The following is a 72,089-nucleotide window of genomic DNA, read 5'->3' as shown; positions in this document are numbered from 1 at the left end:
TACAATGGCTGAAGTATCCTTTTAAGATAACAAATGAAGTAAAATGTAACATCGCCCTTTTGTCTTTGTGATTACATGTTTCTTTTTAGTCCTTCAGACCTTTTGGTTGACTTGAGTCAGGAGCAACATTAGTGTGCTGCTTTTATTAGTAAATATATATAGTAAATATTTCCGAGCTGGGGAAACATGGGCAGAATTTTTCTACCCCAAGGACACTCACGTTCCCCAACATAACTAATCTTTCTGTATTCCATATTTCAAAGGGCTATAGACAAAGCAGTGCTGTGCTGTGATGGTTTTGTTTCAATATAAAGGAGACTTTGTGTATCAAGAAGGTGTAGAACTATGCTTGTGGCAGAATAAAGAACGAATGACTTGAGTGAAAAGCATGGGTTGGTTCATGCAGCAGGAACATAATATAGGCTTTAACGGAAGATTAAACATAATTATATAATTAGGGTATGACTGATATACTGTATTTTGCAAACTGTAAGTTTTTTTTGTTTTTGTTTTTATCTTGTTTTTTTAATAACCATGCATAACCTTCTTTCTTCTATTATTTGTATTTTTTGTAGGCTATTCATCCGGGTTATGGGTTTCTCTCGGAAAATACGGAATTTGCGGAACTGTGCAAGAAAGAGGGCCTCATTTTCATTGGGCCTCCATCATCCGCTATCCGGGATATGGGAATTAAAAGGTTAGGAATGCTGACATGCATACTTCAGACTTTACACTGCATCTGTATAAAATAATATCAAATCCAGCATACTGTTCGGCAGGCGCTGTGCAAACTACTGGTTTATAAACTTGTATTTCTTTTTTCACAAGCACGTCAAAGGCCATAATGTCGGCAGCCGGTGTCCCTATCATTGAGGGCTACCATGGGGAGGACCAGTCTGACCAGCATCTAAAGGAACAGGCTGGAAAAATTGGTTATCCTGTAATGATCAAAGCTGTTCGTGGAGGAGGAGGAAAGGTAAGTCACTCTTTGCTTCAGTCTTCACTAATCTCCACGCTGCTGTCTTGAACCGTGAATGAGACATACCCAATGCCAGAATCATTTCACTAGAAGTGGTTTTCTTTAACTTACTAGGGGATGAGGATCGCACGGTCTGAAGAAGACTTTCTGGAGCAACTGGAGTCTGCCCGTCGAGAGGCAAAGAAATCATTTAATGATGATGTTATGTTGATTGAGAAGTTTGTGGACAACCCAAGGTTAGCGCTTTTTTCTAAGTAATTTGCTGTTATGCTTCCTTGAAGTGATTGTTTTGACAAGTTATTCTTGTGCTGAGGGAATTATGTGTGATTTTTTGAGCATACATTGAATTTCATGATTCCCTTTGTTGGCAGTGTAAAGCATCAGCAGGTCCACCAGCATTGAACAGATGACCTACTGACATTGCTTCTTGGTGTATAGACGTAAATAATACATCATACCATCCAACACTCCAGTTTTTTTGTGGGACAGCCCAAATTTTCAGGCACTGCCTCGCTGCTCCACTGTCCTGGGGATGGTGGAATAGTTGGGAAGATCCCACACATCTGGCCATACATAGATGTCCTGATTTTATGGCTTTCATACGTTGTTATATTTGGCTAAAACCGATGTTCCATTTTCTTAGACATGTTGAAGTCCAGGTGTTTGGTGACCAGCATGGAAATGCCGTTTACCTTTTTGAAAGAGATTGCAGCGTACAGAGGAGACACCAGAAGATTATAGAAGAAGCTCCTGGGGTGAGATCTTTATAACCAATGAATGAGGGGTGTGTGGGGCTGAATCGGCTGAAATTAAAACCTATGTTTGACTTCTTTAGTTCTGTAGAGTAACACTGGATATTAATGTTAGGATCTAAAGTATACTGTACTTTGTTGAACATGAATTATCTAGTAATGTTTTCCATGATGTTTCAGCCTGGAATCAGTCCTGAAGTGAGGAGAAGACTAGGAGAGGCAGCTGTCCGAGCTGCAAAAGCCGTGAATTACGTGGGAGCTGGTATGTTGTTGGTGGCGTTCACCTGAACAGATGTGGCTTTTCATAATTAATGATTTAGTTTTATTTCTTGAGATTTACTGATTTCTTCCAAAGTTTCTCTAGTTTTCTGGTATATTTGGCCCTTGAATTACACGTGTTTCTAGAATTTACTGCTTTGACAGTACCTGGAGTGACATGACTGCGGTTCTATGATTTTATGGACTAGTAGAATATATGAGCCAAACATGCAATGCCAAGGCTCTGCCATTGTCCCACCTGCTCTTAGTCTGTATTTTGCACTATATATTTTGTATTCTTTTTTTTTTTTTTATTATTCTTTTTTTGCTGATTCCGTAAAATAAGTAATTACTGTGTAATCCCCTTAGTCGTATTTAGAATTCAAATGTACTTTTGATCTAAAGAAACTAGATTGGCACATTTTCCTGTGAGACTCTAAAAACTGACCAAAAAGAGTCAACATAAACATTACAATAACATATCAGACCAGTTCCATTCATATGCTCTCAAATGAGCCATAGGGTAATATATTAAGCTTTGGCTGTCTTTGTTAGATCTATCCTCGTATTCATTTGTAGATATCCTGAATAGTACAAGTATATCAACATTTCAGCGATTGAAACCCACAGCCCTGATGTTTTTGATCCAATCATGACATGTTTTTTAGTCTTCTTTATCGACGTTATTACTTTTTACACCTTAACAAAGCCATTTTTCAGGGTAACTTTAAATCACTTATTGACTCATATGCTTGTTTTATTTCAGGGACTGTGGAATTTATTATGGACTCTGAGCACAATTTCTACTTCATGGAAATGAACACTAGACTTCAAGTGGAGCACCCTGTCACTGAGATGATCACTGGAACAGATCTAGTGGAATGGCAGCTACGGGTTAGTGAAGGCATGCCCACCCCCCAAAAAAAAATGTTTAGGGAGGAGTGGGGCCAGAAGTGGCGGGATTAGAGCCACCTTGGGGTGCTTAGCTTGAGAGCATGGAAAGGTGGCCATTTGTGAGCTAGAGTTGATGTTTCTGCTCCCTGGGGCAGTCGAGGAGATCAGAAGATCTCTCCAAGTAGCCCATGATCCCCACTGCCCACAAAAGTGTGACAGTGCTTGAAAACTGTGACCGTCTCGCCAAAAACAAGACTGGACAGTACAGTAAAAAACTTGCACCTGCATTTGACTTCTATTTGCATTTACTAAAATACACAGAAACCATAGCCCCTAAAGCAGCCTTTGTTGCCAAAAAACTATGCAAATCAGATTTAATTTCCTTTTAAAACAAGTGGAAGGTAATTTCTCTGTTAAGATTTAATTTCAGAATCTTTTAACTAATCATCAAACAAGCTGTTTCTGCTTGTTATCCCCCCCCCTGTTCTTTACTAATGCACAATAATCAAGGAAAGGACTGTTAAACAACATTGGGTAACCAAAGACAGACTAGTCACCATGAGAGTTGTGGTTTAACAACAGTTTGAGGCAAAGCTTTTGACAAGTTCCATTTTTTTTAAGCTTGAGCCTTGTGATGTACTTTAGGTTGCAGCCGGGGAGAGGATTCCCATCACTCAGGATGAAATCAGTCTGCAAGGCCATGCGTTTGAAGCCAGAATATATGCAGAAGACCCAGACAACGACTTCATGCCTGGAGCTGGTCCACTGCTGCATCTTTCTACACCACCAGCTGATCTTCATACACGCATTGAAACTGGAGTCAGGCAAGGTGATCTCATGTAATCATGGACAAATATCATGAGGCAAAGTTTGGGAATAGTACTACATTACACATAATATATCATTAGGAAAACTGATTATTTAATAGATAATGAGATTTTGGCTGAGAAAGGCAGACTCAGGTTTTATATCTTATGTGGACTGAAACTACCATCGTCCTCCTGCAGCCTGTGGGATGATGACTCCCTGGTGTATGTATATGTATGCAATGTGCATACGCTATATTTATTTATGTATAAAACAAGCGATTATGGTGCAAAATTCACCAAAGCAACCTATGAAATGTTTCCGTTGATAGGACCATTTGTTGGTGGCTTTGGGCATAAGACATAACGGTACTTGTGTATTATCCACAGTGGAAGCCTGTAGGAAAACACATTCTTAAACTGGACAAAAGTCAAAATAGGGCCAGGAAATCATATATTGAAATTGACAATTCTCCTTGATTGATACAGTGGGACAAGGTGTTGGGATCAGGGGATTTTTTGTTTCAAACCATTTAATGGGAAGGAATTAGCGCATGGTCTTCACAGGACTTTTAAAGTCACTGGCTGCCTAGAGTTGTAGCTGGTATACCTGTGGGTGGATTTTGGCTGATTATCTAGGTGGACCATGAACAGCATGGAAAGTAATCCAGTGCCACAATACGCTCATCTGTATGGTGATGACGCAAGGATTTGGGAATAAAAACGTCCACACGCGTGGGAAAGTAGAGAAATATTATTATGCTGTCATTTATATTATAGTCAGCATCCAGATAATACATAGTACTGGCATAACTCTGTAAACAAAAGTGTGGTTTGTAGAAACGTAGTTTAACACAATGTGTATCTGCTCGAATGTGCAATTAATTACAGTGAGGAAAAATAACAGCATGAAAGGTGGACCAGGATGATCTGCTTTTGTTTTATTTGTACTCAACAAAGGTGATGAAGTTTCGATATACTACGACCCCATGATTGCCAAACTGGTTGTGTGGGCAGAGGATCGTCAAGCAGCCCTGCGTAAGCTAAAGTACTGCCTGCACCAGTACAACGTGAGTAACGCAAAGTAACCGATGCCATCTAATTGCTGGCCACAGGCTGTAGTCAAGGCTTATGGGGCTAGAACTAATGCTTACACAAGTACTCTCGTACTCATAATCCTCTGCTATTTGAGAAGCTGGTTCTCATGATCTGGGAGCCTTTTGCAAACCAGAACATGGTGGGATTGCATCCAAAGAGGCAACACAAACCAGGTATTATCACAAGAATAGCAAAAAGCACTTAAAGTTCAAATCATGACCCTTTTGTTTTACCACCATAGGGAAAGTGTAGGAAATTCCTAGAATAACTATAGAGAATTGAGCAGGGAAACCAGAATATGCAGAAGGCCAACCCTGGAGAAAAAAAATATAATTTTTATTTGGCAAATGGATATCAGAATCATCAGAACAGGGAAAATTAATCTTTCTTCTGTACCTTATTTTCCAACGCATTATGCTGTATTGCTAACATAGCATAATGTAACTACATAGGAAAATCAACAGGTTATAAAACACCTTTTTATCAAAAATGCACCTATATGAATGTTTTTATATTGCAAATTAAATGCAAGCTTCCTTATGTTAGTGCTTGTTACCCTTTAAGAAATAGGCCTACTTTTGAATATACCGTATTGGCTCGAATATAGGCCGCGGGGTTAGGATACAGATCCCCCGCAGCGGTGCAGGGGACCTCCATCTTACTCCCCGATACGCTCAGACAGCCTCCCCTGCCAGCACTTCCCACGGGGGGGGGGGTGCCGGCACGGGAGGTTGTCTAAGCGCATCGTGCGGACCGTCCGCACGATGCGTTTTACCTCTGCCAGGGGGACTTACCGGAGCAGACTCCCGGGTGTCTTGCGGGGCCGGCGGGGGACATCTACGCAATACGCGTATACAACTTCCGGTGCCGGTGCCGGAAGACACCCGGGAGTCTGCTCCGGTAAGTCGGGGGGGGGGGGGCAGAGGAGGACAGTGGCAGCATATCTCAGGGGGGCAGAAGGACAGCGGCCTCATATCTCGGGGGGAGGGGGAAGGGGACGGAGGACAGTGGCAGCATATTTCGGGGAGGGAGGACAGTGGCAGCATTTCTCGGGGGGGGGGACAGTGGTAGCATATCTCGGGGAGGGAGGACAGTGGCAGCATATCTCGGGGGGGGGGGACAGAGTGGTAGCATGTTTTTTGGGTGCTTTTTTAAAGAAAAAAACTTTTTCTTTAAAAAAGCACCAAACTTTTAGGGTGCGGCCTATATACGGGGGCGGCCTATATCCGAGCCAATACGGTACTTCTGTTCTGAGTATAAACTGCCTTTTCAAAATATTCATTCTCGTTTTTCAGTCATTGCCGCTTTCAGATCATCTGATTTTTTTTTTTGATTTTTTTTTTTTTGATGCAAACAGCCAAGATACCAAATTGAATTCTTTTTTTCTGGACGGGACTCTGGTTTCATGTTTTGCAGATTGTAGGTCTTAGCACCAATATTGACTTCCTCCTAAGTTTGTCTGGACATCCATCATTTGAAGCAGGAGATGTGCACACCAGCTTTATCCCCCAACATTACAATGAACTTTTTCCACCAAAGAAAGAAGCCACCAGAGAAACGCTGTGCCAGGCTGCGCTCGGCCTTATTCTCAAGGAGAAAGCATTAACTGAAGAATTCACCCTGCAGTCTGAAGGTGAACACGATTATTATTTTTATTGATTTTATTTCTATATAACCCATAACTTTCTTCTGTGTAACATGTTTAATTCAGCTTCGCTTACTACCGTATTTGCTCGATTATAAGACGAGGTTTTTTTCAGAGCAAATGCTCTGAAAAATACCCCTCGTCTTATAATCGAGGTCGTCTTCTAATCAGACCTCAAAAAAATGTCCGCTGGGGCCAGGCTGCTTACCGGTGCATTGGTCGTGAGGAGCGTCTCTTCTCTAGCAGCAGGAGAACAGGAAGCTAGTAGAGAGTCACATAACTCTGCCTCCCCCCTCCTTCCTCTGGGGGCGGGGCCAGAGAAGTTGCTCGCACAGCCGGGCCCCTGCAGAAGTCTTCGAGTGAGAGATCTGCAGTTCAGGTAAGGGGGTGGGGGGGGGTTTGAGCAAGTATGTGTGATTAATGGAATGAATGAGTATTTAAATGCTTGTGAATGAGTGTGTGTGTGATATCATGGATGTGTAAGGTGGGTGGTGGTAGCATGGCATAGGGAGGCTGTACTCACAGTCCTATCATCCCCAGGTTCCAGCATGTACTGGCTGCCTTGGCTTGATAGGAGTGTGATTGCTGTTAGCAGATATATATATATATATATATATATATATATACCTACCTCCAGAAATGCCTTTTAACCCCCTATATGCCACTCTGCCCCATGATATGCCTTTTAAACCCCTATATGCCACTCTGGAATATAGAGGGTTAAAAGGCACATCATGGGGCAGAGTGGCAAATAGGGGGTATAAGGCATTTCTGGGGGCAGAGTGGCAACCCTGGGGGCAGATGTGCATAACTGGGGGGGCAGGTTGGCAAATAAAAGGAAATAAAAAAATATATATTTTTCTCAATCATAGCTTTTATTAGATATGAAAATTTTTTTTACATGAATTAATATTTACTAGTAAAACTTTTTTTTCTATAGGGTAGTCTTATATTCAGGCTTTTTGGTTTTTTCCTAAATTAATATTTAGATTTTGGGGGGTCGTCTTATAATCGGGGTCGTCTTATAATCGAGCAAATACGGTAATTATGTTTATATATTTTGATAAAAAAATTCTTGCTCGTATCCTAAATTTTTGTGTATTCACCCTCCCCTACTTCACCCAAAAGATTCAGTCTCTACTATGCGCATTATATGTGCATATGATGGCTACGTCGTCCATTTACATTACACTGCTTTCTTATTTGCAAAGGCATGAGGGGGATTCTACAGAATCCTCAATACTCCTTTGCCCCTTTCCCCATCTCCCAGCTAAATGCCATGTTGGAGATGTGTTTGGCTGAACACCTCTACATGGATATTATATTCTCCCTGACAGTGAGCGCTGGCTCGGAGCACTTTCCTCTCGCTGATTGGCTGCTTCAAGCAGCCAATGGCATGGTTTGCTGTACCATGGGGGAAGAGGGCAACTGCTGCAGCAGGGCTGCATCTTTAGTGTCAGGTAATTGCTTTAATATTTATTCTCTTTATTGTCTTGGAACAATGTATATTAAAGTACTCAGAGTACTTTGATGTGCGTTTCTCCATAGTGGCGGTGTCAGGGACAATAAACTGTCCTTTTTAATAAATGTATTTATCACCCATATGGTTCTTGTCTCTTGTGTTTTGTCTCTTTTGTTTTGTGGCTTTCCTTAAATACAACTCTCTTTATTAATATTGTTGTTGCTGGAAGATCTCTCACTTTTATGATGTGTTTGGGTTTTACGGGGCAGTCGTATTTTTAAGATGTTGATCTGTTTTTACGGGCAGTGGGGATCACAGGCTGGTCGGGGAGATCAGCAGCAATGTTTTGACCAGCCCATTGACTAATCAAGATCAATAACAGCCACCCCAAAATCCATTGAATTTGTTTTATATTTTATTAAAACCTCTTTTTTTCTTTCTTTTATATAGATAAGTTCTCTCCATTTACGTCTAGTAATGGCAGACGGATAAATATATTGTACATCAGAAACCTCACTCTGCTTGATGGAGAAAACAGTAAGTGTTTTTGTCAGTGTAAAAATTCATTTTTATTTTATTGGATACTGCCATATGCAATGATAGTATTCCTAATAACAATTTCCTGTTCCACTCGAATAGGTTACACATAAGTGTTTTGTGTTTAATATACATATATATTGTATTTGACCTCTTGTTACTCTTTTTTTTTTTTTTGTCTTTAACAGAAGTGGATATGAAAATCATTTATAACCACGATGGCTCATACGATATGCATGTAAGTATTAAACTGATCTATATACAATGTTTGCTGCAAAGGCAACTGGACTTGAGGGTGCTTTTTCACCATGGCTTTGGTTCGCTGAGTAGACTTGACTTTTTTGTTTAACTCCAGGTTCAAGATAAAGTGCTCCGAGTATCAGGGGATCTTCTGCGCGAGGGAGATGTCACCTTCCTGAAATGTTCAGTGGATGGAGCTATTTGCAAATCCAAGCTGGTTATCCTGGATGGCACAATACATCTGTTCTCAACGGTAACACAAAGCATTTGATGTTGCTGCTAATTTGTTCTTTAAATGTAGCTGTGTTGATTGTGTATCCTAAAAGCAATTTGTGACCTTTACGTGTCATGTGCAGAACTAAGGAGGCCTTACATTTATCAACACTTAAGAAAAAATGTATTTTCAAGGGCATTCTTTTGACACCAAATTAATATCAATTCAAGATTAAAAAGTGGGAGTTTTATCAATTATAAATTTAAAGTAGCTAAAATGTATATATATGAAAAAAAGCTTACAATCTAGAGGAAATAAGGGTGTATTACATGAGAGGTAAAAGTGCTGTTGTTAGAGACAGACCAGCAACACTAGTATAAGTATTGCAGGAAAGGGACGAGGACGGGTGAGCTAAAGGAATATGGGAGGAAAGACGTTAATGCGCAAGTCCGTAGGTGTCCTTAAAGAAGTGGGTCTTGAGGGATTTTTTGAAGGAATAAAGGCAGGTGGAGACGGATAGACCTGGGGAGAGCATTCCAGAGGATTGGGGCAGCCCCGGAGAAATCTTGTAAGCGGGCTTGAGAGCTAGAAATCAGAGAAGGGGATCATTGGATAAGCGGAGGTGACACCAAGGCAGTGAGCGCGAGGGGATGGAGAAATGACTGCACCGTTAACATTAAGGGGAACTGATGAGGGAATGTTGGCATTGGAGGGAATATGAGGAGTTCGGGTTTGCGTAGAGTTCTAAAACACCTCATGCCAAGGATCTTAATCTGTCTTTTAGTGATTTATGTTAAGTAACATCCTTAATGCAAAGGAATAACTTGCATGCTTGGGTTTGCTATGCTTTGCACACTAGCGACCTTTCTTGTGACTCAGATGACCTCTGGTGATGCCCTAACCTCAGGACCTAACATTACATCCCAGTGCCAATTTTGCTAGGATGCAGTATTATGTCCTACAAGGTTATTAAATAAAATTAACCAAAGTTGAATCCACTTGCATTTGGGGTTTGTAGCAGCTCCGGGTCCACGCATCAGCAAGATGGGCTATCCTTTTCCTTAAATGAGATGATTTGTATAAGACGAGGCAGAATAAGGCTCTCACGCCTGACAATGATATCCAACTTCACGTGAAGTCCGATTTTCCTTCTGTTTTAACAGGAAGGTAGTGCGCAGCTAGCTTTACCCACGCCTAAATATCTGTCCGACGTAAGCACTGCTGGAAGCCAGGGAGGAGCAGTAGCCCCGATGACCGGCACAATAGAAAAGGTAATGGACGTTCGTATGGCAAAGATAAATGTACAGATGAAAATGCATGTATGCTGATCGGTGTTGATATGTTTTTTTAAAGTTTGAAAATAGCTAGCATGATAGATTTTCAAGTGCATCTATTCCTTATTTCCTTGTCAATTTGCCAAAATGGAAGTGTTTTGCAAAAGATATGTTTCCTCGTTTGACTTGGTGGCCATAAGAACATTTGTGTTCATTTAAGTTATTTTTTTAATCTAGGTGTTTGTAAAGGTGGGTGATAAAGTTGAAGCTGGTGACCCATTGATGGTTATGATTGCTATGAAAATGGAGGTGAGTTTGTTCATCTGACAACTTTGTGACCGTATAGCAGTGTATATTTAGTGTTATCTTGCCAAGTTGATATCAAAGACAATATACTTGCATACAGTGGAGGTTATTTACTAAATGGAGAGTTGTAGCTTCATCTACCTGAGTTCACTATTTATTAAGAGGAGCCAATAATGGCATGGATGGCTGAGCTGGCCTTGTATAGGTCAGGACTTTGTAGAAACCTCACTGATTGAACCCTTTTAGTCCCCTTAGGACATACTTGTGTCGAAAAGCCCATTAGGACGTACGGATACGTCCTGACTTTGTTGCAGAAATATCTCTTTTGCTGCTACATGGGAGATCAGACTATCAACAGCCTGGACGCTCCCCTCTGATCATGTCAAATGGTGTTACTGCTGACACCCTACAGAAGTCAACTTGAGGACAGGATAACCTAAGCAGCCTCAGTGTGATCAGCAAACACATCAGGAGGAGAGGGAGAAAAATGGTTTCTCCCCCTTACAGAAATGTGTTACAAAAGGGGGGGGGATTGATTGGGAGCCTAGTGATGGTGAATGCATAAAAATGTATGAGAGATTCCCAAAGGCATCTCGAGCCATACTCCACTGTTAACGGTGATTTCCCCCCCCCAAAAAAAAAGTAATAAATACAAAAAAACGAATAAAAATTGCTACGTCAATAGTATTAAAAATTGAATATAGGATACTATGAAAAGCATGGATGTGGCCCTCTGGAACCAAAAAAACATATATTTATGTGGGGTATGACTGTAATCAGATGTTGCTAAACATAAATTGGGTCATTGTTCAGGTTTAGCACTTACAGTATAATTTTTTTTTATATATTATCACTAACAATTACTATGTTTTAAGCATTTCTATGATTTTAATTGAAGGTCCTACAAAAGGATGCATAATTTGTGCACGCTAATCAAGTATGGAAAAGGGGAATCCTGGTTTAGCAAACATGACACAAACATTTTGGTCTTTTGGTTGTAAAAACCCATGGGGCTAAAAGGGTTGACCATGTATTATATATGTCCAGCCAAGCGCCCCCTGTAGAAGAAGCTCGCTGGGGTTAGACCTTCATGATGTGTAGTGAGGTCAAGGAGCTGAAACACAACTCTCCAGTTAACTCTCACTTGCTAAAAATGAGTACAAATAAACTAGAACAATCAAAGCCAAAAAGTGAAAAATTCTCCAATATCCAGTAAAAAAATGTAGTCTGGAATGGGGTATGTAGTTGGAAAGCTGCTCATTGGAAACCTATGTACCCAGCCATGGATATAGAAAATATACATTTATTATTTCATGGACCAAATGCTTTTTGTTAAATGTCTTCATAAAGTTGTGTTGGTTGGATCTGGTTAAAAGACACTCGTTTTCCAACATTGAGAAATGTTTTTCTTTACAGCACACGATCCGGGCTCCGAAATCTGGGACCATAAAAAAAGTTCACTTCAAAGAAGGTGCCCAAGCCAGCAGGCACGCTCAACTTGTTGAATTGGAGGATGAAGATACTGACTCAGAATAATTTCTGGGAAATAAAGCACTACTTTTCTTGTTTAGTACAAGAGTCTATAAATGTTTTGTTTGTTTCTGATAAATATTTTAAACAGGTTCAGAACAGTTTTGTTTTATTTGAGAGAAAAAAAAGTGGACCATATATTTAACCGTGTCATGATAAAAACATTTAAACTCGCAGAGATGATTGATCCCATAATAAGAACATGGAACAGATTAATATTTTCACAAGGGGAATGCATAATGGTATGTTTTAATCTAGTTCTGGTCTACCGTGGACAGTATACAGAAGGATGATCAGCTTTCAATCGTGAGTTGCCTTCCAAATTATATGTATGTGTGTATTTATGTGTATAGCGACATCTATACGGTGATACAAAAGCTCGGCTTTCAGGCTTACAATCGATCCAAAAGTAAATGAGTGTATTGTAAGCTATTCTTCATCAGCACAAACTTAAATCACAATGGGATCAGACTTCTAACAATAAGGGCTTTGCATGACCCAAAATATGAGTAGTTTACAGGTTAGTACAATTTAAGATTAGTACAACACTGGGACATTATGACAGATATACAATCATTTTCTAGCAGTAATGGTCACAAGTTTCTTCTGTAAAGTTCCATTTGAACTCTCTTACTACGGAAAATGTTTTGGGAAATATGTGGGTAACACAAAGCCAAAGAAGCATTCGTTAGAGTTTCAGATTTGTTTCTTTTCAGGAAAAGTTTGGAGAGGGGGGTGTAAATATACACGCAGTTGACATCCAAGACAGAACAATATGATTCACTCATATATTTCTAGCACATTTTTAATGTAGGTTTGACTTAACACTCATAAAAAAACTTTGGTTTTAGACATTTCTAAAATTACATAGGTACTTAACTGCCCATTACCCTTATTTAACACTAAAGAAGTGCTTTACGCAAAAAAAAAAAAAAACACTTTAAAGGGGACATCCCGTGGAAAAATAATTTTGTCTCTGAACACTAAGTGCTATATACAGTAATTTATAGTAATAGTTTTTTTTTCAGAATTGGAGAAAACTTGGTTTTATCTCATTTTGCCCCAATAAACTTCCTTGGAGGCTGCCAGTGCTGTTAGTTGTGTGATATCTTGGAAACGCCACACTGGCCTGATTCTTTGCTCCAATAGACTAACTAGGCAGTGTCTGGAGTATTAAGACCGAGACATTTGAGTGTTGATCACTACACTCTATGATAACAAGTCAGATGCCTGTCCTGTGGATGGGGCCCAGATAACAGAGCTAGGACACATATACATGTCTAATATGTCTAAAACATATACACGGTATTTCTAGTAAAAAAAAAAAAAGCAGTGTTGGTGGGAATTTACCTTTAAATGGTCCAAATACTTCGTGAGCTATATCTGTAAACAGAAGTAGAATTGCCAATACAGTAAATAGAAGATTTCAGCTCATGGGCTTCATTATGCATAATAAAGGGTGAACCCAGGTGAGCTTTTCCTGCAAGAAGACTGGAGCTAGCACTGTATAATGCATAGTTGAATCAGTGAGATGATATGACCTCTTATTATGCATAGGTAAGGTAGTAACTTAAAATGTTTATTGAATAAATACCTGTATAATGTTATCTAAAGTGCACTGATTTATAGTTCAACATGGCACAAATAATGAAGGTTTTACCGAACAGGTCCATGATATTGCAGTTTAAACCAGAGGGACCAAAACACAATATTATGGGGTACTTATGGGAAGACAGTAATATGATGCAAGTCTGCTACAATGTAACACAGGATCAGGTGTAATGTAGGGGTACAATGTAACAAATGTTTTTTGTTTTTTTCCTTCTTCTCTCAGAGGCTATGTCTTTATAATTTAGAGATTTTCTTTTATTATTTTATATTTTCCAACATATAATGCTGGAGAGCTGTTTTTCCACTATAAAATATGTACTATGGATCAGTAGCAGTTTTCATTGTTACATCACTAACGGATATGGATTTCACCAAAGAACCAAGGAACTTGAGGCCCAAATACCGAGGCGTTTAAGCACTGTATTTGCCTTATTCCAAAATACAGCTTTAAGGGAACTGCTAAAAAAAAAAAATCTTATTTTTATTTAGTGTTCTGTTTGGATTTGTATTTTCCTGCTCTACATCCACCAAAGGCACATCTGGAGCATTTAATGCACATTTTGTTTTATTTCCCATAATGAAAAAGTAGGAAGCTATAACATGCTAAACCTGCATTTTTGTAGCAGAACGCATGAGTTCCTAGTGCTAGAGGTTCTTCTCAACCGTGCAGGTCCTCTGTGAAGGTATCATTACAAATCCCTTTCGACGAGGCCGCAGATTATTTTCTCTGATGCAGCAGTAACAGCAGCTCTCCCATATTAGTCCTCAATCAGGAATTTGGGTTTGGAGGACAAGGAGTCGCTTCTTTTATTCTCTTGGTCTGAGAAAAATGGAGAGGTATAATTAAGTGTTACAACTTTAGAACGTGGCAACACTACTACAATAATACTAGACTGCAACAATTACAGTTTTTGTAATCACAGTTTTCAGACATGTGCCTTATTTATGGGGGCTGCTACCCTAGGCTTGATTTCGGGCACTACCCCCTCAGTACTATTAAGCTGTAGAGGACCTCTTCCACCACAGTGCTGCGTTAGCCCCAATGAAAATGATATTATGGAGGTCTGCAAACACCTCCATGGTACAACTCGTTTCTAGGAGGAGATCTTCCATCATCCAACTGGCACATGGAGCTCTGTGGCATACTAGGGAGGCCAATAGGGTAACCCATCCCTAGTGAAATGGCCCAGGGGCTGCCACACCCCACACCCTGATCTAGCTCTCTAGGCCCAGAGGCAAGAACATGCCACCGATTCAGACAGCTCCTAAAACACATACAAATATATATGTAAAGGTGCTGAGATTGGCAGAATAGTGAGGATAATGTATAACAAAAATTATCCCGGTGCAAAAGTTTCCAAAGTGGTCAGTTATATCCCATTAGTTGCTTTGGAGAAAATACCACTTTTCAAACATAGCACAAAATCGTTTTTTTAAATAGCTACATTTTTGTACATTGCTAAACTATAATATAATAATGGGTTACTTATTTAAGCCGACAAATAAGTCCATTATAGCCAACAATCTATGTGGATCTATAACACATAGGACAAGTGATTTTATTTAATGCTTATACGCTTTTCACGAAATCTGGCAACCTGCTAAGAATAGAAGGAGTTGAAGAATGCACCGGCGGTATGTGTGTAAAGTCATAATCCGATCAGCCATGATGGATCACCTGACACATCCCCAATGTCAGCTCTCTTTATACTGAATACTTCGAGGTTGTTAATGCAAATGACACTTACCAGAAGTGCGTTAGCCACCAACGTGGATATTATCATTCCTTACACGGGGTTTCCTTACTTGCCTTCGCAGTGCCCTGTAAAAGGTATGAATACATATTAGGCCAATAGAAAAAAACCAGTATGCGCACACTTGTTCAGTTTATGGTGGTAGACATTGGTGTTCACAGCATTGAGCAAACATCTGCAGTTTGTTGAAACTTTGCTCCACAATACACGCTACCTACACCACTGTCTCATTCGTTATCAAAGCACGTTGCTGGTTGATTCATAAATATATTTCTCTCTTCCACTCAGATACTTCTGATGTTATGTTGTGCGACGGTAACATTTGCTTCCGTAACGGTTGTGTGAATCACATTCCCGGCTAGGTCACACTGAAGCTGGCAAGCAGCATTCCAAAGGCTTGTTTCCAAAAACCAACACAAGGAGTGTATAGAGACTGATGGTGGTGATAACTCAAACAATATCTATGTTAATAGATCATGGGGCCACGGCGATGGGGAAAGGGGACAGAGGATGGAGATCCAAAGTCTGCTAAATGCTGAAGAAGCTCCAGTCTCTGTAAAATGGTATTAAAGGTTCCCATGACCAAGATACAAGGCTTATTTTCAACAGGGTTACACCAGATAGACAATCCTGCTACTTTTTTTCTCACTGAAGACCACCTAAAAAAGTATGTACTATTTAAGGTTCTTCATGGCACCTGTGAGCAGTAATACTATTTGACAGCCTAACATAAAAGGTATAGTACCAGGTCACCAAATTTTAGGCTGTGGATAAAAGCATTACATACTTAAAACATAATATACATATACACAATATTAAATGCAGACATATAGCATATTTCAGCATTTGCCACAATAAAAACACTGTTTTTTGGAGGTAATAATTTCCCTTTTAAGTCAGCAAAATGTCTTTAGCAATCTTCTCTCATTATACACCATAATGTCGTGGTGTTGTAGACTTACTGACATGAACAGCAACATGTTTGACAGCTGTACCTAGATGAAAATGCTCGCATTAGCTATGATACTTACTGTTACATTAATGATGTCACTGATGAGGTAGAATCCAACAAAACGAGACTGAGATTGCTCATTTTCTATAGTTCGCTCTGTGAATATAATGCATTGTTAACATTTTCTGACAAGCGTTCCTAAAAGATCTAACACAGGAGTAAACGGTAATTTATACTTACACTAAAGTTTGTAGTTATGAGCTGTTCCCTCACTTCCATTCCCTCGTCTTCCGAATCCATGTACACATCGGGCAATACGGTCTCTTCCGGCACCAACTCATCCTGCCTGTTTAGTGGCACTTGGTGGCGGATGGCCAAGTTATGCAACATACAACACGAAACAATGATGTGGGAAGCTGTATCAGGATTACACAAGAGGTTAGAGAGGCACTTAAAACGGGATTTTAAAGCCCCAAAGGTACGTGTGACTACTAAATGGGTTGTCTTGTGTGCCTCATTGTAACTATGTTCTGGTGCTGTCCGTGGATTTAAAACAGGAGTTAGTAACCAAGGGCGACATCCATATGCTGAATCGCCTACAAGAGAGTAAAAAGAGAGAACTCTTAGTAAAAGAAAATGTCAAAATAGTGAACTCTAAGTACATCGTACTGTAAGCTCACCCAAAAGCCACCCATCTGGCATTTGTCCATTTTCAAAGTTGTCATATAGAGCCGACTGGCAAAGGATGTAGTCATCTTCGCACGAACCAGGAAAGCCCGACCGAACGCTCATGATGCGTTGTCGGGCATCGCAGACCACCTGAGTGTTGAGGGAGTAGAATCTCTTGTGATTGCGAAATTGTTCCCCTCGTACAGCCGGTCGCCTTATTGCGACTTGAGTGCAGTCAATGACACCGAGTACCTTCGGCATACCTGCCATGCTGTGAAAAGCTAACTGCAGCTCAACCCAGTCTGCATCCTGGCGAGGAAAATGTAAGAAGTCTTTGGCCCTTGCCACTAGGGCCCTGAGCACCTGAGTGAGGCAACGTGAAAAGGAGGGTTGACTAATCCCAACCACGTATCCAGTTTCTGTCTGATATGAGTATTTACCAAAATAATTCAATACAGCTAAAAGTTTTACCAGTCCTGGAATAGCATGGCTTCTTGACGTCAGAGGTTCCAAGTCTTGTGAAATATGCTGGTACAAATCCATGATGGCCTCACGGCTAAGTCTAAATCTCTTCAGAATCTGCTGGTCAGAAAGCCGCTCCAGAATGGTTCTTGGCTGGAAGACTCTGGGAATCCGGCCTCGAGATGAATTATTCAGCGTCTCTCCGTGGATCTCATCCCTCGGAGCTCTTCTCCTCCTGGCCAACGGCCTGGTTACAGGTGTGTTTTGGCTGGCCGGAGTATTTTCGGTCATTGCTTCTGGGTTGACGTCCGACATTTCGGAAAGTTAACAGATAAATAATATTTGGCAGCGGCAGGGTATGAGAGGAGTGTATCCTCAGTGATTAATGTTTTGGGGGGACTTGGAAGCTCTATTGGTGTTCAGATGATTTCCTCAGGGTCAACTTTTTAGCAGTTTGGACATCTGGGAATACCAGAGTCGTTATGTTTTGTTTTCTTGCGTTTCGGTTTCGGATTTCAATTCGGACAAAGTCGGAAGCGAGTTGGTGGAGTGTGGAGGACGGAATGAAGCGTGTGTTTCCCAGGCCGGCGGTGTGAAGTGACACTAATACATATTATTACTGTAACTGTACTTTTCCCGGTAAAATGGTGGAAGTGCACTCGGCAATATTATTTCGGGGGGATGAGCAGAAAAGTCCTCGTTATATTTTTGTCCCCTTTACCCCCTCACAGTGTCTTTATATTTCGTATTCGTTATGACGGTTGTCTCCGGTGCCTTGCTGCCCATTAAGGCCCGTTTGACCCTGTGAGTCTCCTCCTCGCAGGCCTAGCCTCGCGGTGTCCACACCGCAGCTCGCTTTGTGCGCCCACCCGCTGGGCTCTCTCCCGCTCTCTCTTTTAGTGAATTCCCGCAGCCCTTCGCTCTGCGTCCTCGGCTGTCTCTCCGCCCCTTTTGTCAAGGGCTCCGGTTGCCGGTGTGTCCGTTGGCGCGGCCCGCAGTTCCGCTCCGTCCGTGTCCGGCCTTCCCCCCCCGTCTGTGCCCCGCAGGCCGCGACCTCATTGCGCATGAGCGAGATCGTGGAGAGCCCGTGAGAGCGGAGAGCGCCACTCACACTCACCGGGAGGCCGAGCACCAACATGGTGAGTGAGTGACCGGGGCCACGGGCTTCATACAGAACACGGGGGGCACAAGGGCCCTGACAGTTTCCACGTAACCTCTTCCACCGAGGATGTCAGGACAAAGGCTGCCGAGCGTCGCATCTCCAAGCCGGGTAGTGCTGCTTACTCCAGGCCGTGGTCTCGGGGCCCAGTTAGTATGTTTCCTCTCCTAGGTCACTGCAGCCCAAAACAAACAGGGTGGGAAAAAGTGTAAAAGAGCAACCCTGTAAAATGAATACTTTAATGTACAGATATATTGTCAATTGTGCCTTTCCATAAGATGCAGGGTGTCCCCAGCCCCCGCTGATCACACAGACCCCCAGCTTCCCATCATCCAGCACCTGGTACAGAGGGGGGCATTAGGCTACACAGTCATATAATGGGGGGGGGGGGGGGGGGGTACATTGTAAATATACCTAGCTGCACCATAACAGCCCCGGGTCGTGTTTATGTAATCACAATGTAATGCCTCACACCAATTACCGTCACATATATTTGGGGAAAATCACTATTTCCTTCGTAAATATATTGAAACGTTTAGGTCCGATCGCCAACATACGGTTTTATTGTGATCTGTCATTGTAATTCTATTAATAATATTGCCGTGATTTTGGTGCAGCGCCTAATAGTGACCACGCGCGACGTGATGATGTATGCGTAAAATGCGCTGATACCGTATTCTGTCGCTGGTCCGTTTCGTCCAGGTTTATGATAAAACGTATTGATACCCGGGACGATCCCCCAGTCACGGCTCATTTCTGTGAGTTTTCCTCCCCTGAGCGGCGCTTTGGGTTGGTTTTTCCTGCAACGCTATTTAAACATCGGCAAAGTTGCAAGCGTGAAAAGTTTTTTGTTTTTTTTTACGCTCGTGAAACACATTTATACAATTGGGCGAAGCCAACGCTAGCCCGTTAAATACATTCTTGGCAGAGAGAATTGTTTTTTTTAAAAGTTATAAGTTTTATCAACATTATAAGTCCGTGAATCCAATTAATTGTGTTGCTTTTCAATTATTTTAATTTGAGGCCGAGTGTGAAAGGAAACTGCATAACATTTTTTAATAAATAATCAATTTTTCATATTAAAAGGACGACGTTGCGGCTCTGTGTTGCTTACGTCGGTTCTCTGGGTCTAAAGATTTGTATAGTCTTATATTTGCGGGAAACTTTTAAATATGTTGTCATTGCAAAGTAAATATTGGGACTCCTCAGTACAAATAAACATAGAATTTGACAGCAGATAAGAAATCTTTCTGCCTGTATTTTTTGTTTGTGAAATCACTGACGCCGCGGCTGTTTCTTTGTTTGAAATCCCCACAGAACAAGTTGAAGTCCTCTCAGAAAGATAAAGTTCGTCAGTTCATGATCTTCACGCAATCCAGTGAGAAGACTGCCGTGAGTTGCCTGTCACAGAATGAGTGGAAGCTAGACGTGGCCACAGACAACTTCTTCCAGAATCCAGAACTTTATATACGGGAGAGCGTGAAAGGGGCGTTGGACAGAAAGAAGCTCGAGCAACTTTATAACAGGTACAAAGGTGAGTTCAACCCAACCGGCAGACTCTTCTTCTTCATCTTTCGTTGATAATGATGGCCAAATTCAGTACGTGTTCTTTGCTGCTGTTCCAGTTTAGCGCGCTCTATAGTTTTGTCATAGTGTTTGTTTTTTTGTGTTAATAATCTTTTATTTTGAAAACATAAAAAACATACAAAAAGCCCGCATTCTTAATAATAAATAATTATTTTCACAATAAGGCGGATGTCATGGTGTTTTTATTCTTTTCGGATAACATACTTTTTTTTTTTTTAACATTTAATGGAAAAAATCAAGTATATTTAATGTAAAATATCAGCATGTCCAAAAAGATCTAATGAGGAAAAGTTGTTAGACGGTGCTAAAGATGTACTTAGTAGGGATCTTTAAGGTTATTCTGTGAAATTGCATATGATACAATTGACCATGTTGCAGCACAGTTGAAGAAAACTATCTCAAAATGTAATGATTTGGAGTCCAAATTAGGTAAATGAAGCCGATGACATTTCAAGCCGTGTGTAGAGCATGTTGCTGATTTACCAGCAGCTGGCAGCTATTTGATTTTTTTTCTGTTTTTTGCATGTTTAGTATACATCTTATTTTCATAGTTTTGCATGATGCGGTTTCTGTCTTTCCCCACCAATTGAATAAGCAATACGAGACTATGAGATTACAGTATACACTCTGAAGAACCGGGATGTTTGTGTTGTCATTATTATTGCAAAAAGAAAAAAGTGGAGGCTTTGGTGAGGCTTCGTGGGGCAGTGAATTGTCCCCTTCACACCTCCCACATGTTCATCTTTGGGATCTGGTTTTTCGTCCCTCTTTCTTCCTCTGATGTCCCTTTAAATTTAAGTGGTGCTGGCCTTCCAACTATTTTCCTGTAAAGGTAAGCAGGGAAAGCAATAAACCATTGCAAAAAGTAAGCAGGGTGCTGCATTGTATAGCGAGAGGCGTTAGTAGCGGGAAGAGAGGGGTTGTTCTGCGCTTTACAGATCTCTGGTCAGACCTCACAAAGTATTGTGTAAAGTCCTGAAGACCCCAACTCCAGAAGGATAGTGAAACACACATTAGATATACCAGATGGGTTTATCTGTTTATACGTTTAATATGAAGTCTTTTTTTTGGTGAGACCGTCATGGACAGTAAATTGTCCCTATAATTACATTTTGTACAAAAAATAAATTTTCCCTCACTTTTCAGAACTATCTGAATTAGGGGAGATTTTATTTATACAGTTCAGTACATATGAAAGCAAACCCCTGTCCTGCATAATCATAACCAACAGAGCATAGAAGGTCTATAATGGATGTTAACCGTCTGTAAAATGCCTCATCAACAGCTGAATTGGTTGAAAACATTTTCACGTATACATTCTGCTGCGTAAAATAGTTACTATGCCGTTATTTATATAAACTTTTTTTATATGCTTTATGTACAGATCCTCAAGATGAAAATAAAATCGGTATAGATGGAATTCAGCAGTTCTGTGATGATTTGGCTCTTGATCCGGCCAGCGTCAGTGTACTGATTATCGCATGGAAATTTAAAGCAGCCACACAATGCGAGTTCTCAAAGCAGGAATTTCTGGACGGAATGACAGAATTAGGGTAGGTTGGTTGATGGTTGGGTAATTTTTTTTGCTTAAGCGTATAGATTGATTTTTTATTTACTTTGTTTTTAACTACATGTATTTTACTCTGTATTATAACTACATGCTTTGTCTAGTTTGGAATCGGTAAGATTTGCTTGTGTATTATGGATGTAGCGGACATTTCTAGTGTGTATTGTAAGAAAAAAAAGGGGGTTCTCAAAAAAAAACAAAACACTAAAACAAAATTAGAAAACTATATAAATAAATTATATAGTTAACAATTATATAAATTAACAGATATATTTTTGGTATTTATTTCCCGTTTATACTAGCTGTGAATAATTTTTATATACCTGTAAATAAATATTTAGAAATAATTTTTTGTTTGTGTAAAAAAACAAAAACAAAACCTACTTGTGCTGGAAAAAAAATGTGTTAGTTTGTGTGGGTTCACTAAATGAGAGTTAAATAACAGTTAAAGAAAGGCATAGTAAAACATGAAAATCCTTCTGGCCCTGTAGTTAGCAGTTAAAACAAGCACTTCATTTTTCTCAAAAACTCATACTATGAAACGTCCAATTTTGAGATTATATATGCACGTTTTGCCATACCAAGTCACAACTCTCAGCTTCCTTGAGGTAAAATAGTATCTTATTGGTTATTGTAAAATTTGTATTACCGTATTTGCTCAATTATAAGATGACCCTGATTATAAGACGACCCCCCCAAATCTGAATATTAATTTAGGGGGGAAAAAAGCCTAAATTATAAGATGATCCTATAGGAAAAAAGTTTTACCAGTAAATGTTAATTCATGTAAACTATTTTTTTAAATAAAAGCTATGATTGAGAAAAATATTTAGTTTTTATATCCTTCTATTTTCCAACCTGCCCCCCCCGTTATGCACATCTGCCCCAGAAATGCCTTTTAACCCTCTATATGCCACTGTGCCCCATGATATGCCTTTTGACCCCCTATGTGCCACTCTGCCTCCAGAAATGCCATTTAGGAGATTAAAAGGCATATTATGGGGTATAGTGGCATAAAGGGAGGGATAAGGTATTTCAGGAGGCAGAGTGGCGTATAGAGGGTTAAAAGGCATTTCTGGAGGCAGGGTGGCATTAAGGGGGTTAAAATGCATTTCATTCCCCCATAAACTCCCCCCCCCCCCCAATTTACCAGTGCTTCTGAGTCCCCAGTCATGTAGCCGGGCAGCGTGTAGACAACTTCCGCTGCAGCCGGAAGGAGGTGCGGTTAGCAGCGGGGGTTGTCTGCGTCCATCGTGCACACCTTCCCCGACTGTCAGAGAGAATTCCCTGTGCCGGTGCCGGGAACTCTGATCTCTGACAGCCGGACAATCCCCGCTGCTAGCCACACCTCCTTCCGGCTGCAGCGGAAGTTGTCTAGACGTCTACACACTGCCCCGGCTACATGACCGGGGACTCAGAAGCACCGGTATGTGTGTGGGGGGTGTGTTACAGGAGGATCCAGGTCCCTTGCAGCCCTGCGGGGGATCTGGATCTTAGTCTCATAGTCAGACCTATTTGAGGTCTGATTAGAAGACGACCCCGATTTGCTCGTCTTATAATCAAGCAAATACGGTACTTGTATTCCTAGACATTTCTTTATTATTATTATTGCTACTTGAGAATACAGCACAGAACTTTATACCATGATGTAGGTTAGCATTAACAAAACTGCTTTTATTTCATTTTGTTCATGTTAAAATGAAAAAAAGTCCTTTATCTGCACACCTGGAGGCAGCCATCGTTTTCTGTCTTGTGATATTTTGGTTGGCTTTCTCTGTTCACAAACGCTGAGCTGATTCTTTATGGTGTTCAGACTTGATTTTTATAATATTTATAGTTGTTATAGTAGTTATACACGTATCCTTCCTGATGACCTTAGGACAGGGCTTGACAAATTTTTTGTGAATCTAGGCACCAGTTAAAAAAGTTAGGAGCCAGGATTTTTTTCAAACCAACAGTTGGTCAGGAGTGATCTGATCATCATCAGCCCACTAACTAAACTCACAGCATTTGACCTGGAAGCACCCTGGACTTCCAGGTCAGTGCTGTTTTTTTTTAAACTATTTTTTTGATTTTTTTGATTTTTTTTTTTCAACTTTTTCAATGCTGATGTTCCATTGGAGCACAGCATTGACTGATATTTAGTCCCCACAAGCTTGTGGGGACAAATGCTAACCCCTGCAATGCCACGAATGTGTCATACACAATTGTGGCATTGAAGGGGTTAACGCTGCACTGTCGCTCTCATGGAGCGATCAGGCAGCAGGGGAGGGTTGGGGCTGGTGTCCACACTCATGTGGAGACCGAAGAACCCTCTCCCCTGTCCCTGAAGCTGCCTCTGGCAGCTGGGACGCAATTGCTGGTCTATAGACCGGCCATTGCAGGGGGAGTCTCTGATGACTGCTGTAGGCTTCCATGCCTACAGGAATCATCAAAGGGCTTGTGGGGGCTCGTTTTTGCTGTTGCTGGTCTGCCTGACCACCAGCAGCAGAGCCCCTTACAAAACTGGAATTAACCCCTAAATGCCGCGATTGCGGCATTGAAGGGGGTTAACGCTGCACTCTCGCTCTCATGGAGCGATCAGGCAGCTGGGGGGTGTTGGGTGAGCAACAATCAACACTCAACCATCTTCCCTGAAGCTGCCTGTGGCAGCTGAAAACGCAATTCCTGGTTTTCCGTGGGAGTGATCTCAGGCTCGGGGGCGGGCTCTGAGTGGCTGTGCTGTCTGCCCAGACTCCTGGGCAGACAGCAGCAGCGCCCCCCCGTGGCAATTTTTTGTGGCTGTAACAGGTTGACAAACACCTAGGCGCCAGGACAAAATTCTCTGTCACCATGGCGACCTGGCGCCTGGGATTTGTCGAGCCCTGCCTTAGTAATTCTAGACATTATGGTTTTTCATAAGCCTTTATTGCATTTTTCCAGGTTACCACATCACCTTTTATATGTATTTTCTTGCACTCCTGGTGTTAGAAATTAAGGGCCCATACTGAGCGGGAGGGGGCAATTCTGTCTCTCATTGAAAATGTATTTAATATGAAGGTTGCTGTTTTCATGTGTCCGTGTTACGCTGCTGTCCTTAGTGTATTAAGGAACACTGACGGCACGCTAATGTAATATCCATTTGTCTCCTATGCAGATGTGACAGCATAGAAAAATTGAAAGCACAGCTACCGAAAATGGAGCAAGAATTAAAGGAGCCTGGGCGATTTAAGGATTTTTATCAGTTTACATTCAATTTTGCAAAGAATCCAGGGCAGAAAGGTCTAGGTATGTTTCCATGAAACACAACCCGAGACTGTAAGAGTCTTTAACTCCTTGAATTCACTATAAAGAGCTGACCTGACCTGATACAATGTTCAGTCAGGACAGGTAAGAAGTCTTACTGATTGAAATATACTGTGTTGGCTTGAATATAGGCCACACCCTAAAAGTTAGGGTTAGTTGAATGGTTGAGCAGTATTTTACCTAATACACAGGAATACATGTATTTTAACATTTTTGGTATGTATTATGCAGTTAGTCATGTGTATGTGTATGTATATGTTATATACAAACAGAAATTTGGAAAACCAATAGCCATTTTAAGGCCCCCCTTAATTCACAATTAACCTTGCTTATAGATATATTTCCCTCTGCCCCCCAGATATGCTTTATAACCCCAGATATGCCACCCCCACCTCCGCTGCCTACACCCCGCCGGGGCTTCTATAGTCACGCCGGTGCTCCACCATAGAAGCCCCGGCAGTAGTGCCGGCAGCAGAGATAGCAAAAAAAAAAAAATTACGTATCCCTGCGCTACACCCCGATTATAGGCTGCACCCCCACTTTAAAGACTTAAAGTGGGGGGGGGGGAGTGCGGCCTATATTCAGGCAAATACGGTAATGTATACAGGCCAACCAAGCCATTATTGGAGCAGAAATCCACAGGGTTAGCCCTTCGTAAAGTAAAGTGATTTCCCACTAAAGTAAAGTGGGTCCATTTCGTTATTATGATAAACGCTTCTCGGTTACTTTCAGGCTCCTCTTGATATCAGTTCATCCAAGTATCTGCAGAGGTTTCAGCATTTTATTGAGTAAATAATTATAAACGCCTGTTCTTGTTGACATGTGCTATTGGTTTGCATTCATATAAATTATCTATTTACATGGATAACTGCATCTGCAATTCAATAAAAGTTATTTGACCGAATAACCGCAGAGCAGAAGTGGATTCCTGGGACTCGCGGTGTATTGCTTTCTGGGAAGTAGGAGAGGATTTGGGACTATGGAAGCTTTCTGTGGTAATAATAGAATTGTACTCGTGTGGCTATTTTCATGTCTTAAGCCAGACTGTTTTGACGACCTGCATGTGTTGAAAAGTCATAATCATTTTTGTAAAATGTGTCGCTTTTCAGATTTAGAAATGGCCATTGCCTATTGGAATTTAGTACTAAATGGACGATTTAAATTCCTAGATTTGTGGAACAAGTTTTTGTTGGTAAGTTTCTGTTTCAGGAGTTATTTTTTTTTTTTTATATTTTGTGTCGAAATTCAAATTCTATATTATGTTTGAAAGAACAAATAAAGCATGTTTATGGCGACATGCACATTATTTCTCTAGCACAGTTGTCAGTGTGGATGAGTTAAGATTATGATGCTTTCGTATCTCTCTCCTCTAGGAACATCATAAACGATCGATACCAAAGGACACGTGGAACCTCCTTCTAGATTTCAGCACAATGATAGCTGATGATATGTCTAACTACGATGAAGAAGGTATAGCTTAATACACCCTTTTCTTTCCTTTTTTATTTGTAATGCTTTAGTCCAGTTTAGTAGGGTAATGCCTATTGTACCCCATGGAATTGTGGCCAAAGAAGCCAAAGAACCCTATTGCACTCTGATGTCTATTACCTTAGCTGTACGTGTTAAATCCGGTGGCTTGTGGAGAATTTACAGAAATCTGAAATTTCACATTAGATTTCTACTTGGCCCTCTGATTTGAAGCAAATCTTTGAAAGGCTAAAAATGTAAAAAGGCCAAGAAGTATTAACCATGAAATTATGAACAACTCGCTCTTCCAAGCTAGCTGAGGCTGCAGTTATCCCTCCAGCCAGCGTGATAAATGGAAATTAAAACAACATTTTCACAGCAAACCAAGCAATATTTATCAGACTGGCCAATGGCCATTTAGTAGAAGGAAAAGGCATCTGCGCGTTCTCATTGTTGTTCTCTTTCTTCCTAGGAGCATGGCCTGTACTCATTGATGACTTTGTTGAATTTGCACGTCCTCAAATTGCAGGAGCAAAAAGTACAACAGTGTAGCACTGAGGAACCTTACAAAAATGTACATAGTCTGTACAAATTATTGCAATGGAAACTTGCACAGTCAATTTCTTCTGACTGGACTGTATAAAAGATGAGCCCTCCGAGCAGTCCTAGAGGGTTGAAACAGACATACGGAGACATCTTAAAACCATATCCTATTTCATTCTTTTGGTGGTTTGGGCTTCTCTGCTAGCCTGGAGCGCAGTCTTCACTTTCCAAAACTGTGGATTTAATCTCATATCTGTGGACCATCCTAGTTTATTCTCTCCCTAAATGCAATTCTTATGGCTTTTCCCATAAAGCACAATGCCATCCTTATTTGCTAAGTACACCACAGCCTCAGTGAAGCCGTTGTTCAGCAATGTTAAATCCTACATTATGGAGTCTACGTTATTTTCAGTCTTGGGTGTCAAGACCGCTTATCAACTTTTGTTATTAACAATGGAGCCTTCCTTGACGGTTCACTGTGCTATGAATGAACAAAGCAACACTGTAGGGCAGATGCTTTCTAGAGTCTTGGGCTGTGTTGCAGTGTCTGATGTTATTTGGGATCATTACACTGTGTATCATTTTGGCATCTGGAAATCACGGGCTACTGGCATCTAGCCCCAAGCTTTTTTGACGTCAAAGTAATCCATGTTGTGTGTCATGAAGAATAAATGTGGCTGCCATTGTTGCTGTTAATCTTAACGTAAGAAGTATTCATCTCCTTGGGCCTCATGCCATGCATACAGTGCCATAAAATAGCCGCTGAATCAGCCCCGCAGCGAATGGGTAACTCTTCCTCCTGGTTTAAAGTACATATCTGCCTGCTCGAAATAGAGGGTCAGCCGTAATGTGGCTCGGCTTGTGTCAAGCCATGAATCATTCACCGTGATTAAAATTAAAAATAGAAGTGGTTGCATTTGTAAATGCAGCTTGGCTAAGGAAGCTGTCGCCTTCTTTCCAGCGAGTACTCAGAGTATTCTTTTAGTGCCGGCTCTGTCGGAAAATGACCTAAATACTGCATTTTTCTCGTGATATGAGATATAAAAACATTTAATTTATCTACATCTTGTTTTTTTGTTGTGCTTTTTTTTTCTTCTAATATACCACCCCCTTCCTTAGTCTTTCATTAAGGTTAATGATTTGACATATTTGTGGCTTTACTGAACAGGTAACTAAACACAACTAAAGCATGGTTAATGCCATGCTGAAAAGTCTCTTAGTTACTGTCACTCGTTCCATGGTCTTGTTTCAGATGTTGGAATATGTGTTTTATTGACTACCGTTCATTCATTCTGTTTAGCCTGAAGCTGCCCAGATTCCATATCCCTAATGGCGATACGGTCATGTGTAAAAGAGCATCCCTCAAAAAGTGACAGTGGCTGAAGTCGCTGTAGAAGGACCCTTTAATGCAGGGCTTTTGTACAGGGCTGGCCATTACCACTGGCTACCCAGGAATTTTGCCGGTTGCACAATTGATTTAAAAAGTACAGGTTTTACATGCAATTCTCCCAAGAATATGTTTTTTACAGATAAATAAATGTTTCCAAACCATGAAATGCTTACTGAAATGACATATGCAGCCCCCTTTCATTTTACAGCAACCTCCGACTCAGGACTGACATCCCCAAGAGAAGTGGAGAAAATTAATGAATAAAACATCTCTTTTGTAAAAAAATACGGATTGTCTCTGAATTTCTGTATGTGCATACACGCTACTGTTCTAAAGTTTGGGGTTGCCTTCGTTTTGAAAGAATAGCAAATTTGTTGGTTAAAATAACATCAAAGGGATGAGAAATACAGTGTAGACGTTGTTAATGTTGTAAATGACTGTTGTAGCGGCAAATGGCAGGTTTTTAATGGAATATCTTCATAGACGCACAGAGACCCATAGTCACTCCTATGTCCCATGTTGTGTTCCCTAATCCAAGTAAAAGTTTAAAAGGCTAATTGAGCATTAGAAAACCCTTGCATTTTTTTACAGTTTCCTCGTTTTTCCATGAAAACTGCTAAGTTACCCCAAACCTTTGAAACGTAGTGTATGAGTGATTATACATAGAAGACATTACCTGGTTTTATGGGATGGGCTAGAAGTATATTTAAACCCCTCTCCTCCAGCCCTTTTAAGATGTTACATTATTCTGCCGAAATGCAGGCAATTTGGGTTCAGCTTCAATGATCACAGCTCTGGGATACAGAGAGAGAGCCATCAATCCTCTCTAGATGCTCCTAACAGATACCATCTGTAGTGGGTATTGTCGGTCTCTGCTGTTACACTTCACTGTATCTCTCTCCCTTCACCCTCAACTGTAAATCTCGCATTATTTATCAGACACTAACTCCTTCCTTCTGTGTTTATTCCTCTTGCAGTTCTTTCTTTAGCCCTGTCCACTTGCTGCAGACCTATTAAGTGGTTCCTCAATCCCTTGCCACTGGGCTATCCAGGTCTGTTTCGTAGTAGTTTGGGCTTCAGTTCTCTATTTTTATTAAATGACCAGCTTTCATGACACTCACTGATTTTTCTTAGTGGTTATAATGTATGGTGTGTCCCCAGTTAACTTACATTTGTTAACAGTTGGGAGCATTTGACACCTTCATGCGAACTGACCAAGGATGCTTCGATTGAACCATATCTGTCCATTGGATCTTTGCTAGTCCAGCTAATTTACTGCTGAACAAATTCCCCAATACCTCTGTGTTTAAAGTCTTTGTTAACGTGTGAATTGTGATTTTGTGTTTAGAAAAGTCTGTTAGCTTCATTAATGCCTGAGGAAGAGACCTAACAACTTGGTCTCGAAAGCTCGCAATTAAACTCTGTTAGCCAATAAATGGTGTCATATTAACTATACTTTTCTCCAGTTAATTACTGAAGAAATAGATACAGTATATAGTAATAAAGTAATTTATTATTTATTATTATTTATACCCTCCCCCTTAGCATGTATTCTTCTGAAGCATTAGCATACCTCCTTACCTTTTTCCTAGAGGCTGACGGATTCGTTCCTAACCCTTCACTATTTATTCAAGCACACACCACCTTACCTGTCCATCCCAGATCAACTCTCTATCGTTTCTTGCTAATGTATTAATCCAATCTACAAGGTTTTACCGAAATTATTCATATCCCTCCCTGCACCCCCCCCCCCAACGGCCATCTCTTCGGCCACTGGTTCAGAATCAAAGCCACCTGCTCTGCCTGTAAGACGATATCCCCCAACACATCATTCAAAGACCAAACGCTTACAACTTTATTTTCTACATTTTCGAGATATACTTTTGACCCTAAATTCAAACAATAAATGACACCACCTTTTTTTGTAATCTATATAAATGTTTTCATGTCTGTCTGTTTTGTTTATTTTGGCGTCTAAACAAGTTTGCTCTCTATCCAGACACACCTAGGTTTAATCATCATTTTTTTTTTTTTTGCCACAATGCAACACGCTGATCTTTGATATAGCATACTGGCCAATACTCCTTTTTTTCCTAATCAATCATTCTCCTACTTACACTGTATCTTACACAGACTGTAAGCCTTGACCACAGGTAGAAAGCATTGGTGGGAGGGGTTGGAAGTATATTCAAACCCCTATAAACTGTCCCTCCTTTCCTTTTAACCCCTAAGGGTGAGTCATGTAAACAGCCTTGCCGCGTTGCAGGCGCACCTAGGTTTTTGCCACAATGCAACACATACTAGCAGATATGGGGCCAATGTCAGAAATATTGGGGTCCAGTGTGGTCTTAATGCTTGGGTGCCTGTGGCCCCCATCACCCTTCCCCATGTCCATCCCATTGCTCCATCCATGACTCTGCATTAAGATCCCACACCTTATGAGAACAAGGGCAAGCCAAAGGTTAGTGCAGTATTTCAACAGGGCCCACCTATAACTAACACGCATGTATACCAACATGCAAACTAGCTCTAACATTGTACACTTCCGCACGTACACATTCTTCCTCCTGTTCCTCTTCTTCCCCTCCCAGCTGCCATTAACCCAGACACTCCAACACCATACAATTACATTACATTTATTTATAAAGTGCCAGCCGATTCCGCAGCGCTGTTACATTCCACACGACTCACAATAACATCATACACCGACACACATGCTAAAACAAAATAAGGTCCAACTTGGGCTGGCCCACTTGCAGCGGTAAAAATGCAAGGTCAAGTAATGCAACGTTACATGACCCCACAGTGAAAGCATACCAGCTGAAAGAAGCCTCCGGGAAGGTAAGGGGTGAGGTGAGTGACTGAGTACGTATGAATTTGTATGTGTACGTTAGCATAAATGTTGGCTTCATTTTTTTCCCAATTAGTGTTTGTGCATGTGTGTTAGAGGGAGTGTGTAAGTATGTGTGCTAGTGTGTGTAGCAGAAGTATATGTTTATGCATTTGTTAGTGCAAATATGTATGCCATATGTGGTATAATCACCCCCCCCCCCACCTGATCATCCATGCAGCAATTTTCTCTCTGGGCAGACAACCTTTGTAATGACCTTTGTACAGGAAATGAAGAGTACAACCGAATATGTATGGTATGTGAACATCAATGTTAATTCTCAGAGTAATCATGTGTAAGGTATGTGTTTCAATAATGACAAACCCATTTAATTATTGAGTTAGGAATTTACTGTGCTGATTTCACAGAAAGACCTAATATTCCAAAGCAAACACTCTGCAGGTAAATGGTGTTAAATGGATGCTTATTTTTATTTGTTGGAGTACCATGAACATTAAGAGCTTTTTTGATTCGGGTCCCCTATTGCCCTCCTGCCATCCCTTTCTGGTATCCTTACACCAACTGTCTCTTTCTACTGGTATATTTCGCTCCCCTTCAGACATATCATTTCTCCCTGGCCTCAACAGCTCAAGCTGTAATCAACTAACTTATTTTCTTTTCTAGAACTCTCTGCTTGACCCTCTACTGAGACAGCCCTCACAAAAATGAATGATGATCGATTTGGCGCTAAAACAAAAAGGTCACTTCTCCATGCTTATACTCTTGGACCCCTTTGCAGCCTTTGACAGTGTTGTCCAAACCCTTCATGCTCATGGCATCTGTAACGTTAACTGACCAGCCATAACATTATGACCACCTGCCTAATATTATGTAGGTCCCCTGTTTGCCGCCAAAACAGCTTGACCCGTCAACAGTAGACCTCTGAAGGTGTGCTGTGGTTTCTGTCAACAAGACGTTAGCAGCAGATCCTTTAAGCCCTGTACGTTGCGAGGTGGGGCCTCCATGGATGCATCCTGGTGGCTTTTTTTTTTCTTGTAATATATATCTAAGTGACTGTGCTGTAACAGAAGACGTTCCATAGGCACATTCATGTTATTGTAACTGGGAGTATTAGAATGTGGCTGAGGTGATGAATGGTGCAGTATACATCCACATTAAAAAGCCAAGTCCCAGCAACAGTTTGTGAATACACTTACCTTATTATTTCTTACCCTAAATGAAAATCTTGTTATAAACAGGATTCTCAAACTGCATTTGTAAAGTGTCCTTACAATCTGCAGTGTTTCAATGAGACAAACTTGTAGTTAAGAACTATGGATCCGTTTGCACTTCATGTGTGGTAAGCTGGGACTGCTTAAAACCAGGTGAGACAGGACTGATATAGTCCACTAAGATGTGCCGCACAGAAAAACAAACCGACCCATCTGGAGTCTGTGGAAGGTGTAATTTTCAAATTATCTACTAATATGTTTACAGGGAATCTGTTAAGTGAAAATCACTCACAAAATGAGATTCATGGCAACTTTTATTAACAAAAAATAATGTTTCTATCCCTGTCAAATGTCAATTGGGTTATATTTGTGGCATTGCATCCGAGTAAATTCACACATACACAGTAGTTAGAAAGTAAAACATCCTCTCGCGTTGTACTGCTTATACTGTGATCCAGGAACACCCATGGTCTCTTCCTGGCAAGGTTCCCTGATAAACATGCTTCCGACATCATTCATCTATACGGATCCCATTATGTATACGATGCACATTTTAAAACAAAACAGTAACAGGCTATGTTTCTGCCATCATTTGTAAGCTACATTCAAATAACTTTCATAACAATAAATAAAAACCCCAACATGCACCATACTCCTTTCCCCTTTAAATCATCCAATTTTGATACAATTCAACAGTCTTTATTACCTAGTGGTCACTGCAAGATGCATATACACAGAACCCTTTTACCTGCATTTAAAAAACACATACAATTTAACCCTTTGAAAATCAGAGGGGGTGAAAAACACATTCCATACTCTTCGATAAAAAAAACCCCATGGATTGTTATGTAAACACATTGAACAAATATTTGGTAAACAGTGGATCCTTAACATCTTTGGGACATAAAATTTTCCGATACAGATTAACAAATACATTTAAAAATTGACCAGAACATTCAAGGGCTGTATAAGCTATAAAAATACCTCTTATTGCTCAAGGTAGGTCTCTGGATTACAACAAACAAATCAAAAACATGTTAAAAATGAATGTATTGTGTGAAACATTGTTCAAAACTGAAACTAATTATATCCACGCACTGTAGGGTCTATGCCTTCACTATATGAAAAGCAGTCATCTGGTTGACAACAGGAAAACAGATACCTAACATATTCGAACTTTTCAAAGCAGTGGAATACACCGATTAAATAAAATTATATATATATATATAAAATAAAGGTAGCTTCTGTACAGGGACAAATAAATATGCCTGCACGCTGTGGAGACAACCTCTTTATTGCACATGACTGCCCCTGACAAGCGCAGCGTATAATTTGAAGGTTTCCTAAAATCATTGGTGGGAATACAGTTCTCTATCATTGACTCACGCAAGAACATTTCCTGATCATTGTTTTTAAATTGTGTACTGCGTAGGTCACCTAGAATCGTCCCACATTACAAGGTGTGATCTCAAGGCGATAGTCGTACCTTCTCCCTCTTGCATAACAATCCTACTCACAAATGTACCATCCGTATTTGTGGGGACCGGCTTGAGACCTATTTGGAGTCTGCTGTTGTAAGACATTACAGTTTAGGTTCATGGACAAAGCAAGGAAAAGCTGGTGGCACATTTATGACCCAGAGGCCAGCCCTGCTAGCATGTAGAGGAATCCATGGCAGAGAGAGTCAAGATGCTTCTGTCGTTTGAATAACAGGGATCCGTTTCGCTCCAAGATCTACAGTAACAGAAAGAAAAGAATGGGCTAACTGGAAACCTCTCATCATTGTAAGGAAATGTGTCTAAATTCGGCCTAGTCCTCTTCACTGGAGAAAAAGATTCATGGAAACATGGAGACAACTTTAAAAGAAATCCATCATTCGCCTTCTGTATAATTATTGATACAAAGGAACTCCAGGCAGAGGAAATTCAAATTCTCTCCTAATAAATACTGTCATGGATAGACATCTTTATCCTTTTCGGAATAGCTACTGGTATCACTAAATCATGAATTCTTGAAATGTACGGTGCCATAAGTAATTGTATAACAATCCTCAACATATAAACAAGATTAAAGCTTATAGTCATGATAGCACAAATATAATGAAATACAAATTCTATGAGATTGCTTTTAAAGATTTTCTCAAGAATCCACCAATTATATACATGAACTTATAAGGTGGACAAAGAAATACATATTCCTTCCATGTATTATAAAAATGTAAGGGAAATACAGCATGTGGATTTGGAAAGAACAGGTAATATTCTGAACATGGCTGCTAAATAAAATGTCGCACTTGACAGTGTTGTGAATATGCTGTCTCCTACCTGCTGAAGAAGGAAGGATGATTAAATAGCCATCCTGCTATAAAAGAACTACATTACTGTTCTGCAAGTAACAAGAGTTAATATATTACTAATAAGTGGCCAGTCTTGGAAGACAATTCCGTATTCCAGGCTACATTTATCCTGTAATTACCTACACTTAGGGACAAAATAAGGTAGGAAATAAAAATAAAATAAATCGAAGTACAAGTAGCAGAAAAGCTTTGATAAAAACTATTGAAACCCTAAAGCAGGGTAACAACTGTAAGGCCACAAACAGGTCACAATTTATAGATACCCCTGCTTGTGCACAGATATCTCAGTTAAAATTCATTAAACTACTTTAATGCCCTTGAAGACAGGATTTGTGCAGCCCTGCCCTAAACTCTATTCTTCAAGGTTCACAATGCTTGTTAATTCTTGGCCTTCTCTGTATTCCATGCAGCTGACATGAGGTGATGGAGAAAGCCAAGTGCTAATATACTCGTGCAGAGACCTTCTTTAAAATGGAGTATGCATACTGCTTTATATTGGAACCAGGACTAGTTGCTAAACTTCAAAAGGGGTTTTTGAGGGGTGTCACCACTAATGGATAGTTTGATCTGTAAGTGTTAATAAAAATGAACCTGAATCCTAGTGGGTATTTAGTGCTAACTTGGTCTCCATAAGTATAGGGTTAAAACTGTGACACAAAACTTAAAACTTCTCAATTATCCTTGTTTGACTTAAAACGACAGTCCAGTGCAGTGAATCTAGAATAAAAGTCCTTATAATAAGGGCCCTACCATCTTCATCATAATGACACTCTAAGCACCATGTACATTTACAAAGATTTCACTTGAAAAGTTGCGTAAAGCTGCATTTGCCCATAAGCCATTTTTAGTCAAGCCAATTTTAGAAAAGATGCTCACAGTAGAGAGTTTGAGCTTCTCTGGTGGTCGAGTTCTTGTTTTAATCTGCAGTTTTAAGTTGAGGTACACTAGCTTATAGATCAGAAACTTTTTGGATATTGCCAACAAATAAATATATACGTTTCTTCCTAGTTTCATATTACAACGAGAAGAGGCTTGAATAAAGTGGCTTTGGGGAATACTGCTCCAGTGCACAGACTGATTCGAAGAGATTCAGAGAGAGAAAGTAAAGTTTTAAGATCCCGAAAACCATTTGGCCAAACAAAGCATTTGTGATTTTGCAAAGGATGCCTTTATTTCTGAAAATGAAGATACTGGAATCCGTACTAAAAAAAATAATACACTTTTGTTTATAACAGGTTATGTATAAATATGTATGCAAATGAATGCCTTTTCTACACAAACATTATTTTCCAAAAAAAGATGTACTTCATTGTCTATACTTTTTGTTCTATATATATATAGAAAACAAACCAGTTGCATACTGTTCATTGGAAAGATACATGAACATTTCAAGAAAGGAACAATACCAAAATAATAGGTATTGGGGTAGAACATGCTGAATGACTCTGATCGGGGCATAAACAGCTTGCAGCTTTGACATATTTAACAGATGCCTTTTAACAATGAATGGTATATATATATATATATATATATATATATATATATATATATATATATATATATATATAACTATACCATATAAAGGATTGACCAGGAGATCTATCCATTTTTTTTTAAATGTGAATACCACATTTGTCAATTAAAACACTGACAATGACATTGAGAATCACTTTCCATAACTCCAAATACAATTTGTGAGCATAAGCAACGAAATAGACTGTACAGAGAAAGGCGATATACAAAAGATTTATTTGTTAATTAAACACTGGATTCTAAGGTGTAATAACTTCTTTCAACATTAAAATGGATATTGTCAGCCTGCAGCCATCTAGATGCAATGGTTTTGAATGTTCTTAATTATAATGTCCGAGAAAATGTAACATTTGAGGACAGTAAAAATGTGTGCGGACAGAAAACTAAATCTTTTGCATATCTTAAAAGAACCACATCCCAGAAAGACAAATTAAAAAGACCAGACACCGAGATGTTACATTGCCCAACAGTGAATTAAGCAGACAAGACCCAGCAAAGTAAATATAAAAAGCAGACATACATTTAAAAAGACATATAGCTACGACAAAATGCCGTGTAATTATATATATATATATAAAATATATAATATATATATATATCTCTGAAAAAAAAAGAATGTACAGACAACAATAGATATTAAATAAAGTTAAAAAAGGTTCATCGCAAACCCATTTCTTTTCGAACTGAACCCCTTTTTTTGGATCACGACTCGAAGGAATCTTTTCCTGGGTATGAAACGCCAAGCCTAGTCTATTCATCTAAAGCCGTGGGTTCATCGTTTTCCAGTTTATAGGAGAACCGTTGGCAGCAAAGGCTATTTAGAGAGGTTCCACACCTGTTGACCCGTGCCGGGCTGCAGCGCCCCATCATTCGCTCCAGCAGTCTTCTAATAGATACGCATGCTGTCTCCCCGCCTGAGTAGCAGCACATTGAGTCCAAGCAGCTGATACCTGATCCTGCCTCAGTAAGCTGGTAAGACAACAGAAATATGACAGCAGAGAGCCGTTAGACATCGCCTCATAACACATGTAGCTGGATGAAATGAAATTAGGGTTAGGAAGGTGAACAAACACAGATGCAAAATAAAATAAAAAAACAGCCCAAAAGGAGTTATAACCAGCCCTCCAATGTTACCCTAGGAGCACTGAATATAAACCTTCGCACTTTGTGATTTAATATACAATATATACTACTTGAGTTGTCATCAACGCCAAGGCTTTTGGAAAGCAAAACAACCGTTACATACATGTGCATGTACATACTGCAATTTGGATAGCACTATGTATAGGTAGTTCGAATAGCAATACAAAAAGCATCACTTTGTCTATCAAGAATCCCTTTTGGACGCACAGCTCACAACAAGAAAGTTATGGCAGAAAGTGACTTTATTCAATTGGATCTCCGTGATCAGCCTCTAAAATGAAAACTGTGACTTCAAGCCTTACGACAAACTATATCATTAAAAGGTAAACATGTTTTATTACCAAAAGAGATACATTTTAGTACCTGTGTGCTTTATTGTTGGGATAAAATTATGCATTCTGAAAAGAAACACATATTTAAACTTTATGATATATTATCCAAGGGGGCTTTACAGCCACAAAATTCGGCAGAATTCGGGCGCTTGCGATAAAAAAAAAAAAAGTCTGACTAAATTCACCCAACTGGACACACCAAGGAACCCCCAATAAACTGACATTTACCAACACACAGTTCTCATAACCTGACACATACGTTTTTCTTTGCAATGAGGCTATCATGCTCAAGTCTATATTTTCAGGTCTTCTACAAGTCAGAAGTAGATCATCCAATATGCTGGCGTCTAAAATGTTTAAAAACTGTACAACTGCACAGAGCCAACCTGGACAAACCCGGAATCAACGCAATTTCTACAGGGATGCTTAATGCCCCCTGCAGGGCACACGTAAAGACCTAACTGTATGACCCTCAAACCTCCATCTACTCCAAAAACAAAAGCAAACCGTGTTAGTCATGTGAGGGCACCATCAATGAGTGAAGTTATAGAAATGTGTATATGCAATCACAGGATGTGGCTGACACGTGAGGTTTTCATCAGCTGACAAACATGCCGCACCATGGTCATTCCACAAAACAGGTCCACGAGTGACATCGCAAAGTAGTATAAATACTACCTAGTGTCTGTTCAAGTACTCTGGTGGTTTGAGGTATCAGCTAGCAATTGTCTATTGTCCGACTCTCTGCGCTCGCTCTCAGCAAAGTCAAACGCTGTGCTGACTGAACCCTTATCCTCTTCCATCTAGAGAAATAAAAAGTTAGCAACTAGTAAAAGCCAAAGCCACCATTAATGATACCCAAACTGGTTATTTAGATGTGTCCATTTAGTTTCTTAAAGTTTCCTCCTAATTCATCAGTTTTAGTGTATTTCAATGGGGTTATACATCACAGGGAGTGATGAAAAGACTCATTACACCATTCACTATGAAGGGCCAATCACTGGTTCCTCCAGCAAGGACCGAGCTGGGCCTTGTATAAACTTAATAGTCTCACTGATTTAACTATACATCAGACAGGGCCAGCCAAGCCTTTTATGCAGCAGAAGCTCTTTTGGGGATAGTCCTTATTGTTTAGTGAAGTCAAGGCATTGAAACCATAACTCTCTTGCAAATCCTCCTGTCAATGCTCCCTCTAATGAACAGATCCCAAAAAAACAGTATCTGGCAAAAACTACAGTAACAGCACGGAAGATGCAGCTTCCTGTTATTAACAGCTAAGTATCCCAACTACTTTAAATACTCATCAATTAGAAGACTGTTAAATTAACAGAATGTTTCTACTGTTTGGTACAGACAATAATACAGTATTGTAGAGGATATGAAATGCCTGACAAACAAGCTATGAGAAAAATGCATTTTCAATCCATAGACAAGGAATCATATCAGTTGGGTTTTTCCCATAGTTATTTAAATCCAAATACAAATGAAAAAGGACTGCGTGTCTTAAACGAGACGCACGTAAAGGCTTGTGCATGACTGCCTGGAGAACTCTTAAGGCGAAAAGATTGTGCCTTCTACTGCGTGTTTATACAGAACGCTGGAAGGGAAATCCTGTCTCAAAAGTGTTTACCTAGTTTCCAGATGGATTCATCGTGTCATTTTTACTTTTTACAACAATCACGGATACAGGGATTTCCAAATCCCTCTGTACCCAGCCTTAGTGTCACCGTAGAGCCGAAAGGCTCAGCCACCTGTCATTTCCCATGCTTTTCTGGCATGAAGGGACTATCTATATCAATGTATACATCTATTTAATGGCTTGTACACTACTTAGAAACTGCAGCCTGTTACAGTCACAAGAGTAAAATTCCTGAAATTGTATGTAACTTTTACATTATTTTCTATGTTGGTCCAATAAAGGGTATCCAGACTGTAAGCTCGTTTGAGCAGGGCCCTCCTCACCTGTTGTCTCTGTTAGTCAATTTGTTATGTTACATACTACTTGTTATGTCCTGTCTACCCGTTGTACAGCGCTACAGAATTTGATGGCGCTAATCAATTCTTTCTACACAGGTGCGGTTCCATTTAGACAAATCCTTCATTGCAAATAGGCCTCAGCAGACCTGCCATTTTATTCCGCTCTCTGGGTTTTATCAGATAAAAACAATAGAAACGTATAAGTAAGCTCTTCAGGTTTCCATAGCAGCGCCTGCATTTGTCTCACGTGGCAATAAACTGTTCACAGCTGAAAATATGAAGAAAAATATTTTTTTTTTTTGCACAATTCAATATTTCTGTAAATGGTTTGAGTTTCAACAGTACTGCGAACGATGCTTTTAATACTGGGAAATCATCTATAGTAGAGTAGGTGGAACAAAACCAACTTTTGCTTTTAAACATAAATAAGGAAACAAAAAGCCTGTTTCTATAGGCATATGGCTTAGTTATGCCTTATTCTGACTGAAAGAGGAGGAGAATTTTTAAGGCCAAAACATCTGGTATGGCAAACTTTGCTTGATTTCATGTAAAAACCAGTCTGAAGTTTATAAATATATACAAATAAAACAGTAGCGGGGGAGATGCTTAGTGTAAAGCGGCTATGTACAATTTTACATTTACTAGCAGGTGAAATCATGAAAACCTGAAAGCAGGAATAATGCAAACCAGAATGAAGAATGGAACAGACTACAGTGCGATTAATGCAACGCATGCAAACTGTAGGATGGGACAAATAATACAACGTACCATTAGTAGCGGAAAGGACACTAAACGCTCACATATCATGGGAATACACAAATGGTACGCTGGGCTTTTACACGGCTATAAAATAAGACAAAATAAAAGTAGCTGCAAGACCCCTACAGCCTGGTGGCAATCTCTCCCCTTATACTTATGAAACCATATGTTACTCACAATTGTGCTCTAAACAGTGGAGAAAGGCGGGAAGTCTCTTTGTGTCCACAAAAAGTTAGCAACCGTAACATATAGAATTTGACTAACTTAACACAACATGCTATGCTTTTGTGCAGCTCAAAAAGACGAAATCTGTAGCGAACTGGCTCCTTATTCATACAAGGGTTTGATGGGATTTATTTACTAAATAGTGAGTTTGCCTATGAGCTGCAGTAAGATGCATTTTATATCGTCACCTGAACAAATTCATTATGAAAGGCCAACCCTAGTGGGTTTCTATGGTAAGAATTTCTGCTTTGACCATAAATTATGCACAGTCAATGCAGCAAACTGACACCTGATGCGACCCACTGTTTAATAGTTCACTTTAAGCGATTTATCAAACTACTGACCAAAAATTACAACATAGGTTGCGTGGGATGGCAAAAGAAAGTTGTTTTTTTTAAAGAAATAAAAAAATCCCACGTATGTCCAGTATTAAATTAGAGTAGCTTTTTATCAGTTGTATGATAATTGTTCCTATGAATTAAGCCAACTCAGGAAAGGGGTACTGCCAGCTAAGCATCATGGGATATGTAGTTCACCAACATCTTGCTACTAAAACCGCCGTGTCATAATAAGAGCTTGTTAAAAGAAGGTTCCAGGATTTTCCAAAATTACAGGCACTGGTGTAAGAATACTCTAGCCAGTTCATTGTGCAAATTAAGCATTTTGTGGGTTAGGAATAAAGGGATTCTGGTATAAAATTTAAATACTAGTCTTATCACCATAGCAACTAAAGGAATCTTCTCACCGACTGGACCATTCCATTGATTGCTATGGTAACAAAAACTGATAAATAACTACTAATATGCATAACCCCCATTTCCATGAGAAATTGCAGACTTTGTGGAAACAACCAAATGTTTTTAGTAAAAACAACATTAAAAAAAACCCCAGAAAGGACAAAATAAATAAATGATAAAAATAACACATCCTGCTTTATGTAGCCTGAAAGAATCCAGCATGCAGCACAGCAGTTTTTCACTCTCTCTCTTATATCAAGCATTTAGAGACCATGCTAAGGAAGAGCGGAACAGGAGAATGATTAACAGATCGCCATGCCAGGTACTGAAACGCACTGCATGCACTCTGATTGCAGCATAACTTAACTCGTAAACAACAACAATAAGACTTTGGGGGTTAATGTAGTCGCATTCATGCCTTGCTCCATCTCACGGAGTGCTTGTTAATCCTCGGCATGCACAAAAGTTGATAAGGAGCCTTCCCTCCTACTCTACCTAATTTTGCTCAGCTGATTCCTTGCCCGTGACAGAGGCTGCAGAGCGATGAACTCGTCACTTAAAGTAACTCTGTTGGAATATATCTACAAGTGGACAGAAAAGGTATGCAACACACAACACGTCAATAAGAATTAGTCATTTCACAAAAGGTCCATACAAGGCGAAGGACGTTTGAACATTTTTAAATGCAGAACACACCACTCAACAAACCCATAATACTGCCAAGAATGAGAAAATATAAATATATAGATATATGTATATCACATGGTTTCCAGGTAAAGTGTACATAATTACGAGATGGAATTTTGGATTTAAATGAGGATTTGTAGCTCTTTTTCCCCTGCTGTTAATTTGGTGCATCATGAAATATGACATCATAAAATGCGATTATTACAACGTGCCATTTTTAGGGAAGTAAACATGACTTGTAAAACACAGCGCTTGAGTTAAAGAGTAATAAGTAACACATTATTTCACTTTAGTTTTATTTGTAAAATATTTACTTGACAAAAATAGTTGAAGCTTTTTGCGTCTGCTCAGCTACTAAAGCTACAATCAACTTTAAGCTTTTAAAAAACTTAAAAGCAACGATAAGGCTCCAGTTCTGTGGATATCAATGTTTTAATGACCTATGAAAATATATTGGCTTTACTTTTTTAAAAAAAAATATTAATTTCCTAAAAATAAAAAAAAATAAAACATGCCAGTCAATAACATTTTGCAGGCGTAATAAAGGCAAATGGGAAATTAAAGCGAAATGCTGCAGTTTGAGGCATTACAAGTTTGCTGTAATTATTATGTGATGCTGTTATGACCAACGAGAGGTCCATCTAGCTGGTCTATTGTTAACTTGTATAAAACAAACGTGCTTCCCTTGTTTATTGTAGTTACTTTTAAAATATGCCAAATTTACAGTAAAACACCCATACTACAATTATATGCATAGCTTTACAGATTATAGCATGGTCTAATGGTACCATTCACATAGATTGTGTGTTTGTGTGTGTACATACATTATATATATATATACACACACACATATATATAATATAACGATGACTGCAAATAAAAATCATAAGCCATTACAATGATCATTCCCATCGTGGCAGCTAACACAACTTATAGAAAACAACAAACACCAGGGTTGTCAAAAATTACTATTTGCCAAAAAAAGCATGTTTTACCTTTACATACTTTTAATTAAGCAGATATGAAGGACATTTGGCGATACTTTTGCTAGGGATGGCAGAAGACGTGAGAAGTCTGGCTAAGTTTAAGTGTACCACAATGTTCATTTTTTTTAAAATAAGCAGCTTTACTATGGAGGCGTAGCTTTCCACATTAGCCCTAAAAAAACAAGCACAAGCTGTTCCATCTGCGTGTCAACCACATACTTTCTACACGAACTAGCTACGGAAAACTCTGAAAGAAGAAGCAGCTGCCCACTAGAACAATCGCTCTGCAAATATTGCCTGATGGCCGAGCATAGTTCTGGATACCTGTGCCTTTTCTGTACTCGTAGGATAAATGTGTCTGTATGCCACTTTCTTCGTGACGTCAAGAAAAAGACAAGCTATGACGATGATGATAATGGCAAACCACGCAGAGCCACTGGAGAGCAATTGTACGAATACAAAGTACATGTCCTGTGTGTGTAGAAACGGCCTGCCAGAGAGAAGAACAAGCTTTAATATAAAACTAAAGAAAATAGCATCAAAGAAATCAACATGAAAAAAAATCTGACTTGTGAAAAATACAGCAAACACACTAAATCTGTTTGATCATTTTTTTTTTACCTTAATACCAACCAACATGTCATAAGGAGTTCTGTATTGTCATTATTCCTGCGGTCAGAATTTACTTTTCCTATGGTGCAAAATGCCATAATACATGACTCTTACCAGATGATTCCACCGTAGAACAGTGAAAATATAAAATAGAATGCGATCGAGCCCCAAGTAACAAAGTGATTTATCCACGTCCAGAAATGAGTTTCAAGAGCCATCTGAAAAACACAAATACGAAATAAGGAAGAGGTGATCGTAATCGCGATTAATGAATGTCAGGAACATACAAACATAATTTGGTCTCAAGGAAACAAAAGAAAAAAAAAATAAATCAAGACAAACTTCATGCCAAATGTTAAAATAGTGAACATATATTTTGGGCATATAATTTGCATTTTCTTATACTGCTGCAATGTGACGCAATAATAAAAACTACATTATTGTGTCTATACACACACACATATATATATATATATATAATATCGCTTTTGTTATTCTAGATGACAGAAGGTAAAACTGCATTAACTGAAATAACAAATATATTCATTTTAGTAGAAAAATAAAATTGGCTCATCATAGGCAGAGACAATGTTTAAGGGTTATTTGGAACAACAAACACTAAACTTCCAGTTTCTCTCCTGGGACTGGCTGACTGGAAATATAGCAGGTTGCATGAGAAAACATATTGCTTTAGGATAAATATAACATCAACAGGTAAGATAGGAATGCATGGAAAAATTGCAGGATTTATCACAGCTTATCAGATTCTTTGTTGCAGACTTGAGTGATTTGGATAATGAAAAAGAATAATTTGTGTCAGAGATTAGGGGGGAAAAAAATCTACTATTCTGTACATATACAGATCTAGAAAAAGGGATCTTACCTTCATGGTAACCGTTATAACCATAACAGTAAATACCAATGTCCCAAAAGTCCAGTTTCCAAACATCTACATGAAGAAACACAAGGTAAAGTCAAGTAAAGGTATCCAGATCTATAAGTGTACAAAGTATCAAAGTACACTGTATGACCAAAAGTATGTGGACATCCAACGTAATTATAGGTTTCTATGGCCAAGCAGATGCACTCAAGCGAAAGATCACTATGAGCAATGCAATGCGTCAGCTGGAGTGGTGTAAAGCACATCTGCAGTGGGAAATGCGTTTTCTGGAGTGATGAATCAGGCTCCGCTATCCGGATGTCTGATGGCCAAATCTGTGTTTGGTGGAAACCAAGAGAACTCTACCTACCGGAAGGTGTAGTGGTGGAGGTGAGAATAGTTTAGGGCTGTTTTTCTGGGGTTGGGCTAGGCCCCTTAGTTCCAATGAAGGACAATGTTATTGCTACAGCATAAAAATACATTTTACACAGTCGTATGCCTCCAACTTTGTGGGAACAGTTTGGTGAGGGCCCTTTTCCATGACAGCATGACTGTGTCAAGGTGCAGAAAGCAAGGTCCATAAAAACATGGTTTGGTGAGTTAGTGGTGGAGGAACCCAAGTGACCTCCACAGAGACCTGACCTCAACCCCACTAAGCATCTTTGGAATGAACTAGAATGGCGATTGCGAGGCAGACATTCCATATTAATGCCCATGGTTTTGGAATGAAATGTCCAAAAAGCTCATAAAGGTGTGATGTTCAGGTGTTCATATACTTTTGGTTGTATAGTGTATAGGTATTGTTTTTCCATTTCTTCTAAACCAAAGTAGTACACAGCACAGCACACATGATGCTAAGCAGAGAAATAATCTGACACATTTTACCCTATACAGGACTTAATCATAGACCGTTTTTCAATTGTGAGTGCAAGAGGTATTTTGGTTTCTAATATATCACAACACAAACTCCGAAGATGTAGTTGTTAAAAATACAGAAGTAATTTAAATGTAATAAAAAATAGGAATCAAAAAGGCAACATCAAGGAAATTCTGAGCAGTAATACAGGTTTCTTCTGCAACTCCACATCTGTATGAATCTGTCTTTATTTACACAAACACTACAACGCATGAGGAAGAGGGGTTCTTGATGCTTCTGAATTAATTAAGCAACAATAATTCTGTATATTTTAACATCATAGAGAAACATTTTTAACCTTATTTTAGTATCTGAAATAATACTGCATTTTTAACTGCTGGCTTATATTTTGCTGTGGGTTAACAGCCCATCCTCAACACCGTCCAGTGAAAGTGATTAGGGTTACCACTTAAGTCTGAAATGTGTTAGAAAAACATGTTTTATCCAATATATGTTATATGCACACTCATGGTGAAATTATTATGCTTCAGCATGGGGCCATAGCTGGTTTATCCAAAAACACTCTTATAACAGGAGGCCCTCCACGGTGCTTATTTGGCTCCTAACATGCCTAAAATCCCATTAGTTCCAAGGAACAGCCTCAAATACAGCTCCAGGCTGTACAAACTGTTGGGTTAATGTGAGCCAAGGAGTTATGGTTTGACAGCTCTGTCACATATAACCCACAACTAGATATCCTAGTAAAGTTTGTGGGTTTCTTCTATATCAGTCACAAACACACTTAATGAGCTCCTTTCAATTGATGCAGTGGTGCTCAATAATCTACTTTGCGGCCCTGGGGCGCACATGCTAAAAGCTACGTATCCCCCGTTCAGTATGACAAGATGTATAAAAACACAATGTCACACCACTCTTTGCCCTTTGGTGATAATCTTACCAGTTGCCTGTTAGGCATCAAAATCTGATTGCATGCATGGAATGGAAAGGAGGAGAAAGGAAGAGAAGTAGAGGTAACAGATAAAAGAAGAGCACAGCACAGAGATGAACCAAGAAAAGATCTTCACACAAGATAATGGTACTATTGATAAAAGCTGAGAAAAAAGAACAAGAAAAAGCCCCATGCAGTATAACTACAACATAGCTAAGACCCAACACGCGTTTTTTCATCATATACGTCTTCACAGCTAAGTCACGGAATAACTCACAAATCTGTAGAGATGTATTGAGTTAGCTGAACTTACACTGCATGGGGCAAGTTTAGAGTAGCATACTGTTATTTTTCTGGAGAATCTTGGCTGCCCTCACAGCATTAACACTAGATAATACAAAGACAATGCTACAACTCTTCTCTTTATACAGTACTGTATCTATGGCTCCAAGAAAAATATTTCCCCTGTAACATTAACAATTTTATTGTATTTTTCTACGGAGTCCAGCATGTATTGTTATCTACAAAACTGTTTAGCAACTGTAAAAAGCAGGCTACATATTTCCCCAAGTCAATGCCCTGGAAACCCTGTCTCTAGCACAGCATGTCTTGGTTATCCCTTTTATTCTCCACCCAAAACCCTACAAAGTCAAACAGTAAAATTGTGTCCAAAAATCCACCTACCTGGCCATTACCCAGCAGAGAAGTATCTTCACCCATGAGAAGGTATGACCCGAAAAAGAAAACAAAGGCATGCCCAAAGCCCAAAAGGGTCCAGTAGAGAAATGGTTTAAAACCAAGCAGGGCATTTTTACTAATGTCTCTGCAGAAATAAACAAAAAACATTCATAACACTGCATTTTACAAAGAAACACAGGCTACAATATACAAGACTGTGTATGTCGCACGTACTTCAAAAAATCAATTTCACATAATACTAAATAGCATTTATGAGTATACATAATAGCATAAGAAAATACAAACATGACTAATGTGCCATGCATTCTTGCTACAACAGTAAGCAGGAGGAATTTTTATATTTTAAATAAGTTTCCTACACAAGCCAACTAAATTTGGGTAAAGAAAAAAATCAATCAATTGCAGATCAATCACACTCACCGATAGAGACCAGGTTTGGTCTGTAACACATGCGGATGCACATGTTGTTCAAACAGACTGTATATCAGGATAGGTAAGGAAGTGAAGCAAATATTGTACAAAGTCAGATACACACTGTCATACAGTGTCTGTAAGAAAAAACAAGGCAAGAACATTAAGAGCATTTACAGCACAATGCAACATTTATATGTGCTATTGCTAGACATGAGATTGTTAATCCTAATCTTCAATGAGATTTAATGAACTCCACAGAGCAAACACTCGTGGCACATGGCATATAACTGTATAATGCCCATACTGCATTAGTAACCTTTCCTGATGAGTTTAGGTCTGGCAGATCACTACTGTAGATCAGACTACCTAGAAGTCTAACCACAAGACTAAGATCCAGATCCCCGCAGTACTGCAGGAGACCTGGATCATCCTCTCTGGCGGCCGGTGGGCATCTGTACGATGCGCGCAGACAACCTCTGCTACCGTCGGCACTTGCTCTGGGGATTCATTGACGGAGCTGTGACATGGTCTTGATACCAGAGAAGAGTGAAATTTGAAAGGGTTGAGGTAATTCTGTGTTATTACACAAGTCCTGATCTACTATATTAGCATACAAGTGAGATCACTAAGTGCATTTCACTAGCACAATATTTACCTACAATGTCCTTCTTACTTGTAATGACGCTCATAAACCACGTTTGTGAAGGAAATAATTTTAATAATACTAGTGTCTATTTTGAAATGGGATGATCAATAATTGTCAGGTTACCCTAATATGTTAAAACAAAGGGTGCAGGCTACACAATAGCTCCCCGTATACATACATATATACACATACACAATAACCATATTAAAAATATACAAATAGTTTATTACATCAAAAGACAAATATATATATCAAAGTCAACATCATCCAATAAATTAACAATAGCATACGCGACCCAATGGACTGGACAAAATAGTAGAACTACAAAAAGCATGTACAAAAGAAATCAAAACAATATAAAGCAATCACTTACTGGGTAGAGACCAGGGCATATACTGGTTTATGTGTTTGCTTTTTTTTTTACTATTCATTTTTGTTCATTTTGAAATTTTTGTATATTTTTGGAATTCTCTTACGTTTCTTTTTTCTGTATATTCCTTTAAAATCCTTATATAATCCACTTAGGACACACCTGTACGTCCCTAAAACTTGTGCCAAGAAGCCCATTAAGATGTGCATGTATGTCATGACTGTTGTAGAGGGAGGGACATCTCCCTGCCTGGACTCTCCCATGTAAGCAGAAGCCAGCTTCGATGGCTTCCTCCTGTTAGATCGTTGTAACGGCGTTCGCTATATATATTTTTTTAAATTAGTTTTTCATATGTTTGTAAAATCTTTAAAAATTATTTATTCATATATGCTTAGCATTGGGTGCCTTGTATGATACTATTTTGTTGCCAAGGTTTAGACATTAATGGCTGTGTGTTGAGTTATTTTGAGGGGACAGCAAATTTACACTGTTATACAGGCTGTACACTCACTACTTTACATTGTAGCAGAGTGTCATTTCTTAAGTGTTGTCACTTGAAAAGATAATAAAATATTTACAAAAATGTGAGGGGTGTACTCACTTTTGTGAGATACTGTATGAACCAGCAACTCATGGACCATCTACATTTCTGCTACTTAGAAAGTTTGCTTACCCCAAGTCTACTGCTGGCACCAAAATAAAAAAAATCAACTTACCTGTTGTGAAAATAAACAAAAGAACTGATACAAAAACTGTGGTGTAATAAAGCACACATTCTGTAAAAGACAAAATACACAATATCAGAAAAACAGTCTACATAAGAAATGTAGACAAAATTACTAATTTCAGTAAATCAGCAGAGCAATAATTCCTGTAGAGATTCATTTCTACAACATAGAAAAATATCTAAGGTGCAGTGGCGTCGCTACAGGGGGGCAATTGCCCCCCCTAGGATATTCCTTGCCCCCCGGCCGAATTTGGAGTCACCCAGGACAGTCCCGCAATGGGACTTTAACCCCTTGACTGCTAACGACGGCATGGTGCCGTCGCTAGTAGTCCCAGTCAGGTGCTAACGACGGCACCATGCCGTCACTAGCACTACCCTACCTTGATGGACGTCTGTGGACCTCCATCACCACCTACCCCGGCGATCCGCCCCTCAAACTGAAGGGCATCACCGGGGCCACCCGATCCGCCCGGTGACGTCTCGCGCAATGACGACATCACTGCGCAACTTTATTAACAACTGACAATTGTCAGTTAAAGAGGTATGGGGGCAGACCCCCAACATATACCGTTGGAAAGGTAATCACTTCACCTTTCCAACGGTATATAGCTTGTAAAAAGAATAAAAAATGTTAAGTAAAAAAAATAAAATTTTAAAAAAAAGTTTAAAAAATTATTTAAACATAAAGTAGTTTAACTTAAAAAAAAAAAAAAAAAAAAAGTTTAAGTATTCTAGCTAAATGATCCACTGTGGTAGCCAATGTTACCACAGTGATCATATAGCTATAAAAAGTCACATTCCCTTTTTAAAAATGGCCGATACTAATTTTTAATCCCATGATCCCTTTGATCATGGGGTTAAATTTAGCCAACGGTAGAGGGAGGCAATTTTTGAAATCCTGATGAACTGCAAATATTAATAAAATCAGCCATTTAGCCTGTGTGGTACGTGAGTAACCATCTCATCCCTGGAGCGCCTTGCATTTTTACTGCAAAACTTATTTTTCCTGTAAAATTGATTTTTTTCTCCCTTTACCATCATTTCTTTGGGATTGTAAGGGGAAAGAATGGTGTGTGCTTCTGTGAGTGAATGTATGGAAAGTATGGTGTGTGCTTCTGCTAGATATGAAAGGCGTGTAAATGATCAGTAATTCGGGTTGAAGCCTTGACGTAGCATTACTGCTCACGTAGGAAGTTAAATTATGGTACAAAAAGTACACATTTGCAAGAACTACACCCCTTGGCGCATCAAATGAGGGGCTGTATGTGTTTCTAGTACAAACCTGGAGTGCGCAAGACACAAATGAACATGTCGTTATGGTTAGAAAAAACTAGCCAAAGCGACATATTCCATCATTATTTGTGCAGTCAACTTTTGTCCTAGAAATACATGTAGCCCCTCATTTTAAGCTCCAAGGGGCGTAGTTTCTTAAAATGGATGAATTGTCCGAATGAGGGAGAGCATGAGTTAATGTGTTTGTGTGTATCATAGATGTTTAATTGTGGAAGGGCAAAGATGGCACTAGCAGGATGTTTGAGCCTTGGGGACCAAGATGGCACAGGCAGGGTGTGTATGGGACAAAGATCGCAAATCTTATGTGTGTTATCTGGGTGCTGGCCAGGTTCTATGTGGGCAGTGTGGACGCCAGGGCTGACTTTGGGGTGTGCAACCTGTGATCTATGCAGTAGAGCAGCAGGTAATGCTAGCAGAATGCTTGGTTGTATAGCGAGCGGTATTAGCAGTAGAAAGAGGGAAGTGCTCATGCCGTTGTACAGATCACTGGTGAGACCTCACTTGGAGTATTGTGTACAGTACTGGAGACCGTATCTCCAGAAGGATATAGAAATGTTGGAGAAAGTGCAGAGAAGGGCAACTAAAATGGTTTATGGATTACAAGATAAACCTTACCAGGACAGGTTAAAGGATCTTAACCTATATAGCCTGGAAAAAAGACGGGACAGGGGGGATATGATAGAAACATTTAAATACTTAAAGGCAATCAACAAGGTAAAGGAAGAGAGTTTATTTAAAAGGAGAAATACTACCACAACAAGAGGACACAACCATAAACTAGATGGGCAAAGGTTTAATGGTAACATCAGAAAATATTACTTTACGGAAAGGGTAGTGGACGCATGGAATAGCCTCCCAGCAGAAGTGGTAGATGTTAATACAATAAAGTCATTTAAGCAAGCATGGGATAGGCATAAGGCCAAGCTAGATATAGGATAAGGGTAAGTACTAAAGGAAAGTACTCAGAGGTTGGGCAGACTGGATGGGCCTACTGGTTCTTATCTGCCGTCACTTTCTATGTTTCTATGTAATGTAGGGGGTTTAAAATATACCTTTAATGCTGTGTTTTTATGTGAATTCCAATTGACCTACACCTGCAAAGCTGGGTTTCTGTGTTATTCTGTAGATCCATATCTGCTATGCTATGTTTCCATACATTATTTATGTATACCTGCAAATACAGGGTTTGTATGTCTTGTTCAGTTGATTAATACCTGCAATGCTGTTTCCATGTATTTATTTGATCTATACCTGCAATGCTACATTTCATATATTATTATTGTATACCTGCAAATACAGGATTTGTATGTCTGATTCTGTTTATTTGATATATACCTTCAGTGCTGAGATCACAAGTGAATTTCAATTGATCTATACATGCAAAGCTGGGTTTGTGTGTTAATGTGTTGATCTATACCTCCTATCAGCAGCAGGATATAATATATATATATATATATATATATATATATATATATATATTTTTATATATATATATCGGCAGCAGGGACTAATATTAATATATATGGGCAGCAGGGGCTAATATATATATATCAGCAGCAGGATCTAATATTTATATATATCAGCAGCAGGATCTAATATTAGGCCCTGAAATAATTTAGTGCAAAAGTTAAGGTATTGTGTTGTTTAAAGGATTTCAAGGATTAGTCGTACTAAATTGTGGCTTCAGGCTTCCCATGTTGAATGATCAAGTATTGTATTGACCAATAACAAAAGTATCATTCCATAGCACATTACTTTTGGCAATATATATGAGACCAGGTGGCAAATACCGGTGTGTATATATATTTATATATATATTTATATGTTTATAAACCAACGTTTGTGAAAGCCCAAATCACACGGACAGATATATTTAGAAGTAGGCGTAGTATTTAAAATACTCAAAATCCATTAAAGCCCCCCCAACTAAAGCATTAAAAAATAAGTGCACAGACATATTACTGGATTCTCAAAAGTGCATCAATTGTTGTAGCACCGGTGACAACGTAAACCTCACAAGAAAAATAAAATGGCTTTTAATAAATTTAACAAAACACACTTTGCTTATCAATAAGGTGCACTTTCCAGTCATGTACCCTATGACACGCCGAGTGAAAATTTGGTGATTAGGTTTTTTTAAATAGTTTAACATTTTTACAAGATGTAGAGATACACACACACACACACACACGCTGACACTGTTGTCACCAAAAATCTGCGAAAAGATACATACCTTATAAAAAAAGTACTGTACAAGGGTGGATATTCTAATGTAGTAGTAGTGACCATGCACCAAGAGCAGTTTTGAGAGGAATTTGAATCTTGCAATTGCATAGTCACTGTTCCTCACAGCCTGTCTGCCCTCTTTTCCCATGATGCCTACACAAAGAAAGCAAAGCAGTTACCATTTCCCTAGTCACGATCAGTCATTTCTTTAATCATGAGACAGTGGTAGTCCCTATACTATTTTTTTTAAAGCCTGAATGCCATGACACCACTCATTTTCCCAACAAATCACAGAATCTGGCACTAACCTCAAAACTCTCCATCAATGTCACAACCAAAGGAGGTCATATGGAAAACAAATAACATGTCAGAGCTCCCGCGTATGATAACTTAATATCACCAGTCCATAGATATGAAAATAACTCACCAATTCCCACATGAGCTTCTTGTATCATGCTGACATCGTTCGCACCATCTCCAATAGCTAGTGTGATGGGCTTTTCTGGAGAGATTTTTAACAGTCTAACCACCTAAAATATTAAACATGAAAGATTTTTTTAGTTAACAGATGTTTCTGATACATTTGCATGCAACTTAAGAAGCAAGCCAATGCATTTTTAAGTACACCTGCATGTCCTCACCTTTGCTTTTTGTAAAGGAGCCATTCGACAGCACAACACAGCAGAGCAGCTCTTACAGACTTCCATAAACAGCTTTTCGTGTTCCCTGAGTGCTAAAGAAAGACTGGCTCCATCCACGACCAGCCCATGCTGAATAACATGATCATCCTGTAGTCTAGATAAGACAGAAAATTACATGTAGCCAAAAATGTACTACATGAATATAGTGTGAGTAAACCAAAAGAATATTGTGTGTTGTGTGAAATATAATTTTCCTCTGAGAAGTATGTGAATGCCCAATCATTCTTCATTCACCTACCTCCTTGCGAGCTGTCTAAGCTGTTCTGCACAGTCACGGTCTGACTTTTGCTGTACAAGTTCAAGGATATTCATGGTTCTGTGAAAATGCCCGCAGGATAAGCTGACGCTCACAGCAGTTTCGTGCTTGTCTCCTGTGAGCACCCAAACTTTGATCCCTGCCAAACGAAGGGCCTCTATCGTTTCCTGGACCTTGTCCTGGAGTCTGAAACATTTGTAGTCCAAATTTATCAACTGGTTTCATAGGTTTAAAACATATAGGAGATTTGTGTTTATTATATATATTTCATTTACAAAGGTTTAGAAGCCCCATTATAAATCTCACCAGTATGTGAATTATTGAAAGTCTGAAATCCCAACCCCAATATTCCAAGCCAGGATTTATATGAGTATTCCCATCTATACTTCGGTAAAACCTCCAATAATTTCCATTGTTCCAACGGACACGTTGTGTCCAGTAAAAGTTACTGTATAGACAGATCCATGGAACCACTGTATACTCCTAAATACATCAAGTTTGTAAATATAAGAAAATAAGAAACTTATTAAAAGTAGGATTATTTCAAAAATAAGAGTACAAATTTTTGCAGCAGGAACATTCTATTGGACACTGGGAAATTATGAACAGCTCCTGGGGCAATAATTGAGAATATCCCACTGCCTCCATGGTTATTGCTCCATATTTACACATTTGTGCCACATCTGATTTGTAAGACTATGGCCCAGTGCATTACAGCCAGTACAGTTTATCAAGAGGAGTTCAGGACAGTGCACTGTTCTTACTTGTCTTCTACCCCAGTTGCCCCTAGAAGCTCCAGGTCTCGCTCTATGAAGTCAAATACATCAGCTAAGCGTTCTTCCCTTTGTTGTAGTGCAGTCCTAGCCTCATTCAATCGCCTATCAATCTCCTGGTACTCTTCCGCTGTGAACCTCCTATAGGCAACACACAGTGTTCTCAGCCCTTTCTAAGAAAGGAGAAAGCAAAAAAAAAAAGTTTCCGGAGGGTGAGAAACAAGTTAAATCTACAAAGCTATACAAGTACATACAAACAAGCACAGAATAAGAGTCTTCGACAGTACAAGTAGTTGTAACCCAAACAAATATATTGTAAAGAAATCAAGTTTTAAGAATTTACTTTTAAAATGATTATAGACATTACACAAACTCTCCTGAATGCACATTTGACCACACACGAAGTATACTAAATTACACTGAATTAAATTATATTTTGATTGAATCACTTAACTTAAACCTAATGTATACACATACAAACTTACTAAAGCAAATTCGTCAACATGTAGTCTGGTTCTTTCTATTTCTCCACTTTTGGCATAAGGGAGTATAGACGACTCCGCTCCCTTGGTGAAAAGTATTTTGTCGCCTGCCGAAAATACAAAAGGGAATTAAGCACACCATATAAGAAAGGAACATATTTTCAGAAAGTGACTTGAACTCTTACCAGAAGAACTTTGTACAATAACACTCATTCGACGACGATTTGCATCAAACTCCAAGACATGTAGAAGCTTGTACCTTAAGGAGGACAGCAGACGGAGGTCAAAATGATATCAGATATCTTTCTACCTGTCTTATATGTTTTTAATAAACCAAACGCTGAGATCGATAGAGATAATACAATTACGGGGTAACGGGAGCAGTCGGACACTAGGGAAGATCATTTTTGCAGCCAAGTGGAGTTATCAGCAGGAACATTCCACTGGTTTCTATGGTAACTGCTCCACATTTAGAACATTACAACAAAATTGGACTTGAGATGTATAAATGAACCAGTGTCAATCGCATTGTCGTTGAAACAAATCTGCATTTGTGTATAAAACAACTTCTGCCTGATAAGGACACATACTGTATATATTCAGTAGAATTGCCACATAATATACTGGTGCGCATTATATACATGTATACATGCTCAGGCTATCACTATATTGCTTCTTACATTGAATAATTTAAGTAGTGATCATTAGAATATTTGAAACCTTCTGATTTGCATTGTTACCTTTCGAGTTTTCCAAGAACTTTAATATCCATAATTTCTCCATTAATGCCAGAAAACGCAACACCCATTCTGTAACGCAAAAAGGGAAAAATTGTGTAATTAATTTGTTTGGCTGTTACAATCTCACAACAAAACACGTATTGTGGAAGAACACGGGAAACATTTAGTCTCTAATAGATCCGACAGTCAGGGTGAACAGTGCAATTAAACAAGATTATTGGCAGGGCTGATATAGTCAAGAGCTATTAAAGATACAAGGGAGTATTCAAAAAGAGTTCCATTATGCATCTTATTTCAGAGACTGATTTATAAATTGAAGCCCATACCTAAGCTACTATTACAGGACTGGTTAAAAAAAAACCCTTTAAAATTAATGGAATCAATTAAAGATGCTACTAAAGCTAATAGAAAAGGTGTAACCGTGTGTACCTAAGATAGCCTCGGTGATAAATGCTGTCTGTAGATAAGGCAAACATTTCTTTTATTTACATAGAGCCAACAAATAATGCAACTCTTCTTGCAACACATATATTAAAAGGGTATGAGAAAACTAGAACTGACAGACTAAAACAAAGCGATCCATTAGGTAAAGCGAGCCCGGCTCACAAGCTTATGCTTCAAATTACAAAGATTCATTCCTTCCGGAAAACAGACTTTACAGGAAAGCAAAGGATTTCAAGCCGCCTACTCAACATCTTCAAGATTTGAAGATGTCACGAGACGTGAATGGAATACTGTGTTTTTCGGTTCTAAATCAAATCCAGAGTTTAATCTTATTAGTGATATTGTCCATTGCAGTGTATTCTGGAATAGAACTCAGAGGAAATACAGATTTATGAAGATTTAATCCAGATGGCGTTTTTTCAACCCCAAGAACATGGCTTTTGAAGAAAAAAAACAAAACGTATGCAAATTAGCATTAGTGTTAAACAGATATCATTACATGTATTGATGTAAAAGCTCTGTTGAAAAAGTAAATGCCAATGTAGTTAATGATAGATGATATGATAGCAGTAGCCCATGAATCCTTCTCACCTTCTAGAAGCTTCAACTAAAGCTTTCTCATCTGGTGAAGAAGCATAGTATTCTTGCTGGGAGGATATGCCATTTGCACACTGAAAGCCATCTGAGTACCCATCTACCTGGTCATGGCATATTTGCACCGTGTGACATAACGAGACTGCTTTAAAGAAGAGCTCTTCCTCCATGCTCTGTAGAAACACAAAGGAATTACTTAGGGCAGACGTAGTTTCCTTTCACCGAAATACTAACAATGAACATGGCGGAAAAGTACTTTGGTATACTTTGGTATACAATAAATTATTGCAAACGTAGACTATAAAATATATCTTACAAGACTTGTAACGGGGCCATCTGGGAAATCTAGAGTCACTCCTTCCGGCACAAGTTTGCCGTTGATCTCTTGGTACTTAATTCCATTTACTGAGCATTCTCGAAACTGCATCTCATTTTCTGTTAGCGTGCCTGTTTTATCAGTGAACACGTATTCCACCTGTGACATGGAAATTAATACAGAGATCAATCCTAATCGAAACAAACAGAAGGGCATGCAAAGGAAAAATATCACTGAAGCGTTAAAAACATTTTGCATGTTATCAAGAATTATAAAGTAGATCTGATACTGAGGAATATGCATATAATAATAAAAATACAAATACATCTCCTTCACAAAAGGGAAAGAACTATTTGGCTTATTCTCCTAAATGCAAGCTACCGCATTACCACCCCAACACTGGAAGACTCCCTGTTCCCGGGGCAAATAAACACACACAAAAGATTTGCGACAAACACAAAAAGGAGTCCCTTAACAGCCCAGACCACCGAAAGAAAAAAAAAATCTAAATATTTAAGAGCTTCCACTGAGCTCTTACAACATCACCGATGTAATGGTCCAGGGACATGCAAACATGTCCATATTATTGAACGGAGACACCGTGGCAGTTTTTGTTAACGTAATGGTAACGGTACAGACAACATACACTACCTGTCCCAGCTCCTCGTTGAGGTCGGACGTGTTAACCTGAGCTCTCTGATTCGTCTCTTCATGGTAAAGGTCAAGGTCCCAAACAATGAAAAACGAACCAAGGAATTTCTGCATCTCCACGGTAACGTAAAGCGAAATAGGAATGATAAAATTGTACAGGACCAGAAATGCAAGAAAATCCGAAATGAATCTGAGGATCTGGTGGAATCAAAACACATGTGTATTAATGCAATAGCAAAAGCAGAATTACAAGGTATGCGATCTGTGCACAAGCCAGGAGAATTACTTTCATGCATGAGACACTTGGTTCTGGCCAAACTACATGTTTATCAAAAAAACAGCCATGGTGTTAGCATGTCACATACGCAGTCTAGGACAATTAGATATATTTCATAAAGATATTTAAAATGTAGTATAAATCTAATTTATCAACAATTATCGTCGCTGTTTAACATGCTATATTTGGACATGTATATCCAATAACCCTCTTATTTCATTAGTATGAAAGGTGATACACACCTTACTGCTGTTCCTTTCATGCTCAGTTTTCTGGTTGTACCACGGCTCATCCCATTTCTCCTCAGCTTGCCATGCATATTTCAAAATTGTGCTCAAGATGGCTTCAAAGAGCAGAATTATCAGGTACACAAGCAGAAACGTGTTCATGGATCTATAAGAACAATGAGAAGTTTCTCAAACACCTTCATTTAAAATACAGGCAAGCATCCAATGTCTTAGGAACTCAAAAGATCTCACAACACAGTAACTACACACCTCAAGGATGGCATTTAACACCGCATGTTACGTTATGTGAAAAAAACCTTTTAAGGCGGTAACAATAACTAAAATTCCAATGCCCATCCCCCAGAGATATACCTTTTCAGCTATTAACTCAAACCATCAGTGAGGATATTTCTAAAAAAACACAGGTAGGAGACTACCTCCTGTGCAGTAAAAATAGACATGATTATATAAGACATATACCTTCAAAAAATGCTGACTTAATGAGATTGTTCATATTGCCTACTTTTGTTGCTCCATAAACACATTGCATGAGGCTTCTTCTATGTATATTTTAATAAATAGGCTACTAAGCCAGCCAGATCCCACCTGCACAGCAATTACAACTTACTTCTCAACAGCAGATCTCTTTTGTGATTTACTTTTGTAATTTAATGCCATTTTGGCTTCCATTCCCGTGTATACCGCCACCCCTAAAAGTCGCAAGGGGGAAAGAAAAAACAAACAGAAGATTTCATTCTCACTTCTAAGCACTAAAATTGTATTTCTCTTGCTGTGTGCATCAATGAGTATTTCTCATGTAAGATGAAGAACCAGGTTTAAAATTGGAATTCAGCTCAAGGAAATAAACACGATAGGTAGATTTTACTTTACTGAGAGGGTAGCAGATAAGTCTCCTAGTAAGAATGGTAAATAATAATACAGTAAGGGGACATACATGGGACAGGCATATGGATATGTATGAATACATGACAAGACTACTGATTAAGGCAGAATCTAGACTAGGTGGTCCGAATGGTCCTTCTCCGCTTCTATTCATTTGGTTGCTATGGTGATAAGATTTTAAAATTTTCTACTAGAGAATGGGTAATGCAAATGGCTAAATTGGTGGCTTGTGGTATAGACTTCTGTTTAATCCCGAACGCACTGAGCAACAGATCACACGAAACGAGAATAAAGATAAACCTACCGAAAATTTCTTTGGCATTTTTTAACCTTGCGCCTCGCAGTAACAGGTTTTCTGGCCCAAGTGGCCTAAAAAGTAGTTGACAAGAAAATGTTCTTTAGTGAAAACACTTGGGGGGAAAAAAGCACCACCTACAGTACCACGAACATGAACTAGAAAATGTGTATGTTTTGGTGTTTTGCGCATAAACTACAAATGTGTGAAACGGCTTTCTGTTAAGCTATAGCCAAAGTATACAAAAACGTCAAAACCAGCGCTTAAACTAATTTAAAAGCAGCTTACCGAACTATGTCTTCTGAATGCTGACGCACGGTTATTCTCCCAACAAACCTTAAGAAATAATAAAAAAAGTTATGTCGAGAATTACTTAAAAATATGTCATGAAAATGCATTTAAAAGGGCAAAAATCCGTTTGAGCGCTGTTCAGATGAGATATTTCTGTATCTTCTTAAAGTCTCTAAGTTCTAGTGGTCCCTTACATAGTACTTTTGGGTGATTTTTATTTTTCTAGTGGTATTGGAGCATGTTTTATATTTATTTCTCTCCTTTTATTATTAATTTGCACTGTCCACATTAAGGACCTAGCTTGTAGAACTCAGTGATGTCAATGTTCTTGCAGTTTTGTCATTCCCCCCAATTTTTGAAGGAGAGGGAAACTACATGCAGAGGGTCTTCAAGCAGTTAAAGTTATTTAAAAAAAAAAAAACTGAAAAAGAAGATCTGTGACCTATTAATGTAAAGTGAGTCACGTTAAATAGATTTCAGCCAGTGTACTACTCAAACTCGATGGGGTGGTTAAAATCTGCAATACAAACTATAAACACTGCAATTGCTCAACCCTCTGAGGTTCCGAATACAGAAGCTTTTGAGACATTATCTTAACGCCAACCACCATGTAACCTTTGTACCACACCTCATTTCACCTTCGAAAGTGAAGTTAAATGAAAAAAACACAAAACCTTGCAGAAACATAAGCTCATTCAGTTTTTATTTCCCTTACCCCTGTCGCCAATTTACATCACGAAGGGCCAAAGCTAGTGAGCTTCTGCTCTAGGAATGGGTGGTCGGGTATTGAGCATATTTAAAGGTCATCTCACTGAAGTAACCATGCATGACCCTGTGTCACCTCAACCCTTCAAATTAGCCAGGGATGGACCTTCAGAATACACAGCCAGTTCAAGGACATGGAACCACAACTCTAGTGTCATTCCCTGTTTCAGTGAATAAACCCCAAATAGTTAATAGACATAAAGAATTGACTAACATAAATAACAACAGGGATCTATTTAGCACTAAAGTAAACGCAATACATTCTCAAAGAAGACTTTGAGAAATACTAACAGGGAAAGTCTAAAATGCTTATGGAAGCCTTAGACCGATACTAAAATACATCCCAGCTCTCAGCCCTTATTACTTACTTATGTTACAGAGGTCATCGAATAACTTGTCTACAGTGCATTGCATAGCTGTCATTTACCAAATTCCTACATTTTTAGTTAAGGTATGGTAACAACCACAGAGGTGACCATACCATTACAAACAAAACAAACCATTTTAACCAGTGGTACAGGTAACATGTTGGGTAGAGAGAAACACGCAGCTAGGGCTGCAACAACTAATCGATAAAATCGATGATAATCGATAATGAAATTCGTTGGCAACGAATTTCATTATCGATTAGTTGAATCGATTTTTGTCGATTATAAAATGAGGGTTTTTTCAGAGCAAATGCTCTGAAAAATACCCCTCGTGTTATAATCCGTTAGTGTGACTCACAGGAGTCACAGCAGCAGTTGCTACTTACAGTTTCCTCCCTGCAGTCACTGCCGATTGGCCCGCCCACTTCCTTTTTCCAGTCCCTCCCTGCAATTGCTGCTGGAGAAAGGGGCGGGGCCAATCGGCAGTGACTGCAGGGAGGAAGAAAGGGGTGGAGCCAAATGGCCGATTGGCTCCACCCATTTCCTTTGCATCGCCATGGCTGTGACACTCAACTGAGTATAAAATTAATATTTGGGCTGCTGAAAATTAGGGGAGGTGGGGGTTAATTTAGGGGCAGTTATAGTTAAATGGGGTGTTTAGGGTTAACTTAGGGGCAGTTATAGTTAATGGGGTGTTTAGGGTTAACTTAGGGGCAGTTATAGTTAATGGGGTGTTTAGGGTTAACTTAGGGGCAGTTATAGTTAATGGGGTGTTTAGGGTTAACTTAGGGGCAGTTATTGTTAATGGGGTGTTTAGGGTTAATTTAGGGGCGTTTAGGGTTAACTTAGGGGCAGTTATAGTTAATGGGGTGTTTAGGGTTAACTTAGGGGCAGTTATAGTTAATGGGGTGTTTAGGGTTAACTTAGGGGCAGTTATAGTTAATGGGGTGTTTAGGGTTAATTTAGGGGCAGTGGTGATTGATGGGGTGTTTAGGGTTTAATTTAGGGGCAGTTGTGGTTGATGGGGTGTTTAGGGTTAATTTAGGGGCAGTTATAGTTAATGGGTTAATTTAGGGGAAGTTGTGGTTGATGGGGTCTTCTCTTCAGGATTAATTTAATGCTGAGGACTGAGGGTTAATTTAATTAATTTAATAAGGTTAACTTAAGGTGCAGTTAGTTAGAGGTAAAGGGGGGCAAACTGAGGGGAATCTAAATCCTGGGGGCAGTGAAGATTAATCCTGTATTTATTTATAAAAGTATTGTGTCTGTGAACGAGTCTGCAAATCCTATGAGTGCACTATGGCATATCAGGGGGTTATACGGCATACCTGTGGAGGACGGAGTGACATATCTGGGGGTATAAGGCATATAGGGTATATAAGGCATATGTGGGGAGGGCAGTGTGGCATGTTTGGGAGGGCAGTGTGGCAAGCCTGGGCTCAAATATGCATAACTGGGGGGCAGGTTGGGGAAATAAAAACAAGAAAAAAATGTTATTCTGCCGTTTGTTTTTAACATCCTATGTTACTTTATTAAATAATTTAAAATAAATGAAAATTTTTATTTTTTTCATCCGATTAATCGAAAAAATAATCGGCCAACTAATCGATTATGAAAATAATCGTTAGTTGCAGTCCTACACGCAGCTGTCTGGCCAATCACACTAGTAGACACGCTTTGTGCTCTATTACATCTGCCTACAACATAACATACAATTCCCGCTTTCTAAGCATACTGCATGTTCACAAGAGAAAAATTACTTATGGAAGTCATTAAAAAGTGACAACGATGCACTTTAACCCCTTAAGGACCGGGCTCATTTTTTCTTTTTGTACCCTGTGGGACCGAGGCTGTTTTAATACTTTTGTGGTGCTTGTGTTCAACTGTAATTTTCTCCTCACCCATTTAGTGTACCCACATAAGTTATATATTGTTTTTTTCAGGACAAGATGGGCTTTCTTCAGGTACCATTATTTTGATCCTATCATCTTATTTACTATAAAAAAAAAATTGAAAAAAAACATGGTGAAAAATTGAAAAAAAATACACATTTTATGACTTTTATTTGAAAAATCTTTTACTCACCTAAAAAAGCAAGTAAAAAAACTAGCTAAATAGATTCTACTACTTGTCCTGAGTTTAGAAATACCCAATGTTTTTATGTTTTTTTGCTGTTTTTTGTAAGTTATAGGGCAATAAGTACAAGCAGCGTTTTATGATTTCCAAACCTTTTTTAACAAATCTGGTCAGTCTGCCTCCATCTCCTCTTTGGAACATCTTTGAAGCCAGTTAACTCAATTTAACCCATTCAAACCATATATTTTTGAAAACTAGACACCCCAAGGTATTTCAAATGCTGTTATTTTAACCCTTTCCATGCAACAGTTATACAACCACACTTTGTAATAGTAATTTTTTTAATTTTTTCCCACACAAATTGTACTTTAGTTATAGATATACAGGTCCTGGTATATGTCACTGTCAAACAACAGCCCAATGTGTGTTCAGGAACATCTCCTGAGTGCAGTGATACCCCACATGCATGGGTTTGTCGTGTTGTTTGAGATTTAAAATGCCACATTTGGGAAGTGCGCTTTTTTTCTCCATTTTGGTCAGTCTGTACCTATGCCCTATGCCCTATCTTTGAGCTCGACCACTCCAATTTACCCCATCAGCCATTTTTTTTTTTATATTAGACACCCCCTTGGGTATTTGAGGTGCTTTTATTTTAACTCTTTGTTGAGATTTTTGAGAAATTTTAGCACTTGCTCAAAATAATAAACTTTATTTTTTTATTTTATTTTATTTAATACTTTTTTTTATATTTTTTTTACACATTTTGCTGGTACTGGATGGTTCCTCTAGTGACATCACTGCATAATTTTTTTTTTTTTTTATTATTTTTTTGAATATTTTACTAATCACATTGTGATTAGAAAGCTGGGCTCCATTGACTTGCATGGTTGAATGCAGTACCTGTATTCAACCTGCAAGTGGAGCCAGAGATCACCGGCAGCGGCGGCTGTGACCGCTTCGGAGGTAAGTGTTTGGTGTCGCTGGATGCCACCTGATCGAGGCATTCCAGCGACCCCATTTAAGTTTAGGAGGTGATCGTTGATCGCCTCCTAAACACTTTTAAAACGGGCATCCGCCGCCATACAATGTATTGCGGATGTTGACGCCCCGGGGAGGGGCCAGACATCGAGGCATTACAGCAACGCCGTTTAAGCGAATAAAGTGATCGTTGATCACTTTCTAAGCTTAAATTTTTTGACGGTTCAGGACCGTCAAAGGTCGTTAAGTGACCGTTTTTCCGTCACGGTCCTGAACCGGCAAAGGTCGTTAAGGGGTTAAAAAGTTTTCATTTGTTAACTCATGTTTTGTGTTAGCTGGTCGTCTTACATATTTGCCATCTAAAACAAACTTACTAATACCACAGCTCTAAAGAAACTAGCACATTTTTAATGTTGCTTGAAGCTAACACACAAGATCTATTCATATACCCAAAATGCATACAATATCACCTTAAGATGATACACATATGCACTGAGACATAGATGTCACATCCAGGACTTGCCAGTACCAACAGATACAACACTCTAGTCAGTAGCATAATACTATTTGTGGTAATTTCTTTTGGTACATGTTGCTCTGATGATATACTATTTTGTTAGAAAATAAGACACGAGCATAAAATATATATACACCTATATAAATTTACCTGTAGAGATCTGCTTCTGGTTGGTGACACTCTATGACGCCAATCAATGTATCCAGGTCTACAACAGTCTGTAACACCGCTGTCTCTGGAACAGCAAAGTGAGTCTGTGGGAAGTGATTTTTCCATGTTACATATATGCTTAAAATATCTTGCAAGATTGGAAATCAGAACAATTTGGAGTGTGATTTACAATAATGTTTCTGGTGAAAATACACGATTGAACTTCAAGTTGACTAAGCATTGGGTGGCACAAGACTAACCTTGAGATTAGTTTCACCATCCAGACTTGCAGTTGTCACATGGCACGAGCCATTGGATCTGTCCGACGATAGCAGCACCAGGTCAGCGGGAAAAGTCTCATCTTTGGCTACTCTGACAATGTCACCTACCTAAAAATGTAAAATAGACAAGGTTTATAAAGCTATAGTAATTATTATACCCACCCACACCCATATACGCTAATCAAACAAAATTAAACATACACAACTTTCCAAGACCCGCTGGGTGCATACACCCTGATCCCATAACAAGGAACCCAAGTGGCACACACCACAGATTGAGATACTGATACAGAAATCCCTCTCCCTCTTCGGGTGAAATAGAGTGTATACGCTTGAGGGGTTAACAAGAGCATACCAAGCATCAATCACTTATAATTTGTTTACTACGTGTTCAGTCTACAATGCTGAATCTGTATATGCTTTAAGTCGATACATACCCTTATGTTTTTTGATCTAGTTTTAACAAGGCCTCCACTCCGAACAACATAAACCGGAGCTCCGTTGACTTCATTGTCTGCTTTATGTCGTAACCAGTCTTCATAGCCCTAAAAATCACAGCAGAATTAAGCCATGCAAAGAGACTGTCAAAATAAACTATTACATATCCAACACTACGTTTTAGAATTACAATTTGATCATCGGTACTGGAAGTCTACATGAGAAGTCAGTATTCTGATGAGACTATCAATTACATTTTGAATAATTTATTCAATCCGGCAGGCAGATGGCTAAATTGAATTTTATTCCCATTTAGTAATCAGTTGAAGCAGAGTGTAACAATGATTCTGTCTTTCCAAGAGCTCATTTATAAAAACAATTAAAGACGTTTGATACAAAAACTATGCAAATGCGAAGGTATGTTACATATAATTTGTTCCACATCACGATATTTAACACATCACCAGTCAATTGTGTTAAAATGGTAGAATTACTTTGTTATGGTGAGAGAGCTGGAAGTGAAAGCAGTTTCCCATAATTAATACACGCAAACCACAAGACCATCAGCTGAGAAACCAACAAGCTCCAAGGAAAAAAATTAACTTTCACATCAACTTCCTCCTTAAGTGTAAACACAAAATAGGACAGCACCATTTGCAATACAAACCTGAGTATTTTTAATGCATGATCTGGGGTTTCCCAGGGGTGTAGCAGCAATTATGCACATGCATTAACCATAAATGCAGAACGATAGTTATCACTTTAATATGCTCTCTCTTTTTACTGCGGATATCAGGGACATTAGACGGTCCCTTTAACATAGCGGTGAAGCCAGTGCCTCATGAAACCCAACATCAGGCTCAGGGTATATGGAGACCCTTGAGCTCCTAGCATCAGATTACGTGATTTAGAAAACACCCACGAGACATACGCTTTCACAGACAAAACACAAGAGCGCTCCTGTTTCATGTTCAATATTTAATATATTATGTTACATACCTGTTTTATGGCAGTTACTGTTATTACAAAAAACAACGGAAGTCCACTTGTTACAGGACTTGTGGGGGTATCGATCATAAGCTGAAAGAAAAAATTAAATGTTTGACATTTAAGAATCAGAAAATATATATATACAAGCAAATCGGGCAAGAAAAAGGTTTATTATTTTTAGAAACTGGAACACAGACTAGAAAAATATAAATACAAGTCAAGGTGCAAGGAATGTTCAAGGAAACATAACTAATGTTTAACCCTTTAACAACTGACAAATATTGGGGTAGTGTTTGATAGTGACATATACAAGGAGCTAAAAATTTATACCTGAAGTACAATGTGTGTGTGGGGGGGTGTAATTACTACCAACAACTCTGGCAAAGGCTGGTGGTAGAATCTTGTGCATTTAAAGGGTTAAAATACCAGCATTTGAAATACCTTTGGGTGTCTAGTTTTCAAAAATATATGGTTTGATGGCGTAAATTGCATTAGTTGGCTTTAAAGATAATCAAAATAGCACATGGGGGCAGAATAACCAGATTTGGAAAAAAATGGTTTTGAAACAACAAAACGCTACCTGTACTTATTGCCCCATAAGCAATAACACATAAAACACTGGCTATTTCTAATTGCAGGACAAATAGTAGAATCTCTTTAGCAGGTTTTTTTTTTACAAGCTTTTTTAGAAGATTTTTCAAGTAAAAGTGAGAAAAAGTTTTTCATTTTGTTTATGTAGGAAATTAGAGGATATGATCAATAAAAGGTATCTGAAGAAAGCCCTTCTTGTCCTGAAAAAACAATATAAAACGTATGTGGGTTCACTAAATGGGAGATGAGAAAATTACAGCTAAACACAAGCACCGAAGAAATGTTAACAGCCTTGGTCCCAAAGAGTACAAAAATGAAACAGGCTGGTCCATAAGGGGTTAAAAGGAGTCAGTCCCACTAAAAGGTTGCAGGGAAAGTCTCTAAAATCAGAGGATTCTTAATATTAAGAAGGATATTTTGCTAATATTGGAATGCTGATTGATGTTTTTTCGCCAATGGATGCTTTATGTAGCAGTTTTCGGATGACATCACCACCACATTAGGTTTTATTTCAAGCTTTAACATAGAAGAAGCATTACAATGTGAAATGTCAGATTTGAGATACAACTAAAATGAAATGCAGAAGTGCAAACATTACTTGTATGATGTGTTATTCAATGTTTTCTTGTATCAAATTAATATTTTCCGGTTCTGACATCCCCTAATGCATATGTGTGTGTTTCATACAATGTTTTCTTTGCAACACTACATCAGGCCCTCATAGAAACATAGAATTTGATGGCAGATAAGAACCATTCTGCCCAACTAGTCTGCAGGTTTATTTATTTTCTTCTTAATGCAATGGATTTAAACCCCTTTCAGTCCTTTCTCTGGTCCTATAGATAGGCGATATCTACTGCTCCTCCCTGGTCAATTTTACCCAGTAAAAATATTTGAACAGGATCACCCTGTAGTAAACCTGTGCCGTTTCCGATCACGCAAACCATTTACTTCCAGATATTTACCAATCCTATACTGTAGCATGGTTTCCATTAAGTCTTACTGGTCTGTAGCTGGCAGGGTTTCCACTTTTTGTTTAGTGGTACTACAGTTGCCAAGTTCCAGTTTTCTGGAGCTGCTCCTGCCAACAGTGACTGGTTAAATAAGTCCACCAATGGCTTTTTCCCAGGACACTCTGGAGCTCTTAACTTTGGGTATATTCCATCTTAGTCTTAACCAAGTTTAACGCAATGATCTGCTTCCTTTAGCAGACCATCGCTTCACTTCTTCTGGGCTCCATCTAAAGATATCCAGATCATCAAAAACTCACCTACAAATATTTCCATTTTTGAGCCTTTCTAAACTCTAAGGCGTTAGTTTTAGCTTGGTGCAATGCAACCCCCCTCCTTGTATTAAACCACACTGATCAATGAAGTCCAAACGCTCTCCTACAGTGACAACGGAAATCATTTACCACAAATATCTTACGTAGACAACAGCTTAAAACATACTGCAGAACAGAATCCTAGCCCCAAACGTTTTCTTGACAAAGGCCGAAACGTTGCTTTTGTTTGCTCTCGCTTAATAAAGTATCCTAAAGACTGGAAGCTGTTTGGAGTGCTGGGATTCCTTTTCTTTGTTTGTGTGCTTCAAGTGGGTTTATGCTGTCCATTTTTTCCTGCTAGCACCCAGCTTGCTGGGAGTTGAGTGCAGAACCATTTTTTTCTTTTTTACCAAACGTTTTCTTTGTCCTTCTTTTGCGGAGTAGGGGAAATCTCCTGTTTCCGTTTGAACTAGTTAAGCCACCCCCAAACCATTCTTAATTTTCCAGTACACTCATTAAAGGAAAAAGTTTAAGACTGAGCCTACCTTTGCTTGTTTGTTCCCTTTTTTTTTTTTTTTTTATTTCAAACCTAATGTTCAATGTACTTTACCAAACAGACAAAATAAATATCCTAAAATCACTAGTTTCAACTAGGTTTCCCTAACCAGGGATGTTTCAGACAGTCCTGAAAACAACCCCTACCTCCATAAACTTGTGTCAGCTGTTACTGACAAAATTAGTGTGGATGATCATGGCATCTTGCCAGACCTTTACAGAAAACAGAAATACCGTTTCTTCTGTAAGTCAGTAATTTGCTTTTCAGCAAAAATATACATAATACACAGACAGAATTTACCTCTTATTTCAGACGGACAATGTGACAATAATACTACTCGGTAATAATCCAGGTCTCAGAAACCCTACTGAATGAAAAATCCTGTCTAATTACTTAAATGAACCAGAAAAGGGTTTATGGATAAAGACCAATACAAGCCAGCATAAAGGTTAACTGGCATAAGTTCAATTTTAGGAGACATGGATACCAGGCTCCAGAGATCTGTCCAGCCTTGGCAACAGTAATAATATCACAGACTTATCAAACATAAAACAGGCTGTTAAAGATAATATGCCACGTGGTATGAAAACCCTTGCAAACTATATGTGAGATACAGCAATATTACTTAGTCCAATTTTTCTGATGCATTTACAGCATATGGACACTATATTTATATTACATATATTTATCCAACAAATGAAACCATAACCCTCCTCCTAACTCTGCATCAGTAAAAACCAAACACTTATGTTGGAATTTTCATTTCATGTGTTAAGGATCCGTAGGTAAATTAGTAGTTTGGGGCAAATACATGGTTTTAAAGCCACACCCTGTTATTACTGTACATTTTTTAGTAAACATGGAGGGGGGGGTAACTATTTTTAGTCCACATACAATGTCTTGTTTGCTAGAGGTATTCCACTTATTTACAGGAGCGTTTGAAACAACTTACCTGAACAAGGAAAATGATGAGAAAATAAAAATTAGCTATTCTTCGAAACTGTTCGAATAAATTCTTCGGAACAAAATTCAAAACGGTATACTGCGAGGAAAAAAATAAACAACCATCAGTGTATGAACATTAAGCAGCAGGAAAGTCTAGTACAATTTGCTAAAGGGTCAAATTGTCGAGGCTGTAGCCTCCAGCCAAACATTTCTGTTCCAAAAATATATATTTGCATATACCTACCCAGAACCCCTTGCACCATATGCTTTGGATGTAAGTTAGTGTTTGGAAAAGCTTCCTTATTTTGTAACTTTACATGGAGGGGATTTTCAATGTCTTTCTTGTCCTCACCATAACATATTTAGAGTATCTGGCATTAAACACAATTGTGATGCCCTTTCTGTTAATTGCAGCGTTCTAGATTGTATATTAGAGCCACCTTCCAAAGCCCAACAGTTATTCAGTTTTTACTCATCTTCCAAATGGTAAAGACCCCGAAACAGTCTTAATTAGACACACCACTAGCCAGGCAATCAGTATTTCTAAACAGGGGGGAGGAAAGAGAGAGAGGGGGAGGAAAGAGAGAGAGAGAGAGAGAGAGAGAGGGGGAGGGGGGAGGAAAGAGAGAGAGAGAGAGGGGGGGAGGAAAGTGAGAGAGAGAGGGGGGGGGGAAAGTGAGAGAGAGAGGGGGGAGGAAAGTGAGAGAGAGAGGGGGGAGGAAAGTGAGAGAGAGAGGGGGGAGGAAAGTGAGAGAGAGGGGGGGGAGGAAAGTGAGAGAGAGGGGGGAGGAAAGAGAGAGGGGGGAGGAAAGTGAGAGTGGGAGGAAAGTGAGAGGGGGAGGAAAGAGAGGGGGAAGAGAGAGAGAGAGGGGGGAAGAGAGAGAGAGAGGGGGGAAGAGAGAGAGAGAGGGGGGAAGAGAGAGAGAGAGGGGGGAAGAGAGAGAGAGGGGGGGAAGAGAGAGAGAGGGGGGAGGAAAGAGAGAGGGGAGGAAAGAGAGGGGGAAGAGAGAGAGAGAGAGGTGGGAAGAGAGAGAGAGAGGGGAGAAGAGAGAGAGGGGGGGGAAAGAGAGAGAGAGGGGAGGAAAGAGAGAGAGAGGGGGAGGAAAGAGAGAGAGAGAGAGAGAGAGAGAGAGAGAGGGAGGAAAGAGAGAGAGAGAGAGAGAGAGAGAGAGAGAGAGGGGGGAGGAAAGAGAGAGAGAGGGGGGGGAGGGGGAGGAAAAGAGAGAGAGGGGGGGGGGAGAGTGAGAGAGAGAGGGGGAGGAAAGTGAGAGAGAGAGGGGGGAGGAAAGTGAGAGAGAGAGGGGGAGGAAAGTGAGAGAGAGAGGAAAGTGAGAGGGGGAAGAGAGAGAGAGAGGGGGGAAGAGAGAGAGAGAGAGAGAGAGAGGGGGGAAGAGAGAGAGAGAGGGGGGGAAGAGAGAGAGAGAGGGGGGAAGAGAGAGAGAGAGGGGGGAAGAGGAGAGAGAGAGGGGGGAAGAGAGAGAGAGGGGGGGAGGAAAGAGAGAGGGGGGAGGAAAGAGAGAGGGAGGAAAGAGAGGGGGAAGAGAGAGAGAGGGGGGGAGGAAAGAGAGAGGGAGGAAAGAGAGGGGGAAGAGAGAGAGGGGGGAAGAGAGAGGGGGGGAAAGAGAGAGAGAGAGGGGGGAAAGAGAGAGAGAGAGGGGGGGGGAAGAGAGAGAGTGGGGGGAAAGAGAGAGAGAGAGGGGGGAAAGAGAGAGAGAGGGGGGGAGGAAAGAGAGAGAGAGAGAGGGGGAGGAAAGAGAGAGAGAGAGAGAGGGGGAGGAAGAGAGAGAGAGAGAGAGAGGGGGAGGAAAGAGAGAGAGAGAGAGGGGGAGGAAAGAGAGAGAGAGGGGGAGGAAAGAGAGAGAGAGAGAGGGGGAGGAAAGAGGAGAGAGAGAGAGAGAGAGGGGGGAGGAAAGAGAGAGAGAGAGAGAGGGGGAGGAAAGAGAGAGAGAGAGGGGGAGGAAAGAGAGAGAGAGAGGGGGAGGAAGAGAGAGAGAGAGGGGAGGAGAGAGAGAGAGAGGGGGAGGAGGAGGAAGAGAGAGAGAGGGGGAGGAAAGAGAGAGAGGGGGAGGAAAGAGAGAGAGAGGGGGAGGAAAGAGAGAGAGAGGGGGAGGAAAGAGAGAGAGAGGGGGAGGAAAGAGAGAGAGAGGGGGAGGAAAGAGAGAGAGAGGGGGGGGAGAAAGAGAGGGGGGGAATACAGAGAGTTGTCAGCATTGATTTTGGTTTCTATGTTAGTTTGCTCTGACATTTATACCTTTGGTTTCGACAGCACAGTAGAGTCTGCTTTGAAAGTTTGAGTTGAAGTAGAGTTTC

The 72,089-nt window shown here is 39.4% G+C and overlaps 3 protein-coding genes across 3 annotated transcripts in view; 2 read left to right on the top strand and 1 right to left on the bottom strand.

The window, feature by feature from the left end:
* The window catches only part of LOC149282168 (methylcrotonoyl-CoA carboxylase subunit alpha, mitochondrial-like), a 15,010-nt gene extending 3,009 nt beyond the window's left edge, over positions 1 to 12,001 (top strand). Inside the window, exons 5-19 of the mRNA XM_089498507.1 lie at positions 576 to 697; positions 829 to 976; positions 1,094 to 1,215; positions 1,623 to 1,734; positions 1,912 to 1,993; positions 2,756 to 2,883; positions 3,529 to 3,712; positions 4,650 to 4,759; positions 6,204 to 6,420; positions 8,345 to 8,431; positions 8,620 to 8,669; positions 8,787 to 8,924; positions 10,049 to 10,156; positions 10,397 to 10,468; positions 11,882 to 12,001. Of these exons, the coding sequence (XP_089354633.1) occupies positions 576 to 697; positions 829 to 976; positions 1,094 to 1,215; positions 1,623 to 1,734; positions 1,912 to 1,993; positions 2,756 to 2,883; positions 3,529 to 3,712; positions 4,650 to 4,759; positions 6,204 to 6,420; positions 8,345 to 8,431; positions 8,620 to 8,669; positions 8,787 to 8,924; positions 10,049 to 10,156; positions 10,397 to 10,468; positions 11,882 to 12,001 (1,800 nt within the window). The remainder of the gene's footprint in view (positions 1 to 575; positions 698 to 828; positions 977 to 1,093; positions 1,216 to 1,622; positions 1,735 to 1,911; positions 1,994 to 2,755; positions 2,884 to 3,528; positions 3,713 to 4,649; positions 4,760 to 6,203; positions 6,421 to 8,344; positions 8,432 to 8,619; positions 8,670 to 8,786; positions 8,925 to 10,048; positions 10,157 to 10,396; positions 10,469 to 11,881) is intronic.
* Positions 12,002 to 19,925: 7,924 nt separating this feature from the next.
* On the top strand, positions 19,926 to 27,060 carry LOC149282167 (DCN1-like protein 1). Its single transcript, XM_089498485.1, has 6 exons — positions 19,926 to 20,136; positions 21,574 to 21,742; positions 24,893 to 25,023; positions 26,151 to 26,233; positions 26,415 to 26,511; positions 26,981 to 27,060. Exons 1-6 carry the CDS (start codon positions 19,962 to 19,964, stop codon positions 27,058 to 27,060), a joined length of 735 nt encoding a protein of 244 aa, XP_089354611.1. The 5' UTR covers positions 19,926 to 19,961.
* Positions 27,061 to 37,142: 10,082 nt separating this feature from the next.
* Positions 37,143 to 69,885, bottom strand: LOC149282166 (phospholipid-transporting ATPase IF-like; the record flags this gene model as incomplete). Its single annotated transcript, XM_089498470.1, has 28 exons — positions 37,143 to 37,361; positions 43,563 to 43,728; positions 43,965 to 44,068; positions 44,734 to 44,799; positions 46,545 to 46,568; positions 47,220 to 47,358; positions 47,655 to 47,782; positions 49,381 to 49,440; positions 52,918 to 53,063; positions 53,338 to 53,440; positions 53,552 to 53,705; positions 53,850 to 54,053; positions 54,632 to 54,813; positions 55,126 to 55,229; positions 55,308 to 55,381; positions 55,863 to 55,931; positions 56,898 to 57,073; positions 57,217 to 57,375; positions 57,868 to 58,065; positions 58,387 to 58,537; positions 59,000 to 59,081; positions 59,579 to 59,643; positions 59,858 to 59,905; positions 64,715 to 64,818; positions 64,975 to 65,103; positions 65,433 to 65,540; positions 66,433 to 66,513; positions 69,787 to 69,885. Coding segments are annotated over 28 exons (3,342 nt in total), but the record flags the coding sequence as incomplete, so codon positions are not given.
* Between the last annotated feature and the right edge of the window lie 2,204 nt (positions 69,886 to 72,089).

This window comes from Sceloporus occidentalis, unplaced genomic scaffold (genome assembly GCF_023333645.1).
Source record: "Sceloporus occidentalis isolate IW3139 unplaced genomic scaffold, rSceOcc1.0.p SCAF_121, whole genome shotgun sequence".
In the NCBI taxonomy this organism is placed as follows: Eukaryota; Metazoa; Chordata; class Lepidosauria; order Squamata; family Phrynosomatidae; genus Sceloporus; species Sceloporus occidentalis.
Note: the sequence above shows the minus strand (reverse complement) of the source record. Positions and strands in the feature narration are given on the sequence as shown.

Excerpts from the sequence above, each read along its gene's own strand:
- LOC149282167 (XM_089498485.1), top strand. The coding sequence starts at position 19,962 with ATGATCTTCACGCAATCCAGTGAGAAGACTGCCGTGAGTTGCCTGTCA. Across the intron at positions 21,743-24,892 it reads GACGGAATGACAGAATTAGG|ATGTGACAGCATAGAAAAAT; the intron begins GTAGGTTGGTTG and ends TCTCCTATGCAG. Across the intron at positions 26,234-26,414 it reads TGTGGAACAAGTTTTTGTTG|GAACATCATAAACGATCGAT; the intron begins GTAAGTTTCTGT and ends TCTCTCCTCTAG.